At 46.1% G+C, this 72089-nt stretch overlaps 1 pseudogene; it reads left to right on the top strand.

The window, feature by feature from the left end:
* Positions 1 to 20961: 20961 nt before the first annotated feature.
* LOC144265968 (up-regulator of cell proliferation pseudogene) lies at positions 20962 to 29681 on the top strand (annotated as a pseudogene).
* Positions 29682 to 72089: the final 42408 nt, after the last annotated feature.

The following is a 72089-nucleotide window of genomic DNA, read 5'->3' as shown; positions in this document are numbered from 1 at the left end:
TAGAAACACGGGAAAACCAGAACGTATCATTTTAGTTCACTAACCACACTTCAAATTTCCTTTCTTTAAGAAATCAGTTTTAAATGCAAAACATTTTCATACAACTTTTTTCTTATGCTTCTCTTTCTAGCTCCAGCATGACCGTGGTTTGTGACCAAAGAGAGGTCACTTCTTTTCTCTTTCCCTCTCTATCATGGAGATGGAGAAAATTCTCTAAGTCCTAGCAGGCAAGAGATTTGAGCACGTCAGGCGTGTTAGAGCCCTTGTGCTCTAAAGGACAATGGGTGATTGTTGTTTGGGGCAAGAACCCCAACGGATTTGATACTTGTCCCCCATCCAAAGCCAATAACACATCTCTGTATTTTCAATCATGAGTTAGACATTCTCAGCACTCCTCTATCTCCCGCAGCCCTCAGGTGTTCCTTGGATTACGGAGGCTTGGTGGCAAAGAGGACTGGAATTTTTTTACTGGCTTCCTGGGTGTCCCTAGCCAATGAGGGTCTCAGTCTGGCCTCCGAGGCCCACACCCCCCAGACACTGAAGATCAGGATGGATTGATTTCACTTCACATTTTTTGTCTTTGTATTTTTGAATTATTTTCCTAATGAAAGATTGATTCTCATGAAATTCACAGAGCTGGCAGACGACAGAACAAGGAGCAATGATCTCAAGTTGCAGTGTGGAAGGCTTGGATATTAGGAAAAACTTTTTCACTGGGAGGGTGGGGATGCCTTTGAATCTGCTAGGATAGGGTTCCCCATCTTCTACTTAGAGCCTATATTTTTTCTTACCTTCTACACAGATGACGATTTCTTTCCACACAATCAATACAGTAATAAAAATAATCCCGAGAATCTCCTCCACACCAACCGTCTCTTGGTCCCCACTGAGAGACCGCGAGATGGAGGCTTGCTGCAGCAAGGCTACAGGGGTCTCCGAGGTTCCCCCTGCCCCGCACCCCTGTCCTGCCGGGCTGTTGTCAAGGGAGCTCTGTGGGGTCACACCCGCCTCATCATCTTTGCCCAATAGGCTGAGTTCCTGCCAAAGGCCTTTGTGAAGTCACTGCCACACTCACCTTTCCCTTGCAGGCCTGATGTCTGCCCCTGGCCAGCCCGGCTGGATGTTTGAGCTGCACCCTGGATCACCCCACTTGCTCATTATTGATTCTGGGGAGCAAGCAGGCCACCCAGTAAAACAGCAGAGTCTATGCTTCACCCCACACTGAGTTTTTCATAGAGGCATCAGTTGTGAAACTATTTGATCTCCTAATCCGGCCTCTATTTCACTGGCTATGACATTTCACACGCTTACCACCATATTAAGCCCAATTGCTTGTAATTCACAAAAAGGTGCCATGGCACCTTCCAGAATGATAACCAGTTGTGATGGGAGGATACCAGGAAACAGAGAATCCACCTCTTCCCCAGGCCCTACGCTACCAGCACTCCCAGCTATCTTCGAGACACCACCGACATCCTGGGGAAACTACAATCCACTGGTGATCTTCCAGAAAAGGCCATCCTGGCCACCATGGATGTAGAAGCCCTCTACACCAACATTCCACACAAAGATGGACTACAAGCCGTCAGGAACATTATCCCCAATAATGTCACGGCCAACCTGGTGGCTGAACTTTGTGACTTTGTCCTCACCTATAACTATTTCACATTTGGGACAATGTATACCTTCAAATCAGCGGCACTGCCATGGGTATCCGCATGGCCTGACAGTATGCCAACATTTTTATGGCTGACTTAGAACAATGCTTCCTCAGCTCTCGTCCCCTAATGCCCCTACTCTACTTGCGCTACATTGATGACATCTTCAACATCTGGACCCATGGAAAAGAAGCCCTTGAGGAATTCCACCATGATTTCAACAATTTCCACCCCACCATCAACCTCAGCCTCGACCAGTCCGCACAATGGATCTACTTCCTGGACACTATGGTGCTAAGAAGGGATGGTCACAGAAACACCACCCTATACCGGAAACCTACTGACCGCCATGCTTACCTACATGCCTCCAGCTTTCATCCAGACCACACCACACGATCCATTGTCTACAGCCAAGCTCTACGATACAACTGCATTTGCTCCAACCCCTCACACAGAGACAAACACCTACAAGATCTCTATCAAGCATTCTTACAACTACAATACCCACCTGCTGAAGTGAAGAAACAGATTGACAGAGCCAGAAGAGTACCCAGAAGTTACCTACTACAGGACAGGCCCAACAAAGAAAATAACAGAACGCCACTAGCCATCACCTTCAGCCCCCAACTAAAACCTCGCCAACGCATCATCAAGGATCTACAACCTATCCTTTAGGACGACCCATCACTCTCACAGATCTTGGGAGACAGGCTAGTCCTTGCTTACAGACAGCCCCCCAACCTGAAGCAAATACTCACCAGCAACCACACACCACACCACAGAACCACTAACCCAGGAACCTATCCTTGCAACAAAGCCCGTTGCCAACTGTGTCCACATATCTATCCAGGGGACACCATCATAGGGCCTAATCACATCAGCCACACTATCAGAGGCTCGTTCACCTGCACATCTACCAATGTGATCTATGCCATCATGTGCCAGCCATGCCCCTCTGCCATGTACATTGGCCAAACTGGACAGTCTCTACATAAAAGAATAAATGGACACAAATCAGATGTCAAGAATTATAACATTCAAAAACTGGTTGGAGAACACTTCAATCTCTTTGGTCACTCGATTACAGACCTAAAAGTGGCAAGTCTTCCACAAAAAAACTTCAAAAACAGACTCCAGTGAGAGACTGCTGAATTGGAATTAATTTGCAAACTGGATACAACTAATTTAGGCTTGAATATAGCCTAGGGGTGGATGGGTCATTACACAAAGTAGAACTATTTCCCCATGTTTATCCCCCCACCACCACCCGCTGTTCCTCAGACGGTCTTGTCAACTGCTGGAAATGGCCCACCTTGATTATCACTACAAAAGGTTTTTTATTTTTTGTTTTTTTCCCTCTCTCCTGCTGGTAATAGCTCACCTTACCTGATCACTGTCATTACAGTATGTATGGTAACACCCATTGTTTCATGTTCTCTGTGTATATGAAATCTCCCCACTGTATTTTCCACTGCATGCATCTGATGAAGTGAGCTGTAGTTCACGAATGCTTATGCTCAAATAAATGTGTTAGTCTCTAAGGTGCCACAAGTCCTCCTTTTCTGTTTGTTCCAGTGGTTAGTCTCCCTCACTGCCAAAAATGTGTGCCTTACTTCTCATCTGAATTTCTTTGGCTTCAACTGACAGCTGTTGGTTCTTGTTGTGACTTTCTTGGCAAGATCGAATTAGCCCTGCCCCGTGAAATCCGATCTCCCTGTCCTGCTGGGATCCCTCCAGCCAGGAGAACCCAGTAGGGGCCTCCTAGCTGTTTGTCTGCTGGGCTGGGGATATCAGATGCACCAGAGGCATGCAGAAGTGAGTGCACTGCATCAGCCCAGCGTTGGGCTCAGGTGTTTGGCCTTGGCAACTTCTGCTCCAGCCATGTCTCTGGGTGTCTGGGCTAGGGGCTTCTGACCCCCGTGGCTGCAGCCAAGGCTGGGGTGCTGAGCTCAGGACTTTCATGCCCCTCCCCACTGCTCTCGGCACTCTGGGTGACTGCCCGGCATCTGCAGCTGGGGCTCAGGGCATCCCTTGCAGTTCCTTCTGGGGCTCAGGGGTCCATTTTTAAGGATGCCCCCAAATTGTTCCTTGCATTAATTTGCCAGGGGACTAGTAGGTAGGAGCCCCCAGCTGAGGTGCTCTCAGCAGCAGGGACCCATCCGCACATCTTAGAACCCCCTCTCACTTCAGAAAGATTCTTGGCTGCTGCCCTCAGAGCCCAGGTCTGAAGGCAGCACAGAAGTGAGCGTGGCAATGCTGCAACCCCCCTACAACAACCTCTCAACTCCCCCACTATCCCATTTTGGTTGGGACTCCCAGCAAACGAAATATCATGGAGATGGACATGTTCCAACGAGACAATTCAATTAAGAGTAGGATACCAGAGGAGGAAAAATCACTTTTGTCGTGGCAATGAGGGTGGCCCATTTCAAACAGTTGACCAGAAGGTGTCAGTAAGAATAGGGGAAATTAGTATGGGGGAAGTTAGGACTTTTGGCTGCAGAATTTTATTTCATTTTTTTATGAGATTGTGTCTTTTAGGTTTTCTGGCACACAAGCAGAGAAGTTAGAGAAAAACATAAATGATTCTTGCTGGAAATTTGCAATGTCTCGCTAATTTGTTTCTTAAGACCAGAACAAAAACACATAGGAAGCCCAAAATCAGAAGGAGAGAATGTAAGCTTCTGCCTATAACAGAGAGGCACAATTCACTGGGTACCTGCTGACTGACTGCTGCTACACCCCCACTGAGCTGCTTAGCATGCAAGTAGGTCCAGGAACCGTGCGCAAAATTTAAAGTCGCAGTATTCGATTTTAACACAACCACAAATACACCAGAGCATCCAAATTTTCTGTTTTACAAGGTCTCTCCTTGTTTTGGAACACTGGTTTCTAAACATGCCATCGGGACTTTGAATCAAATTTCAGCTACTAATTAGCATGTGTGTGGAACAATCACTAATGTGCATTCGGTGTTATGTTGTAGGTTTCTTTAGGAAATCTGGGGAATCAGGAGCACTGGGAAGGCCTATTCCCCCCTCCCCCCACACACACAGTGCACATTTGCTGCCCACTGGTGCTGCCTGAGCAGTAGCATTGTGACATCAGAGATAATCCACCACTCAGCACTCCCTGCCTCCAGCTCCTTGTCACACCTGGGGAGAATGACTAGCCCCTGGCTGCCATGGCAACAGCTACCTGTGACAACTGATTGCCCCCTTCTTACCAGAACATCATCACAGAAAGGAAGTTTGTAATGAAACAGGACCAGATTTGGAGAAGCAGGACAGTCTCCTGCTGGGCTCATTTGGGTTTGTACTGTGGTACTTTACAGTGTTTCTTTTCAAAGAGCAATTGTTTGCTACTTTCCTTAGTAAAGGCTCAGTGAAAATAAGATGCAAAATTCCTGCTCTTTTACTTGGATATTGTTTATCTGCTTCTTATAAATTGAGGATTAGAGCTTAGAACTTTCATTGATACTGAAGTTGCATAAAATGAGTTTTATTTTAATACAGTTTAATTTAATTACTTTCTATACTCTGATCACCACAGCACTGAGTGGTGAAAAGGGACCTTCACAAAAATAAGAATGGCAATAAAATATATACTGAAAACAACAGATGAGTAAGAGCTTCATTGTTTAAACAGCACATATATAATAGATGTTCTTTCCATTAAAAAACGAAGGAAATTAAGAAACCAAAAACCCTTCATTTAACGCTTCTTAGGTTAGCTTTCATCAATAAATTAAACCATCAAATAATTAGGAAATACAAAGTCAAGGTTTTAAAAAGGATTAAAAGGTTAAGAAGTTTAGCATTCTCAGGTTAGCAAATGTCCAAATAAGTGTTGCCGTGGCACCCTTAATTCAGTCCTCTTGTGCCTTTGCCCGATGATGCAGACGTTAATTACATGATCCCATGTTATTTTTTTTCCCTCTCGACCCCTGCCTTATTCAGTGCACAGAATTCTTTGCTCTGTGGCTGTGTATTGAAGGAGTCTGTTGTCTGCAGGATCCCTGCCTCATTTATTGCAGAGTTAATGTTTCATGGGCAATACTCATTCTGGTATTTCCTAACTTGAGAGTACTTGACTTCGTAGCCTTGGTCCTAATTTTTATGGCTTACTTTACTGAGGAGAACAACCTTTATGACAAAGGTGGGTTTTGTTTTGTTTTTTGTTTGTTTTTTGGTGATGTATCCATTATTTATCTGTTCAGTACCAATCGTGTGTGCTTTACAAAACAGAAAGAGTAAGGACACTCCCTAAAACTGTTACGAATTATACCTGATAGGACACGCACACAACTGCTGCGAATTATACCTGATAGGTCACGCACACAAATGATGCGAATTACACCTGGTAGGACACGCACACAAATGCTGTTACGAATTATACCTGATAGATCACGCACAGTTCGAATCTAGGCTGAGGCACATAAACAAAGTCCACAACTGCAGAGTTCCCACAAAACACCAATCTTTTAAGCTCGAGCGTGGTGACCCCCTGCTAGCCAGGAGGGGACCCCGAATACAGATTATACAAAGGTTATATACTTTTTAGCAAAGCATATTGCCCTCGTGCATCAGAAACCTTAGCCAATAAACAAACCCTTTTCTTATCTACCACCTATCCCTGCTTGGTGCATTCCTCGTGCTAAACCAGTGTGTTAATTACACAGCATGGCCCTAAAGCTATGCATCAGGAACTTTTTTTATCAGGATGGGAGGCCTCACATCACAGGCCAGGAGATAGGGAGTTAGAGACTGACAAAAAACAGATACTGGGAGTCAAGGGAGGCTGGAGACAAGGAGGAGGATTTTCACAGGGATGCAGTGTCTAAGGAACACTCCTCCTGGTGCATGATGTGTTTGCTTTTAGACAATGGTGGGCCCCAAACCAAAATGGAGTCACATATGCTAACTTTTCCTTAACAATACAAAGACCTTATGATCTAAGGAAGACAGACACATACAAAGAAAGCAGGATATGTAAGGACTACTAATTTCTTTTTCTTTCTTTCTTTCTTTCTTTCTTTCTTTCTTTCGATGAATAGTTGTCACAAATATAAAGGGAAGGGTAAACCCCTTTAAAATCTCTCCTGGCCAGAGGAATAATCCTCTCACCTGCAAAGGGTGAAGAAGCTAAAGGTAACCTCGCTGGCACCTGAGCAAAAGGACCAATGAGGAGACAAGATACTTTCAAAAGTTGGGAGGAGGGAGAAAAACAAAGGGTCTGTGTCTGTCTGTATGCTGCTTTTGCCGGGGACAGAACAGGAATGGAGTCTTAGAACTTTTAGTAAGTAATCTAGCTAGGTATGTGTTAGATTATGATTTCTTGAAATGGCTGAGAAAAGAGCTGTGCTGAATAGAATGACTATTCCTGTCTGTGTGTCTTTTTTGTAACTTAAGGTTTTACCTAGAGGGATTCTCTATGTTTTGAATCTAATTACCCTGCAAGGTTTCTACCATCCTGAGTTCACAGAGGTGATTCCTTTACTTCTATTAAAAGTCTTCTTGTAAGGAAACTGAATGCTTTTTCATTCTTCTAAGATCCAAGGGTTTGGGTCTGTGGTCACCTATGCACATTGGTGAGGATTTTTACCAAACCTTCCCCAGGAAGTGGGGTGCAAGGGTTGGGAGGATTTTGGGGGGGAAAGACGTGTCCAAACTACGTTTTCCCAGGAAACCCAGATAAAGTTTGGTGGTGGCAGTGGAAATCCAAGGGTAAAATAATTTTGTACCTTGGGGAAGTTTTAACCTAAGCTGGTAAAAGTAAGCTTAGGAGGTTTTCATGCAGGTCCCCACATCTGTACCCTAGAGCTCAGAGTGGGGAAGGAACCTTGACACCTCCCCAAATATGATATAAAATAGCATATAAATAAAATATTAAAAGGTATTTTTAAGATATAGTTAAAGGACTATCATCAATTAATAAACCTCCTTTCATAGCACCCTTGTAATTGTTGCCTTACTCACTAGTGTTTTCCAGGAGTGGCTTTTGAGTGTCAAAAAAAAAAAAAAAGTTTGATTATATCCAAACCAAACTTTCCAGTTGGAACATTTCAGTCAAAAGTTTAGACCTGGTCTTATGTAAAAGGTACGAATGGGGTAAGTCTATCATTGCCTGTCATGATCTTCATCCAGTATAATTCTGAGCTATCAGTAATTGCATATAGGTTTGAGAAAGAAATGTGTCCATGTTAGAAAGAAAAAGTTTTTGGCTGAAAGCTAAAGTACTTACTGCACTATCTTGTCTTATATTTAGATTGTCAGCTGTTTGGGGTAGGGACTATCTTTCTGTTCTGCTTCCAACAATAGAGGTATTAGATATTGTGTGTGGCGGGGAGAGGGAATCATGAGAATCTTTTATAGTGAGGCAATCTAAATATTGGGTTTGTTACTAGCTCCCTCTATAACTTGTCTCACAATTATCATCACTATGTGTACACACAGATTACATTAATGTAATATTAAGGTTACAATTTTTAATAAAGTCGAGAAATGCTCAAGTTAAGATTCTCATATTAACCTTAACTTCCACGGCACATTCTGTGTCCAGGTACTGGAGGGAGGGGTAGCCTTGACGGGGTCCAATCTTATCCCCTCACCTTAGTGCAGCCGTCCCTTAATTGGCTGTTTGTTCCAACCCTCCCTCCCAGTCTGTTCACCACAGCATCATGCCTGCCTCCTACCTGCCTCTCCCATACCCTGTGCCCTTTTCTTTACATTTAATTGATCCCCTCCTAAATACCCCCTCAAAAAATATATCTTGGAACTAACATGTTTGCTGCCATTACATTGTTCACTCTGCTGGCATGTCCGGACTAGTTAAATTACAAGCTCTTCAGGGCAGGGACTGTCTGCTAGCACAATGGGGCTTCTTCCGGTTAGACGTTAGGCCAGGGATAGTCAATTATTTTTTTGTCACGGTCCAAATTTGTTGGTCAAGGTATAGTCAAGGTCCAGACTCCAGAGGAAATAATAATAAAAAAATTATAAGAAGAAGAAAATAAAAAGATTTGGGGTTCCATTCAAAAGCATCTGGCAGGCTGGATTTGGCCTGCGGTCTGCCTATTGATTACCCCTGCCTTAGGCCCTTCTTACTGATGTAATAAACATGATTAATAATATTAAATAGTAACATTGATCATATGGGTTTAGATTCCGTGCTGCCCTTTATTTGCAGTCCATGAAGAGGAGGACAAGATGGCTTTAAACCACCTTTACAAACTCCTGATTGTGGGCTACTGTGGGGCCAAAACATCTTCCAAGTAATAGTAGCCTGTCCCTGACTGCCTGTGAGCAGCAGGACTTCCCACAATCTCTGCAGAGCTACATTTTGTGGGTCCATCCCTGATATGTTTTGATTGCCTGCAGCTCCACCCCGGGTATGCCTCCTACCCTAGGGATTCAGACCACACCCTTGGTCCTGCGGCTGTCATCAGTTCTTGTGTAGAGGGGATTCTATCCCAGCTGGAAACACTCCTCTGGACATTTTACCCAACACAAAGCCTGTGGTAAATGATAATCATCTCGTCTGAGGACATTTTGGTGTCAATCTCATTTAAAGTAATGGGAGACAGCAGTCATTTCTAATATGGGAAATTTCAGGGTTTTTAAGCCAGGAATAAGGAGATCCTATTGGACTTTTAAAAGACACCATGTAACTCTAAATGCACAATGTGAGTTGGCAACATGGTATACTGGCCAAGTTCACTTCCATCTCACTTATCATGGCTATTACAAGGGTAACCACTGAATACTCTTTTAATCTGTTCTTCTTTATTAGCTAAGGAGACACTAGAGCCCAAAGAAAAATGGAAAAGGAAAAAGAAAAAAGGATGCTTTCCATGTTCCCCATTCCGTAGAAAAAGCAAAGGATCTATAGGTAAGTGGGACTCTTCCCATTTGGTCTGGGGCTTTAATCCTCACTCCCAGGAACTGTGACGGGTGCACTATCGGCAATGCTGGGAGCCTGAAGCAACTCATGGAAATCGGGGCCATCACAGGCAGCTTGTGGGTATAAGAGGATGAGGGTTTTTTGGGTGGGGTGGTAGAAAGGGGACGGATACCTGGGGCGCCTACACCATTCTGCCTCTGATTCCCATTACACTGCGTTCTGCCACATTCCATTTATATCCTCCCGCTGCCCCAGTCCCTGCTCTGCTTCTCACCCCATCTACAGTGGAATCAGGCTTTCATCCTCACTGCCAGGGTGCCAGCAGGGGGAGCTTTGAGACCACAGCAGACACTCACCCTGCTAGCAGTTCAATGCCCAATGCCACGGTGGCCACCAGCAACTACAAGGAGCAATTGCAGGGAAAGTTTTTGTCAGCCTCAAGCCCTGGGCGAGAGCATACTCTGTGAGTTCTTTGCAGGCAGATCATGCTCAGTGCGGTTGGCACAGAGAATTTCAGGGATGGAGCGCATTCACTAAGGTTAACTTGGAGCTGTGTGGGGATGAATCATGCTCAGTGAGGATGGAATCTTAGATTTTGGCTGCCAGCTTCTAAAAAGCCTCTACTGAGCATGTGCCAACAGTTATTTTCAGAGGCGTATAAATTGGGTAGTTTTGGAAGAATTTTCTGAGAGACAGCAAAAGGCCCCCTTGCTCCGAATGTCAAGTCCCTGTTCTAAAGTATGGAGCTGTTAGACCTTCTCAAAGAAACAGTTGTAATTTTTTTTTAACAGTGGCAAAGCATCACTTCCTGTATAGAGGGGATTCTCCCCCCGCTGGAACCATTCTTCTGGCCCTTTTACCCAGCATAAAGGGTCCAGAGCAGGAATGAAAATATCACCCAGTGCTTTTTTTTTCCCCAGGGAAAAAAGAAATAAAATAAACTCAAGCAAAAAACAAACAAAACGGTCTATCCTGATTTCACTATGTACTTGTACAGTTGCACAAAGTCAAAAGTGTATGAAGCTTGCAGAACGTCCCAGTAAAATAGCAACGTGTAACCTGTGTGACATTCAGTAGTCCTATAAATACGAAAGCACCTCTGAATTTAGAAGACATTTCATTCTACACGTACGACAAAAACATTTTTTTTTTCTTTTGGTTATAACTGTTGTTATTTAACACCTCTTTTTTCTAAATTAACCTGGGTATTGGGCCTCAGTGAGGAATAGAAAAGCCTCCTAAGAAATTTTCACCTGAAATCTTCAGCTGCTTTTAAAATTATTTGAGTGAAACCAAAACAATAATAAAACCCCCACAAACAAACCCAACACTTAATATATTTTTGCAGAAGTAAAGGTTGCATTTTTGCATCTTCATCTATTTCAGATATGGCCCAGGATTTCATAGTAAAATTCCCTACAAAGAGCTGAGGACTCCATCTTATACATTGCACTTCTCAGATTATTACAAGGAAATTAGCAGTGATCCTTCCACATTTTCAGTTTGTTTGTATTCACACAAATGGGGAAGAAAATACATGTGTTTGTGTCTAGTGAGAAAGTCAATTATTGATGAAGTAAGGATAATTTATTTTCTTTCATTTCACTATCAGATGGTTTAAATCAGGAGCAAGATTCAGCGACACAGAGAGCTCCAAAGTCAAGGCAGAAAGATGTCTTAAAGCTGGAGCAAGAAGGGTACATTGAGCCGGTCCTGGAGCTGGAGGAGACAGAAGGACTTAACGGTATTTCCTCTCATAATTTTTGCACTGTACCTAAATTCAGTGGGTGAAATTCTGGTGCCTTTGAAGTCAATAGAACATAGGACTTGAAGGAATTTCCTCGGTCATCGAATTCAGTCCCTGCTGTCATAGGCAACCCCATGACATTATTTCATTCATAAACTTTTCAAGCTCCATCTTCAAACTAGTTAGGTTGTTTCCCCCCACTTCTCCTATTGGGTGGCTGTTGAAGAACCTCTCTCCTCCAACGGGAATTTGTCACTGACTTCAGTGGAGCCAGAATTTCACCCAACATGCTTCACTTAAGTTTACAAAAATGATCCATTAGGACCTTCAAAAAACAAATACATATGAGATTGGCCTAAATATCACAAGAGTAAAACTATAATTATACTGTACTTCATGGTTTGTAAATTTCTTGTCTGGTTTGTGAGCCTTTAGGGGAAAGCTGCCTCCTGATTTAGTCTGTGGAGTGCCTTAGGGTCAAATTCAACACTAAACAAATATGCAAACTGCAGACTTCCCCCCATCTGCTTGAAGATGACTCCCCTTATCTACTCCTAACCCCTGCAAGGGTGGAGCTGCCATTTTGTGCCTCTTCATCTCTCTCCCTTACCCCTATCCTATCCCCTTCCCCTCCCTGCCCCACTAAGTCCCCTCCTCCACTCCACACTCCTCCCATTGCCCCCCAGAGGCTTCTGTCCCCAGTGCCACCTTGCATTCACTTGCCCCCACATTTTCCCACCCTCTCCCCTGCCTTTACAGTATCTTACCCCTCACATTTTCCCTCTTTCACCCCCTATTTCCCTGAGATCTCCTCAGTCCTCCCCCCCACCTCTCTGAATAGCCTCTTCTCCTCATGAGGATGTCTCCTGCTTCCCATGTTTCCCCCAGTTCCTCAGAGTTACTTGTCCAGCCATTAACCACAGAGTCCAGAAAGTGGCCATTGTCTCTGAGGGCACCCTGGCTTCAGTGTAATGGAAAACTGTGGGAGATGGCAGCCATCTCTATTTGGGGCAGCCTTACTTCCACATGCAAAGCCTGTAGGGAATGATAGTCATCTCATCCCAGGGCAGTTTGGCATCAATCTCATTTCAAGTAATGGGAGACAGCGATTATTTCTACTATGGGAAATTTCAGGATTTTAAAGCCAGGAATAAGGAGATCCTATTGGACTTTACAAAGACACCATGTAACTCTAAATTCACAATAAGAGTTGGTACCATGGCACAGTGGCTAAGTTCACTTACATCGCACTTATCATGGTTCTTACAAGGGCAACCACTGCGCCCCGTCATGCACACCTCTCTTTAAGAGGGAATCTGGTTGTGGTCTCTCTTCTGGGTTTTTACTGCCCACTCGGGAAAAGAAGTCTGCCATTTGCATGGGCCTTACCGGGTCGGTGGCCAACTTGAAAATCGTAGGGCTGCACTGAAAGTTACCAACTCATGACCCGGGCATTGATGTCCTTCATAATGCTAAGCAATCAAAGTTGCATGTGGTCAGAGACCAACTGGAAGGGGTTCCCTAGTAGATGATACCTAAGTGCATTGATCGCCTACCTCACCATCAACACCTCCTTTTCTATCGTTGAATACTTCTGCTCTCAGGGAAACAACTTGCTGCTCAAATAAAGGACTGGACGCTCCTCTCCCTCAGCTTCTTGGGAAAACACTGCTCCCAATCCCATTTCTGACACGTCAGTCTGTAATATGAAGGCTCTGTCAAAGTCTGGGTGGAATAGGATGGGCTCCCTAGTTAGTCGATCCTTCAGTTCCAGGAAGGCTCTCTCACACTCTGCTGACTACTGTATCTTGTGAAGCTGGAAGCTCTTTTTTAGGTCGGGTAAGAGTGACATGAGCGTTGCAAGGTTTGGCACAAAGTAGCAATAGTATCCTGCTAGGCCCAAGACTTGGCTTACTGGCCTTTTTGTCATAGGGGCCGGGCAGTCCTCTAAGGCTTGTACTTTATCCAACTGGGGGTGTAGGGTACCTTGGCCCACACTGTACCCCAACTATGTTACCTCTCGCTGCCCAAGATGGCACTTGACTAGGTTGATGGTGTGCCCGGCTTCCCCTATAGCTTGCAAGATGGTTGTGAGGTGTTGGAGATGTTCTTCCCACATGAAGCTGTCTACAACTATATTGTGTACGGAGGCTGCTGCATATAGGTGGTGAGATTGCAGCAGCCTGTCTGTAAGTCACTGAAATGTGGCTGCGGCCCCACAGAAACCAAAAGGCATGGTGACTAACTGGTACAGTCCAAACGGGGTGTGACCAGCAGTGCGAGGGGAACCCCTCACTGGAAATGCCAATGTCAGGGCAGGCTGCAAAGGGGAGAGCAGATGCTCCCCAGACTGGTGGGTAACACTGAAGTTAAACTCCCCAACCAGTCACAAACTGTGCTTCTAATCCCCCACACTGGTTATCAAGAAGCAAAAATGAAATCACACAGCCCCTTAATTGCATTCCAGTCTCTGGCTCCCAATCAACACCTACGTCCAGTCCAGTGAGAAGTTATCTAAAAACTCTGCTCACATATACAAAATGTTCTTCTGACCCCAAAGGGTCAGCCATGTCACCAGGCCAGTATAGGTTTGGATACTACCCAAAATACCACTCTGCCAGCCAGGTTTATTATAAAGAAAAAAGAAAGAACAAGAAGATAGATGGTAAATGGTAAAGCAGTTACATATATACAAAGATTTGAAAGTCCATATCTCAGGCTCCTATCAGTACTTGTGAGTTTGCTGGCTTGAATGTCCCTCTGGAACACAACCCCAGCTAGGATGGGTCATTCAGAGCTTTGTTCAGAGCTTCATTTTGTAGCAAAGCTCATCCAGAGATAAGAAGCAGGACTGAAGACAAAATGGAGAAGATGATGCAGCTGCCTTTTATAGTCTTTTGCCATGCAGCCTGTGCTTCCTTTGTTCCAAACATAAGCTGCCCTACACATGGCTTGAAAGCCTTAGAGTTCTGTCCATAGGCATGCCCCTGCCAGAAAATGACCACATGGTGACAGGGATGCTGGAAGATGGGGAGGCCAAGGGGCCATGACCCTCTGCGTTTTTGCCATGGGACCAGCCCCCTGCTCCTCTTACTCTGGGAGAAAGAGACTTCTTTTAATCTTTTTTCTTCACCCTTCTTGGCCAATACCAGATACCTTTCTAGGACCCTCTCGTAAAGTTTAGCCCTTTCAGAGTCTGATAAACTGGATCTTTGAAGAACGTCTTTCATCTCTGAATCCAATTGGTGAGGAGGTGTGGTTCTGATATTTTCTTCATCACTAGAGGCATGTTTCATCACTAGAGGCGTGTTTGTTCTAGCTGATGGCTAGGAACGAGGTACAATTTTTCAACCATTTTATTTAAAATGCCTGACAGCAAAGCTCAACCAAGGTTTGATAAAACCCCTGATCTGTTTTACAGTCATCTTTTATTCTTTTGAGGAAAAGGTTTTTTTAATCCCTCAGTGTTTTACTAATCCCCCATTTTCTTTTTAGCATGCTTACTTGTTAGGGTTTCTGGGGGACTTTTCCTTTTACAGAGTTGAGTGCTATTTCTGAGCTGGCCACTACCAGGTTGTCAGAGGCTGAGCACAGAATAACCTTCCTTTGATGCAGTCTGGCTTTGATGAGGAGTTTCAAAAGAGCAAGCTTTCTGTGTACATGGTTAGACATGCTTATCAGGGGGATGCTCTTTTTTAAAATGGCTAAGGATTGTTAAAAAAAATAACTACTTTTCTGTTTTTTTCGAGGTGTATACATAGGGCCAGTCTGGGGGAGAAATGCTTGTTCTTAACCTGTAGGCTTCGGGTGCTAAAACATTTAAATCCACCAGCAGAAACTTGTGGGCTTTTTGATAGCATCCTCAAAAGCCTCCCAAAAGAATTGTGTTTTCCCAGGGTACGTTTGCAATGCCTGGGTGCTAACTTGCAATTTATCTCCATGGTTTTAAAGAGAACCATATACTTTGTATTTAAAATAATCATTTGTCTTTTTTCCCCTGGCAAAACACATTTTGCACAATGTACAAAACACTCAGCTTCCTGTGGTGTATGTATTTTGTAAAGGCTTTCTCAATTTCACTGCTTTCAGAAGAAGACTTCTTCAGGTCATCTCAAATAAATATGCCTCGTTAAAAGGAAAAAATACTTTTTTTTCCTTCAAAAATGGTCAACAGTGCCAAATGTGTATGTGTCAACATATGAAACTGGAGGACAAAAGAGGGTGTGGAAACCTGTAAAAATATATATATTGATGAATCCAGCGAGCTGTATACTATTAATGTCTAGAGTGAAAATATATAAAAAACCCACAATGGGTTTTCACCTCAGTCCCTGGAAAAATCATGGAGCAGGTCCTCAAAGAATCAATCCTGAAGCACTTACATGAGAGGAAAGTGATCAGGAACAGTCAGCATGGATTCACCAAGGGAAGGTCATGCCTGACTAATCTAATCGCCTTCTATGATGAGATTACTGGTTCTGTGGATGAAGGGAAAGCAGTGGATGTATTGTTTCTTGACTTTAGCAAAGCTTTTGACACGGTCTCCCACAGTATTCTTGTCAGCAAGTTAAAGTAGTATGGGCTGGATGAATGCACTTTAAGGTGGGTAGAAAGTTGGCTAGATTGTCAGGCTCAACGGGTAGTGATCAATGGCTCCATTTCTAGTTGGCAGCCGGTGTCAAGTGGAGTGCCCCAGGGGTCGGTCCTGGGGCCGGTTTTGTTCAATATCTTCATAAATGATCTGGAGGATGGTGTGGATTGCAGTCTCAGCAAATTTGCGGATGATACTAAACTGGGAGGAGTGGTAGATATGCTGGAGGGCAGGGATAGGATACAGAGGGACCTAGACAAATTGGAGGATTGGGCCAAAAGAAATCTGATGAGGTTCAATAAGGATAAGTGCAGGGTCCTTCACTTAGGACAGAAGAACCCAATGCACAGCTACAGACTAGGGACCGAATGGCTAGGCAGCAGTTCTGCGGAAAAGGACCTAGGGGTGACAGTGGACGAGAAGCTGGATATCAGTCAACAGTGTGCCCTTGTTGCCAAGAAGGCCAATGGCATTTTGGGATGTATAAGTGGGGCATAGCAAGCAGATCGAGGGACGTGATCGTCCCCCTCTATTCGACATTGGTGAGGCCTCATCTGGAGTACTGTGTCCAGTTTTGGGCCCCACACTACAAGAAGGATGTGGATAAATTGGAGAGAGTCCAGCGAAGGGCAACAAAAATGATTAGGGGTCTGGAACACATGACTTATGAGGAGAGGCTGAGGGAACTGGGATTGTTTAGTCTGCAGAAGAGAAGAATGAGGGGGGATTTGATAGCTGCTTTCAACTACCTGAGAGGTGGTTCCAGAGAGGATGGTTCTAGACTATTCTCAGTGGTGGAAGAGGACAGGACAAGGAGTAATGGTCTCAAGTTGCAGTGGGGGAGGTTTAGGTTGGATATTGGGAAAAACGTTTTCACTCGGAGGGTGGTGAAACACTGGAATGCGTTCCCTTTGGAGGTGGTAGAATCTCCTTCCTTAGAAGTTTTTAAGGTCAGGCTTGACAAAGCCCTGGCTGGGATGATTTAATTGAGGATTAGTCCTGCTTTGAGCAGGGGGTTGGACTAGATGACCTCCAGAGGTCCCTTCCAACCCTGATATTCTATGATTCTATGATTCTATGAACATGTGATTGATGACACCATCCGAATCTGCAGGTCCTCATTAGAGCTGCATGCCCCAGTCCCCCTCAGCTGAGTTTCTGGGTTGTCTCAGTAGTTTCTCTCCTCCCCAAGCTCATGTGACTCAAGAGGGGGGATGGAACTGCATGGACTTGAGGACTGAGGAAAGGTACCATAATGTGCCTAAATAAGCCAACTACCATCAGTTCGCAATTTCAGTAACTGATTTCCTGCACACTGGAAAGGCCATGACCACATTATAGAGGAAGAAGAATGTATGTAAAATAGGTTTCAGAGTAGCAGCCGTGTTAGTCTGTATTCTCAAAAAGAAAAGGAGGACTTGTGGCACCTTAGGGACTAACAAATTTATTTGAGCATATAAATAAATTTGTTAGTCTCTAAGGTGCCACAAGTATTAAAATACTAAATTTTAAAACAATGTTTAATTTTTAATGTTGAACTCCTCAATTTCATTTAAGGTCAGGTAGGATGGGTATCTGAGGTGGACACACATTGAGTATATATCCCAAACAATTCAGAAAAGCCAATTTTGGGAAAAAGCAATCCAAAATATTTCTGTGTCCAGTGTATCCATAAGCATTTTTTTGAAGAAATAATGTATTGAGGTTGAGCTGCTAAAAGCATGTTCTCTACCTGTTGATTTAAACCCATGACTTTCCTCTTTGAATTCCTCTGCTCACTCCTAATTTGATATTCAATCAGATTTAAATTATTGGTCACCTTTCAAGGAAACTCTGTCTCCTACCTAGACAAGCTTTACCCTTGTAAAGAATTCCATTTCATTGTGGCAGACAAGACTAAATGTTGACCACAGTCTTTGTCCTGTAGCGTTAGTTGATTTTTTCGATACACTAGGCCAAGGCCATTGAGCACCTTGAAGATAAAGACCAAGATTTTGAACTTGAATGCTACTGCATTTCAACCCTTGGAGTGTTCACATGGTGCATGGGGAATGGGATTTTTTTAATCATGAGGCATTTGTGTTTCATCAAAGAAGAAAATCTTCTACAAAGGAACAGCTGTTGTGAAATCAGGTTTTCTCCAAACGTTACTCCTGGAGGAATTCTGTACTACTGTAGGCATGCATAATTAATGAGCCATGCATATCTTTAATTTTCTGTGTAGAAAAAAAAAAAGCTTCAGCCAAATATGTTGCTGCATTCCACCTTTTGCCCACCAGAGGGCACTGTGTCTCAAGAACAGCAGCAGATACCCACAGAAAATAATAATTACCAGTGGGGGGGACAGGGGGCGCACGGGAGAAAACCTTTTGTAGTGATAAGCAAGGTGGGCCATTTCCAGCAGTTATCAAGACAGGTTTTCTTCCCCCCACCCCCGCTCTCCTGCTGGTAATAGCTCATCTTAAGTGAGTGTGTATGATAACACCCATTTTTTCATGTTCTGTGTGTACATAAATCTCCTCACTGTATTTTCCACTGAATGCATCCAATGAAGTGAGCTGTAGCTCACGAAAGCTTGTGCTCAAATAAATTGGTTAGTCTCTAAGGTTCCAGAAGGACTCCTTTTCTTTTTGCGAATACAGACTAACATGGCTGCTACTCTGAAACCTGTCAATATTCCTAGAGATTATTCTCAGATTTCTGACAAGCATAGGGTTGTCTGCAGTGTAGTTGTAGCTGGGTAGATCCCAGGATATTGGAAAGCCAATGTGGGTGAGGTAATATCTTTTCTTAGACCAACTTCTGTTGGTGAGAGTGACAAGCTTTTGAGCCACAAAGAGCTCTTCTTCAGGTCTGGGAACATTACTCCCAATGTCAGAGCAAAATGCAAGATGGAACAGATTATTTAGCATACGTAGTTAGCACATATTGTAAGGGACCATTCAAAGTAGAATGGGCCATTAGCACCTCTGCAAACATAGGAAAAAAAGAAGGGGTTAGTGGATTACAGATTGTTTTAATAAACCATAAATCTAGTGTCTCTGTTCAATCCATGATGTCCATAATCCATGATTTGGTGTCCAGCAGAGTAATGAATGTAAGCTCCCTGGTTCTTCTTTTGAAAATGCTGTGCAAGTTGCCTTTGAGGATTGGGTCTGATAGGTCAGATATAGAGTGATTACTTTATGAAAAGTGTTCACCCACAGGGGAAAGAGTGTTTTTGTCTTTTATCATTTTCCTGTGTATATTCATTTGAGTTTATAGTGCTTATCTGTTTCATCCATATAATCATTATTCGGGCATTTAGTGCACTGGATGAAGTGTGCTACATGTGATAGGCATGTATAAGATCCTGGGATCTTGAAAGGTGTTTTGTGTGGAATGTTGATCATTATAGTAATGGAGATATGTCTGCAAGTTTTGCATCTATAGCTCTGGCAGAGTCTGGTGCTGCTTTGAGTGGGTGTGTCCTGGTCTGTGGGGAGCTTCCTCTTGATGACGAGGGTTACCTGGGGTTTTCAGAACCCACAGCAGGGGCAACTTAACTATGTCACTCCATGCAGTGTCAGGAATCAATCAATAGGAACACAGCAGTTCTGTCTGATCAAGGATTAAATGCAAGTAAGTATGCTCTTATCTAACACTGCAGTTTATTAGATTTAAGCATACAGAGACATAAGCAATAGGTTTAGAACATCCCAGATCTTTTTCCTAAGATCTGGAATGGTATTGAGTAATTAACAGCAGGTTTGCAGTGTCCAGTTGCTCACCCACCAGGGAGAAAGGGTGTCAGAAAAGAAGTGTCTCATTGGCTTCAGAGGACTGCTCCACAATATATTCTATTAGCTAATCTTTTATAACTAACTTCTACAAAACACATAGGTCATAATGACCCCAACTGGATCATCTCTTTTCTAACTTTCAGTAACTTTCATATTAGAGGTGCCTAGATTCAAAGTTTTCCAAACACCAAGGTTTTCAGTCTCAGTTGTTTACTTGTCTGTCCCCTCCTCCCATTCTGATGAGCAAAAACTATCTGCTAGATACGACCTCGCTTCTAAAAGCCTGTCTCCAAATTAACCCTTAACTATGTGGTGTTCTATTTCATTAATTCCTATTGGCAGAATGCACATCATATGGTTGCAATTAGTTTGATCACATAATGGGGTATACACATCCCTCAAAGCAGGGCAACAATGAGTTTGAAGAGGTTGTTCGAAGACCAGAAGAGATGATTCTTGAAATATTTCTTTCATGATGGGGTACCCATTGAGTATGGATTGTAGTTGTTTACACCCATTGGTGGTTACACTAGCTTAAGTGTGGGGTGGTAGGTGACAAATAGGGGTATGCAGTCAGAAGGGGGTTTATTTCTGTATTGAAGCAGGTTCTCCTGGGGTATTTGGGTGGCCTGTTGCATGATGCAATCTACTTCTCTGATGGAGTGTCCTTGTTTGGTGAAGGTGGTTTTAAGTGAACATAAGAACGGCCATACTGGGTCAGACCAAAGTCCATCTAGCTCAGTATTCTGTCTTCTGACAGAGGCCAATGCCAGGTGCTTCAGAAGGAATGAATAAAAAGGGTAATCGTCAAGTGATCCATCCCCTGTCACCCATTCCCAACTTCTGGCAAAGAGAGGCTAGGGACACCATCCCTGCCCATCCTGGCTAATAGTCATTGATGGACCTACCTTCCATCAATTTACCTAGGTCTTTTTTGACCACTGTTATAGTTTTGGCCTTCACAATATCGACAACAAGTGTGTTCAGCCAGGGATAGTCAATAGGCGGACCGTGGGCCAAATCCGGACTGCGAGATGCTTTTGAATGGACCCCACAATGTTTTTATTTGTTTATTATCATTATGGGTTTTTAAACATTTTTTTCTTGGAGTCTGGACCTTGACTATACCTTGACCAAGAAATTTGGACCTTGACAAAAATAGGCTATCCCTTCATTAAGGTATATATCACTTACTTTCTCCTCAGAGCACATTCTGTGGTATCTGAGTGCCTGGCTGTCAATAACATATTTCTTGGTATGGTTGGGGTGGTTACTAGATCTATGAAGGTAGGTGTGGTGATCCATGGGTTTCTTGTATATGGTTGTCTGTAGGGTTCCATTGCTGAAGCTGATTGTGGTGTCCAGAAGATGATGTTAGTGTGGGAAAGCTCCAGAGAGAGTTTAATGGATGGGTGGTGGTTGTTGAAGTTGTGGTGGAAGTCTGAGGGAGTTTAAGCTGTCTTCCCATAGATGAAAATTTCTCAGGTATATCACTGGTTTCATGATGCACTTCTCCAGAAATTCTTCTTCAGGATGACCCATGAAGAGGGTAGCATATTGGGGAGCCATCCTAGTACCCCTGGCTGTTCTCATGCTTTGGACAAAATGTTTATTGTTGAAGGTAAATCTATGACAGGCGAGGATGAACGGGATGAGTTTGGCTATGTGTTTGGGATGGATAATTGATGGTTGTCCACTGTCTTTTAAATATTTGGGGCAGGCAGCTATCCTGTCATTGTGAGGGATATTGGTGTATAGGAAAGTGACATCCATGGTGGCAAGGATGGTATTCTGAGGAAGGTTGTTAATACTGTGGAGTAGAGTAGGGCTCAAATGTACTTGAGCCATCCAGCTACTGTGAGAGTGGACTGTCTGGAAAGACTCTTGCCTAGGCTGACAGCACATGCACGTTTCAATCTCTTTGGCTCATGAGTGTTTGCATGCAGTGTTCTAGAAAGCCAAAGGTTTCCTTTAATAGATGTTTTCAGTATTGCTTCCTCAAACGGGCAGTGAGTGCCACACACTGGCTGAAATAAATGCTGAGTGACTGAGATCAAGCAGGGGATGTTGAGCTCTGTGATGCACAATCCCCTCCATTATAAGACTGCTGATTTTGCAAAATGCTGTGTTTTTGACGAGCTGTGTCTAGGGAACTCCTTGCTAAAATGACCCCGAAATTTGGGTCACTAACCCTATCCTGTTCCCCCATGAGACAACAAATTTCAAGACAGTCCAAGTAAGCATACAGATCTTACAGCACTTAGAAGAATTAACATTTAAGTAGAAAGGGCTTCTCAACCTAAACTAAAGCAGAGCTGGTGCTTCATTACAGAATCATAGGACTGGAAGGGACCTTGAGAGGTCATCAAGTCCAGTCCCCTGCCCTCATGGCAGGACCAAGCACCATCTAGACCACCCCTGACAGGTGTTTGTCTAACCTGCTCTTAAAAATCTCCAATGATGGAGATTCCACAACCTCCCTAGGCAATTTATTCCAGTGCTTAACCACCCTGACAGTTCGGACATTAGGAAAAATTTCCTATCTAAACTTCCCTTGCTGCAATTTAAGCCAATTGCTTCTTGTCCAATCATCAGAGGATAGGAAAATAATTTTTCTTCCTCCTCCTTAAAACAACCTTTTAGGTACTTGAAAACTGTTATCATGTCCCTTCTCAGTCTTCTCTTTTCCAGACTAAACAAACCCAATTTTTTCAATCTTCCCTCATAGGTCATGCTTTCTAGATCTTTAATCATTTTTGTTGCTCTTCTCTGGACTTTTTCCAGTTTGTCCACATCTTTACTGAAATGTGGCACCCAGAACTGGACACAATACTCCAGCTGAGGCATAATCAATGTGGACTGGAGCAGAAGAATTACTTTGCATGTCTTGCTTACAACACTCTTGGTAATACATCCCAGAAAGATGTTTGTTTGTTTTTTTTTTGCAACAGTCTTACACTGTTAACTCATATTTAGCTTGTGGTCCACTCTGACCTCTAGATCCCTTTTTTGCAGTAATCCTTCCCAGGCAGTCATTTTCCATTTTGTACATGTCCAACTGATTGTTCCTTCCTAAGTGGAATATTTTGCATTTGTTCTTATTGAATTTCATCCTAGTTACCTCAGACCATTTCTCCAGTTTGTCCAGATCATTTTGAATTATAATCCTATCCTCCAAAGCACTTGCAACTCCTCCCACCTTGGTATCGTCTGCAAATTTTATAAGTGTACTCTCTATGCCATTATCTAAATCATTGATGACTATATTGAACAGAACTAGACCCAGAACTGATCCTTGCAGAAGCCCACTCGTTATGCCCTTCCAGCATGACTGTGAGCCATTGAACTACTCTGGGAATAGTTATCCAACCAGTTATGCACCAACCTTATAATAGCTCCATCATGGTTGTATTTCCCTAGTTTTTTAATGAGAAGGTCATTTGAGACTATATCAGATGCCTTACTAAAGTCTCGATATACCATATCTACCACTTCCCCCCATCCACACAGCCATCACCCTGTCAAAGAAAACTATCGGGTCAGTTTGATATGATTTGTTCTTGACAAATCCATGCTGACTATTACATATCGCCTTATTATCTTCTACATGTTTGCAAATTGATTCCTTCATTATTTGCTCCATTATCTTTCCGGGTCCAGAAGTTAAGCTGACTGGTCTGTAATTCCCTGGGTTGTCCTTATTTCCCTTTTTATAGATAGGCACTATATGTGCCCTTTTCCAGTCTTCTGGAATATCACCTGTCTTCCATGACTTTTCAAAGATAATAGCTAATGGCTCAGATATCTCCTCAGTCAGCTCCTTGTGTATTCTAGGATGCACTTCATTGGGCTCTAGTGACTTGAAGACATCTCACTTGTCTAAGTAATTTTCAACTTGCTCTTTCCCTGTTTTGAACCTACCCCATTTTCACTGGTGTTCACTATGTTAGGCGTCCAATTGCCACCAACCTTCTTGGTGAAAACCTAAACAAAGAAGTCATTAAGCACGTCTGCCATTTCCACATTTTCTGTTATTGCTTTTTTGTCTTCATTGAGTAATGGGCCTACTCTGTCCTTGGTCTTCCTCTTGCTTCTAATGTATTTGCAGAATGTTTTCTTGTTACCTTTTATGTCTCTAGCTTGTTTGATTTCCTTTTGTGCCTTGGCCTTTCTAATTTTGCCCCTACATACTTGTGTTGTTTGTTTGTATTCATCCTTTGTAATTTGACTTAGTTTCTACTTTTTGTAGGATTCTTTTTTTTATTTTTAGATCATGGAAGATCTCCTGGTTAAGCCAGGGTGGTCTCTTGCCACTCTTCCTATCTTCCCTGTGCAGTGGAATAGTTTGCTCTTGTGACCTTAATAATGTCTCTATAACACATAATAAATGGGTTAATTGTTTATCAGGTCCAAATACCCTAACACTGCACTGGAGACATTACCGTACCAGGACTTGTCTGGAGGTGTCTTAGCATTAGCTCCCTATGTTGCAGTGTGGGTAAATTTGCTCACAGCTCCCCAAAAGGACAGAGAAAATAGCGTGAGTGAAGGGCCTGATTTGGTCGCTGGGAAGTAAGCAAAGCCACAGTGCTGTTAGCTACACCTGTAAAAGACATGTCCCAGCAAAGAGATGGAGGAAGATATGAAGAAAATCAAAAATAAGTCTTCCCAGAAGGTGTAATCTGCACTGACTGCTGAAAGGGAAATAAAGGGTCAGATCCTCCGGATGAGCCATTGATGCCCAGCACAGCTCAGGGTGAGGGGTGTAGGCTACCATCACAGCCACCTGATCCTCAGACTGCCAGGCACCAGTCTGATCCTGAGCAGCAGCTTAGAGCAGCCAAGGGGTCATTTCAGCTTCTGGGATCACCACAGAGACAGGGTCCTGAGTCTATGCCCCCTCCTCCAGTAGCTCTGAGCTGCGATGTCATAGATCTGGTTATACAGGAAGATTTTCTAGGAAATTCTCAGTTGGCCACTTAAGCCATTTTAAAGTGGACTCTGCACTGCGCTGAGGATAAGGATTGGGATCAAACAATGGAAACCAACCTAGTGGAGTTCAAAGTGGGCCAGAACTATGTTTTATTTGCATGGAAGTAATCCCATTGGCTTCATTTTTGTTATACCAATATAAGTAAGAGAAGAATTGAACCCAGGATGTATAAGTCATCTGCTACTTACTGGGTACTGCTTTTCTTTAAATTACAAACATCAGGCTGTCTATGGAATGAGTAAACTGTATATAAAGTCACCATTTTCTACTCTGAAATTTTGGTTTGTTTTAACTTCCTTCTGCAGAAAGAAGTAAAGCATTTCAAGATGTTCTGTACAGATTAAACCTGGAGAAGTACAGAAGCATCAAGATCAGGCTGAGGGATGTTTTGGAGATCTGCCCAGAAAGCATCAAGAACAAGATTCCAGAGGCATTAGGTGATTTACGTTGGCATTTTCTGAGGAAGGTCATGGCTCTGAATGGGACGGCAAGAAATACAAGCATTGGGCACAAGGCTCCTGCAGAAGAAATGGATAATTATGAGGAGAAACTGCATACTGATGGCACTTTCTGTTTTAGTGACACTGAGATGAAAGTTTCTCTGCAATCTCTTGATGTTCTTTGTGCTGTTCTGCTTTGCTCAGTTTCCTACAGCAGGAGATCCTGTCCAAAATGTCCATGTGCCAGTTGCCCTCCCTCTGCTGCTACCCGCCCTCAACACCCCCAAGGGCACCCTACTACTGTGGGCCATGAGGGACATTGTGCGGAAGTGGAGGCCGCACTCCCTGGCAGAGAGCAGAGGGTTCAGAGAGGAGAGCCTGGTGCTCACAGAAATGTCAACGATTTCTTTTCTGCGGATGGGGAGCTGCAGCTTCTCCAAGTCCCAACTCCTCAATGAGGTTCTCAGCCCCTCCCAGCAGCACCATGATTTCTTTATCCATCGGGACATGGAGTCTAGGAACTTCCTTCAGAAAATCGCAGATGGGCTGGTTGAGATTTCCTGGTATTTCCCTGGGGGGACGGAAAATTCTGATCTTTTCCCAGAACCCATTGCAGTTACAAATCTGCGTGGAGACATTGAGTCCCACTGGCTACAGTTTAGCTTTTTAACAGCGGTCTCCTCCGCAGTGTTCATAGTTACCAAGAGCATCGGTGAGAGAGAATACGAGCTGTTATCATCTCTGAAAAAATCCAGCTCTAAATATTACTTCATCCTCAACTGCAAGAATAAGAAACCCAAAGAAACTCTGGGATTTCTTAATAAGCTGTCCTCAGTGTTGAAACTGAGCAAATCACAGGTACTGGTGAAAGATAGTACCATGAATAATGCAGGATTTGTGAAAAAGGTGAAGTCCACCATAGGAACCATAGTGAATTCATCTCCGAAGACAGTGAGTTTAGAAGCCATGGCTGTGACGGCACGTGACCTAGGAATCCAGGTGGATGTGGAGTGTCAGGCATGTCAGTGTACGAGGAAATATACTGAAGAAATCACTGCAGAAATAAGAGATGGGGCAAAATACAAAAGGGAAATGCTGAGCCTGCAAGGAGACCCATGGAAAAACTTGGTTAAATTGGAAAAAGAGATGTGCCAAATGGAAAGGCAAGGGGACGTGGCCACTGAAGACTATAAATCTGCGCTGAAAAAGAAATGCTTAGAGATACGTAGACAGCGGAATCAGTGTGACCGTACTAATGGTTTGACTAAGTTTATCAATGGAATAGTACAGTTGAATCCAGTGGAGAAACATTACTTTCTGAAATGGATGAAATTTAGCCTGGATAATATTGCTAGGGGGAATCTTTCTGAAATGCGGGCAGACTATAAGGAGAAATGTGAAACTCCAGGAGTGGAACGAAAACAGCTGGAGGAATTAGATAAATTAATATCTGATAGTTTCTTGGGGGTGGAGCATTTCATGCGTGAGATGGGGCAGTTCTATGATGCTGAATGCTCAATGGTTAAAGAAGGGAAAATGGAAGAAAGCCAAAGACAATTCTCCCATCTCCCATGCACAGCAGCTGACCTGATGCTGGAAGGGTTTCCTGTGGAGCTGCTCGATGGAGATAACTCCAACATCCCCATGAACTGGGTAGTAGATGTTCTAACTCATCTCCATATCAGACTAGGTGGTAGATCCAGAATGGTGGTTATAACAGTGCTGGGAGTGCAGAGCACTGGGAAATCCACCCTTCTCAACACCATGTTCGGCCTGCAGTTTGCAGTGAGTAACGATCGATGTACGCGAGGAGCGTTCATGACACTCATTAAAGTTACAGATTGGCTGTGATTTCATCCTGGTGATAGACACTGAAGGTCTGAAGGCCCCTGAACTAACAGCACTGGAAGACAGTTATCAACATGACAATGAGCTGGCCACCCTGGTGATTGGACTGAGTGACATCACCATCGTTAACATGGCCATGGAGAATGCCACAGAAATGAAGGATGTTCTGCAAATTGTGGTCCATGCATTTCTCAGAATGGAGGAAATAGGAAAACACCCAAACTGCCAGTTTGTGCACCAGAATGTCAGTGATGTGTCTGATCATGATCAAAAGATGAGGGACAGGAAACACCTCCTGGAGCAGCTGAATGAAATGACCAAAGCTGCAGCAAGGATGGAAAAGCAAAGCAGGGAAATGGCATTTTCTGATATTATGGAGTATGACCCAGAAAAACACAATTGGTACATGCCTGGCTTGTGGCATGGAGTCCCTCCCATGGCTCCCGTAAACACTGGATACAGTGAGAGTGTGTGTGAGCTAAAGAAATACCTGTTTGAATTCATAGAGAACCGTTCACAGAAAAGAGCTGGAAAGGATATTCCTGATTTTATTGTATGGTTGAAGAGCTTGTGGAAGTCAGTGAAACATGAGAACTTCATCTTTAGCTTTAGAAATAGCCTTGTAGCTGAATGAAGCCTATCACCAGCTGTCTATGAAGTATTCTGAATGGGAATGGGGTTTCCGCAAGGAGATGTATCTCTGGATATCTGAAAAAGAAACTTTTATCCAGAATCAGCTGCCAGAGACACTAGAGGGTGATCTCTTTCACAGCTTAAAAATGGAAGCAGAAGGGAAGCTACAGCAGGGAGAACAGAAGCTCTTGAATAACTTAAAACAGTATTTTAAAAGTGAAGCTCCAAATTTGAACCTGATAGAAAAGTACAGAGAAGATTTCAAAAGGTGCACAAATAGCCTCAAAAGAGAACTTGAAAATTATTCAACCAGTAACTGTGAGGAAGCAATTCGAATACGAAGAGGACAGCACAAGATAGACAATATCCAGTCTGAGTACAAGCAGAAAATTGAAGGGGAAGTTGACAGACTCTTGGCTGAATACCGAAACAGAGAAGATAAATTAGACTATGAGAAACTGAAAAAAGAATTTGAAACGATGTGGCGAGAAACCTTGTCAGAGTTAACGCTCTGTACTTTACAGAAACGTCAAGTTGTTCAAGATATGGATCTCCAGCTGAGAAAGGATCTGAAGCACAGAGGGGGTGCTGTCAGACAGATACTGCAACATGCAAAAAGCCTGCTGGATTATAGAATGAAGTCTTTCACAATGAAGAAGGAGTACTCAAACCTAAAATGGACCAGAGCAGTTGTAGAATACTTCTCACAGGAATGTTACTGTAAAACTGAAGAGCTTGCTCTATCTTTAATGACTGAATGCAAGAAATACATTGAAGAAAAAGTTAAATCCAAAACAGACTATGATGAAACCTATTGTGGAGAACTGCTGCATATGGTTAATGAGAGGTTAAAAGAGGAGGAGATTGAGAAACTTCACACTTCTCCTTTGTTTGAAGTTGACCTGAAGCATCACGTTTTGGGGGAAGCGGCTTGGGCATTTCAGAAGATGCATGAAGATTTTATCAAAGAAAACGATCCTCAGCAACGTCTGGAGAAGCGGAAACCTCATTATTTCTCCATATTTACTGGTCTCTATTTGGAAAAGAATGAAAGCCAAACGAGGGCGAGGAATTTCTGTGATCAGTGTCTCAAACCTGCCCTGGTGGGTTATGTCAACAAAAGGCTCGGACTAGAAATAGTTGACAATCTTCTCAGCAGTGAACAGGCCCTTGAATACGCCAGCCAAAGCTTCTTTCAGTTCTTTTTGCTAAAGAAGCTGCTGGAAGAGATGAACTTTGACAACTATGTGAAATAGATAAGTAACTATGAAGAGTTTGTCAAACCCTGGATACAGAGATGTCTGATAGACCACTATGGAGGGAAGGCAAGTTTGAGCGATTTGGAGAAAGGGATTCTATCCAGAATAATAAATAAAATCAAGGGAGTTCTGAAAAACTCCATAAATAAAAACAATAACACAGTTTCTGCCTTTTTAGACAGCTTTTGCAAAGAGCTGCAGCAGGACCTGGCCATTTCCAGCAATAGCTTAGTTGGAATACAGTTTAAAAACACAGCAAAAATTGAGCAGCTTTCTGGTAACATTGAAATCTTCCTTCTGGAGCTGGAACAACAAATCTTAACCCAGTTTAATCATTTGGAACTTGAGACCAAACTCTCCAGCCTGTCAGTGAAACCCCAGGATGAGATCTTCAAGCCAGTGTTTGGCTGTGGGAAGCAGTGTCCGTTCTGTGAAGCCCCCTGTGAAGCAGGAGGCACTGACCATAAAGAGCATTTTGTGTCAGTCCATCGACCCAAAGTGTTAGGGAACTTCAGGGATTGTGATTCACAAAAGCTTGAGCATTCCATATGCTCCTCTGATGTGGTTTCCAATCATGAATTCCGAACTGTAGCCACAGCAGGGAAATTTCATCCCTACAAAGATTACCGCCATTACTACCCAGACTGGCACATTCAGCCTGATCCCAGGATTGATGCTTCTGATTTCCGGAAATTTGTTTTCAAATCATTCAGTGACCAGTTAGCTAGAACGTATGGTGCTAAAGCAGCAGAACTTCCAGGAAACTGGAAAAATCTAACTAAAGAGCAGGTGCTGAAGAGCCTAAAGGAAGTGTTTTACATGAAATAATAGACATGCCAAGAGTCTCTTTAAATAGGATACACTTCAACAAAACAAAACCCTTAATTTTAAAAAACGGAATATGAACAAATCTGACAGCCTGTACCATTTTTTAAAATTGAAAACTAAAAAAAATCAATTGCAGGTCACATCTTCCAGTTAGTGCAAGGCTGCTGCACAGGAACAGCCATACCAAAGCAAACTGAAAGTCCATGTATCCCTGTGTCCTTGCTGAACCAGAATAACAGCCCATCTAGCCTGGTAACCCCACCTCTCTGCAGTACTGGATCAGACCAATCACTCATATAGCCTAGTATCCCACATCCTTGCTGTATTGGATCAGACCTAAAGGCCATCTAGCTCTGTATCTCATCTCCCTGCTGCACTGGATCAAACCAGTGATCCATCCTGTCTCTGACAGTGGCTATTACAAGATGTCTCAGTGGGAGGTGCAAGAAACCATCTAATGGATATTGTATAGAAACATGTTTAGAGGACAAGCTTCTTCCTAACATAACTAGGTAAACAGGGTCCGAATGAGTTCTCCCATGACAGCTAGCTAGCCATTTACAGTTAAACAAAATAAACTTGGGAACAGACTTTTTTGTGGTGGCTTATTTATTTTGAAATGTTGCCTTGAAACTTTTTGTTTTATTTAGCCCTGAGAGGAAGGATGGTGGGTGAGATCAGCAAACATTTCAGGAGATGTGATGCTTCTAAAGTACAAACCCAAGATCCCAAGCGATACAGGACCCCTTAACATTTAAATGAGCCCTTCTGAGAGGCCTGATGCTGATAAGAATGACTGACCTCATGAAAAATGGGCTTTGTTTTCTCACTTAAACAGTGAGAAAATTTCATGGAGCCCTGAGTTCTCACTGGGGTGGAGACCCAATGTGGCACAAGTTAGTAACCGCTGTGGTGGGATAGGCAGGGCCAGATCTGGAGTCAACGGAGCAACCCCCAGATGAAGCAGTTAAACCCCAACTCAAAGACTGGATTTTCCACAGTTAAAAGGGAAATTAGATAACTATACACACACACACACAAACAGACTGAAATATGTAGGGTTAGAAATCCCCAGTAACAACATTGATGGCCCAAACTCTCTGCAGTGACCCCAACCCGTGACACTCCCTCTCTGTGTCCCTTCTCAACAGTGGGGCTGTGAGTGTAGCTGGATTGGGCAGTGGCTCCATCTACTGTCCCACGGGGGAATCTCTTCTCTTCCTTGCCACATGCCATGCAGTTGCAGTACTCTATCTGTCAGTCCAGCTGCTCAGTGGATTTGCCCATGTCACCTGGTTTCAGTTGTTCCTTTCCACACAGAATCATAGGACTGGAAGGGATCTGGAGAGATCATCAAATCCAGGGGTTCTCAACCTTTTTCTTGCTGAGGCCCCTATAAAAACATCCTATAAAAACAACAAGGCCCGGCGGGGGGAAGCGTGGGCTCCAGCCCAGGGGGACACACTTGGGCATAGGCATAGTTTTACTTCTATTTTTTTGGGGGGTGGGGGGGAGGAAGGCCTGGCAGGGCTCATCCCAGCTCCACACAGCAGGGTCCAGGGAGGATGTGCCATCTCCACCCCCTGACTCACTCAGGAGGGCACCCAGCTTGTCTGTGCTCTGGGGCGATGCAACCAAAAATATAACTGAAAGGGGGGACTCAGTTCAAAAAGTTTGAAAACCGCTCAGGGTGCGGGCAGGAGGTTAGTTAGGGGCTGTGTGAAATGAGGGGAGTAGCTCAGGGTGCAGGGAGGGGATAGCTAAGGGCTGTGTATGGGCAGGGGGTAGCTCAGGGTGCAGGCAGGGGGTAGCTATGGGCAGGGGGGCTTCCAGTGCAATGCCCAGCTTCAGGGGCAAGGCACTGGGACTCCCGGCTTCAGCCTCCCTGCTGCTCCTGGCTTGTGGGGGAGGGGAGGTTTGCCAGCTCTAGCACCGCGTTGCTCCTGGCTTGGAGGGGATGTGGGGACCCTGCCGGCTTCAGCCCCACCTAGCTTCTGGCTGCGCCACTCCCGGCTTGGGGGGCATGGGGAGGGCACCGCGGGCTTAGGGGGAAGGGGGGGGCAGGCTTCAGCACTGGGGCTCCAGGTTTCAGCCGTGCGGCTCTGCGGCCCCCCTGAAAGGGCTCACTGACCCCCAGCTGAGAACCACTGATCTAATCCAGTCCCCTGCACTCATGGCATGACTAAGCATCATCTAGATCATCCTGGACAGGTGTTTGTCTAACCTACTCTTAAAAATCTCCACTGATGGAGATTCCAGAACCCCTCAGGCAATTTATTTCAGTGCTTAACCACCCTGACAGGAAGTTAGCCATTGATAGCTACTCTCTGGGAATGGTTTTCCACCAGTTTTGCACGCATCTTATAGTAGCTCCATCTAAGTTGTCTTTCCCTAGTTTGTTTATGAGAAGGTCAGGTGAGACTGCATCAAAAGCCTTACTACCGTCAACATATACCACATCTACTGCTTCTCCCCATCCACAAGGCTCGTTACCCTGTCAAAGAAAGCTATCAGGTTGGTTTGACACGATTCGTTCTTGACAAATCCATGCTGGCTATTACTTATCACCTTATTATCTTCCAGATGTTTGCAAATTTAGAGCTTAATTATTTGCTCCATTATCTTTCCAGGTACAGAAGTTAAGATGACTGGCCTGTATTTCCCCAGGTTGTCCTTATTTTCCTTTTTATAGATGCCCATTTCCAGTCTTCTGGAATCTCTCCCGTTTTCCATGACTTTTCAAAGATAATCACTAATGGCTCAGATATCTCCTCAGTCAGCTTCTTGAGTATTCTAGGATGCATTTCATCAGGCCCTGGTGACCTGAAGACATCTAATTGGTCTAAGTAATGTTTTACTTGTTCTTTTCCTATTTTATCCTCGGATCTCACCTCATTTTCACTGGCATTCAGTATGCTAGATGTCCAATTACCACTAACCCTCTTCTTGAACACTGAAACAAAGAAGTCATTAAGCACCTCTCCCATTTCCACATTTTCTGTTATTGTTTTTTCCCTCTTCATTGAGTAAGGGGCCTACCCTGTCCTTGATCTTCCTCTTGCTTCTAATGTATTTGTAGAATGTTCTCTTGTCACCCTTTACGTCTCTAGCTATGATCTGTTTTGTTCCTTGGCCTTTCTAATTTTGTCCCTACATACTTGTTATTTATGTTCATCCTTTGTCATAATTTGACCTAGTTTCCACTTTACGTACAACAATTTTTTGATTTTTAGATCATTGAAGATCTCCTGGTTAAGCCAGCGTGGTCTCTGGCTATACTTCCTATCTTTCCTATGAGGTGCAACTGCCCCACTCCAGTAAAAGCAGCCCTGGAGAGGGCTGTGGCTGGGCTAGGCTGATTCAGGAAGCAGCCACAGTTGTGCCCAGCTCAATCAGGGCCCAGCTGGCCCTTATAAGAGGGCTTGGGGCCAGAAGTGAGAGGAGTGTCACTCTAGTCCTGGAGGGAGAAGGGCTAGCTGCCTGGGAGCAAGGTACCTGAAGTGGAGCAGTGCTGGGGAAGGGCAAAGGGAGCTGGGGATCAGCAGCCTGGTAAATCCCCAGGCGGAGGCCTTGTTGAAGGCCTAAGAAAGGTACTGGGGAGGCAGAGGGGCAGCCTTGGGATAGGCAAAGGCAGCAGGTCCTACCCCCTTGCCAATGATGAGTAGCCACTGCAGTCTGCCCCAGTGAGCAGGGGCTAGATGATGACTGGCAGTAGCCACTGAGGCAAGGTGGGTTTAGAGGGTTGGGGGTTCCCCTGGGAGGGGAGACTCAGAGTGTGGGGGTACAGGTAGGGGGCAGCACCCCAAGGTAAAAGGGCACCGAGGTCCAGGAGGGATATGGGGGCCCTAAGGCAGGCAAGACACCAGCCTGCAGAGGGGGCTCCCAGTGCTGAAGAGCTAACTTCCAAGATGACCAGCAGGAGGCGCTGTGCCGGTGACCCTTCGCCTTGCTACAGGCACATAATAATGTCTCTGAAAAACTGCCAACTCTTGAACTGTTTTTCCCTTTAGACTTGCTACCCAGGGATCTTTCCTACCAACTCCCTGAATTTTCTTAAGTCAGCCTTCTTGAAAGGCAGCACCTTGCACAGACACATTGAATGTTGCCTGACATTATCAAGCTCTTTCTGAAATTCCTCACAATCCACCCAAACAAAAGAATTCAGTGGCCCGGGCAAGTTTTCCTATCTCATGTTTTTAGTCCATTATTCCAGGTCAATAATAAAAACACAGAACACGACCAATCCTATTGTTGCCACTCAGGGCCTCCCACTCTCCAGGTGATCATTAATTCCCACCTCTCCCCATCCAATTCTTACACCTCACATATGGGCTCTGTCTCTCCGATGCTCCCAGCACTGGCCTCTTTTGCCCTCCTGCTGCTGCCCTGAGGCTCTCCGGCCTCCCTCCTTTGGGCGGCTCAGGTCTCCCTTCCCACAGCTCGGCCTGGGGGCGATGGGGCAACAGGTCTCCTGGGGAAGGGACGCTGCAGGGGCTAGGGTGACCAGATGTCCCGATATTCAGGGCTTTTTCTTGTATAGGTGCCTATTACCCCCCACACACACACTTTGTCCCGATTTTTCAAACTTGCTATCTGGGCACCCTAGCAGGGGCTGGGGCTGCAGTGCAAGCAGCCCCATCCTGCAAGTTCCCCACCCCAGGGCAGAGGGGCCCAGCTGGGCTGATTTGTGGGGGGGCAGGGGGAAGCAGCAGCAATTCCTGTAATCTGACCTTTCCCGCACCCTCCCCCCACAAATCTCCCCATGGGTCTTCTACTAACCCCCCCAAATCCTCTCTGCTCCCCTGAATCTGCCTCTTCACACCCTGCCTTGCCCTGCACCTCCTGCCCTTCAGTCACCCCCAAAAAGTCTTTTCCCCCTCCTGCCCCTCACACCCCCTGAATTGCCACCTGCCGCCTCCTGCTTCCATCGCCTTCGCTTGCCCTTTGAACGGCACCCGCCCCATTCTGCTCCCTGCCCTGAAGCAAACAACCCCCCGCCCTTTGGCTTGATAACACCCCTCCCCTGCTCCAACCTCTGTGCCCCCAGCCCCAAACCGCATAGGGCTGGGAGGAGGAGAAAGTCCTTGCTGGCTAATAAAGTCAGTTTGTGCCCCACAGCCCTGCCTTGGGGAGGGAGGGAGTCAGCCTGAACTTCTCCCCCCCCCACCTCCCCCCAACACTGACCCCTGTAAACTGCCCCCGAACTTCCCCCTCCTCAACAATCCCCTCAACTCTGCCCCCCAAATCTGCCCCATGCCTGGACTCTGCCCCTCCCCCATCCTGGCCCCCTCCTCAGTCTCCCTAATGAGCCCTGTATGAACCCCCAACACCCTCTGCTCCCCTGAACCCACCTCCTGACCCCTGCAGCCCCTCCTGCACCTCAGCCCCCCTGAATTGTCCCCTCCCTTCCCTAGTGACCCCCAGCTCCACAGGGTGACTCTGCTGTGTCGGTTTAACTGTCACCCCAGGACATGCCAAGCTCCCCTCCCCCCTTACAGCCACCTGGGCCCTCATTAGCCTCGGGGGTGGGAGCTAATTTGCACAGAGGATAATGGAGCAGCCAATCAGGGGCTGGCCTGGGTGCCGGCGGGGGGGCTATACAGGGCTCCTCAGGGCTTGCAGACCCCTGGGCATGGCTGTGGCTGTGCTGGGAGCCCGGGCTGCAGGGTCAGGGAGGGCTCTGGGCCCAGCCCCAGAACCGGCAGGGGAAGCAGGAGGCTCTGGTGCTGCGCAGGGTGGGGCAAGAGCTGGGTACAAGAGGCCCCAGTCACTGCAGCTCCCCCTCTGTGGGGCTCCAGGGGAGAGGTCTGGAGCATTTGTCACACGCTTGGGATCCCCCCTTTAAGGGAGGACAAACTGGGCTTCATTCATACCCCAGTCTCAGTCATAATGCTGGGGTAACAGCGGGGGCCCCTTTCATAAATCACCTCATTATTTTTAGCTCTTTGTTTCATGGGTTGTAAGCCTCCCACATTCTCATTCAGTGAAAGAGAGCCGTCCCCTCCTGCTACCGACTGCTAGCCGTCCCCTCCTGCTACCGACACGGCCTGGCCTGGGAATGTGAAGGAATCTCTCCGAACTGAGAGGAGACACGCACAGAAACATACAGTCCTCTGTATTGGAGAGCGAGAGGCTGGAGAGACACAGACACACCTTCAGTTCACTGAGCTCTCATGTTAATAACAGTTTGAAGAACATCCATCCAGTCTAGAAGAAAGGTTTGCACTCTCCGAGCAGCTCAGCACAGGGGATGGGGGCGCTGGGGCAGTAAAAAGGCTCCAGGGAGCCCTGAACCACGGTGGCTCCTGCTGGGGTGCCCAGGCACAACGGGGCACAGCTCGGTAACTGCTGGGATGGGAGAGGCTGTAACAGCACTGAGGGAAGCTGAATGTAGGGGGATTTCTAGTTAAAAGGGAAGTTAGAGTTATTACAGTAAATGTGTAGGGAGAAAGAAAAGGAGGACTTGTGGCACCTTAGAGACTAACCAATTTATTTGAGCATGAGCTTTCGTGAGCTACAGCTCACTTCATCGGATGCATACCGTGGAAACTGCCGCAGACATTATATACACACACAGATCATGAAACAATACCTCCTCCCACCCCACTCTCCTGCTGGTAATAGCTTATCTAAAGTGATCATCAAGTTGGGCCATTTCCAGCACAAATCCAGGTTTTCTCACCCTCCACCCCCCCACACACAAACTCACTCTCCTGCTGGCAATAGCCCATCCAAAGTGACAACTCTCTTCACAATGTGCATGATAATCAAGGTGGGCCATTTCCTGCACAAATCCAGGTTCTCTCATCCCCTCACCCCCCTCCAAAAACCACACACACAAACTCACTCTCCTGCTGGTAATAGCTCATCCAAAGTGACCACTCTCCCTACAATGTGCAGGGTAATCAATGTGGGCCATGTCCAGCACAAATCCAGGCTTTCTCACCCCCCCGCTTTTTTTTTCCCGGGGACACACACACACACACACAAACTCACTCTCCTGCTGGCAATAGCTCATCCAAACTGACCGCTCTCCAAGTTTAAATCCAAGTTTAACCAGAACGTCGGGGGGGGTGGGTCGGAAAAAACAAGGGGAAATAGGCTACCTTGCATAATGACTTAGCCACTCCCAGTCTCTATTTATTCTTGTGACACTCCCCCACTCCCACAGGGCCACAGACCCCCCAGTTGAGAACCACTGTGGTAGAATAGATCCCTGTCAGCCGGAAGAGCTGAGGCTTTGTCTTGAGTTTTCTACACTCAATTACTGGGCTTGAGTCAGCCTCTCTCACATGAGAAGAGCCACACTGTGAATAAACAAAGGTCCTGCTGTGTCCAGACTGGCACTGCACTCACTCAGGTGGGGCACTGAGACTTTTAGGAGCTCATCCCAAGGCTCTTTGCACAGCAGTGAGCTGAGCCACTCTATGGATTCTTTCCCAGTGGATGGTGGGAGAACTTGTCTGTCCTTTCTTGGGACACAGGGGGAAGAGTGGGAAGGCATTGGAGAATTAGAAGCACTCAAGTGCAGCTAGCTTGCATCCATACTACAGAAAGATCATGTTAGCTGGTGAGTTGTGCTAACTTAGGCTTTAGCCTGTGCCCCAAGGGGCCAGCTCACTTGAGTTATTAGCAGCACATCTTAAGGGTTTTTCTGTGTGGACAGGAGTCGACTTAGGGCAATGCATAAGGTGTAGCTCGAGTTAACTCGGCATCTCCTTTTGAATCTGAGCAATATTATCTGCAGAATACAATGAAAATACTTCACTCTCACAAGCCCCATTCACACCTGGCAGTGCCAATCTCTTCTAACCATGTTCACTACCACTACAGAACAAAGGGCGATAAGAGGACATTGTCTTGGGGAAGGTCTGTCTCCTCCGGCTCTCTGGTTTGTTGAAAGTCTAATTCCAACTCGGGATTTATGCCACCTTTCTCCCACAGCTTTGGGGCTCGCAGAGTCTGTGATTCCGGATTTAATACCTCCATCAAGATAAACAGAAGAGAAATAAGTTATTTAATGACTAATTCTCTTCAATCACATCCTCTTTTGTATGTGTTTGTTTTATTCAATACACTGCACCTGCCGCCAGGGCCGGCCCACAACATTTTGGCACCTTAGGCATTAGGGTGACCAGATGTCCCAATTTTATAGGGCCAGGGCCGACTTTTGGGTCTTTTTCTTATATGGGTTCCTATTACTCCCCACCCCCTCTCCTGATTTTTCACATTTGCTGTCTGGTCACCCTATCAGGCGGGGAGCTCAAATGACACCCCCATGCCCCCTTGCTTGGGCCAAAACTTGGAAAGGTCTCAGTTCTGCCTTCTTTCTGTTCTACTCCGCCCATGGTACTGCTCTGCTACCTACCCCAATAAAAGAGAACTAACAACTTTAAATGCCTTGTTCAAAAATTGTCAGTACACTTTACTATGCAGACAAGAAAAGTTACATTTGCTGTTCAGGCATTTGAAAGTTAACACTGGCATTTTGATGTTTGAATAATCAAAGTGGTGCTTCCGTGCCTTCTTGGTTGCAGAGATTTGAACTGCTTCTGCTTCCTGAAGGTCCACAGTCTGGGCCAACTCATATTCTATTGAGATGGTTGCAAGGCCGACTAGCCTCTCCTGGGTCATTGTGGAGCGTAGATGTGTTTTTACTAATTTCAGCTTGGAGAAGCTGTGTTTTCCACTGGCAGCTGTTACAGGAAGTTCTGCGGGGGAGTTCTGCTGGAGGAGAAGGACTGAGGTGAGAAGGCAAAGACAGACACAGAGGCAGCAGTGGTGGTGACCCAAGCTGTGCAGGACACAATGAAAACCTCATGTTTTCTTCCACACTATGGATAGACCCCTCTTTAATGTTTTTAATGAAGTAAATACTCATGGGAACTGTGCGCTCATGGGAGACTTTAACTTCCCAGATATAGACTGCAGGACAAGTGCTAGTAATAATAATAGGGCTCAGATTTTAAAAGATGCGATAGCTGATGAATTCCTTCATCAAGTAGTTGCTGAACCAACAACTGGGGATGTCATTTTAGATTTGGTTTTGATAAGTTGTGAGAACCTCCTAGAAGAAATGGTTGTAGGGGACACCCTTGGTTCCAGTGATCATGAGCTAATTCACCTTAACCTGAAGGGAAGGATAACAAAAAATAGATCTGTGCGTAGGGTTTTTGATTTCAAAAGGGCTAACTTTAAAAAAATTAAGGATATTAGTTAGGGAAGTGGATTGGACTGAAGAACTTTTGGATCTAAAGGCAGAGGAGGCCTGGGATTCCTGCAAGTCAAAGTTGCAGAAGGTGTCAGAAGCTTGCATCCCAAGAAAGGGGAAAAAATTCATAGGCAGGACTTGTAGACCAAGCTGGATGAGCAAGCGTCTCAGAGAGGTGATTAAGACAAAGCAGAAAGTATACAGGGAGTGGAAGATGGGAGGGATCAGCAAGGAAAGCTACCTTATTGAGGTTAGAACATGTCGGGATAAAGTGAGAAAGGCTACAAGCCATGTAGAGTTGGAGCTTGCAAAGGGAATTAAAACAAATAGTAAAAGGTTCTATAGCCATATAAATAATAGAGATTACCATATCCGAGGTAGAAGCCAAACTTGTACAGCTGAATGGGACTAAATGGGGGGCCCAGATAATCTTCATCCAAGAATATTAAAGGAATTGGCACATGAAATTGCAAGTCCATTAGCAAGAATTTTTAATGAATTTGTAAACGCAGGGGTTGTACCACATGACTGGAGAATTGCTAACATAGTTCCTATTTTTAAGAAAGGAAAACAAGTGATCCGGGTAACTACAGGCCTGTTAGTTTGACATCTGTAGTATAGAAAAAAATTTGAAGGAGAAAGTAGTTAAGGACATTGAGGTCAATGGTAAATGGGACAAAATACAACATGGTTTTACAAAAGGTAGATCGTGCCAGACCAACCTGATCTCCTTCCTTGAGACAGTAACAGATTTTTTAGACAAAGGAAACACAGTGGATCTAATTTAGCTAGATTTCAGTAAGGCGTTTGTTATGGTGCTACATGGGGAATTATTAGTTCAAGAATACTAATTATTACAGAGGGTCCTACTGAAAGGTGAACTGTCAGGCTGGAGGGAGGTTACCAGTGGAGTTCCTCAGGGATCGGTTTTGGGACCAATCTTATTTAATCTTTTTATTCCTGACCTCGGCACAAAAAGTGAGTGTACACTAATAATGTTTGTGTGTGACACAAAGCTGGAAGGTATTGCCAATTCAGAGAAGGACCGGGATATCATACAGGAAGACCTGAATGACCTTGTAAACTGGAGTAATAGTAATAGGATGAAAATTAAGAGTGAGAAGTGGAAGGTCATGCATTTAGGGATTAATAACAAGAATTTTAGTTATAAGCTGGAGATGCATCAATTGGAAGTAACAGAGGAGGAGAAGGACCTTGGAGGATTGGTTGACCGCAGGATGACTATGGGCCACCAATGTGATATGGCCGTGAAGAAAGCTAATGTGGTTTTGGCATGCATCAGGTGAGGTATTTCTAGTAGAGATAAGGAGGTGTTAGTACCGTTCTACAAGGCACTGGTGAGACCTCATCTGGAAGACTGTGTGCAGTTCTGATCTCCCATGTTTAAGAAGGATACAGGAACAGGTACAGAGAAGAGCTACTAGGATGATCTGAGAAATGGAAAACCTGTCTTATGAAAGGAGACTCAAGGAGCTTGGCTTCTTTAGCCTAACCAAAAGAAGGCTGAGGGAACATGTGATTGCTCTCTATAAATACATCAGAGGGATAAATACCATGGAGGGAGAGGAATTCTTTAAGCTCAGTACCAATGTGGACACAAGAACAAATGGATACTGTGGAAGAAGACAAGTTCTTACTTTTAGTTTGCATGCAACAAGTTAGAGACAGTTTTATTTTTAGGCAATTGTAAGAAGGAAGACAGCCGTTTGGACAGGGTGTCTGTTTTTATGCAAATTTTTAAAGTATAAACAATGTAAAGCAAGTATTTATACCTTTTTATTACATAAAGCTCTGCTTTGTCTATACATTTTTTATATTTTATTTGTTTTTAACATGTTTTTGCTACAATTACATTTTATTGTTCTTTTAAGGCAAGGTTTTTGCTTTGCAATTTTTGTACGCTTACACCTGTTTTGACTTTAGAAGTTTTGAGTTCTTAGGGGTTAGAGTTAGCCTGACTTTTGCTTTTTTTTTTTAACAGAACTAAGAGGGCTGCACTTAAATGCCCTTTTTTACTTTCAGACTCCCCTCTTCACTGCTTTTAGCACAACCATCATTTTTAAACTTTTATTTTTATTAGAGCTTGTATTTTTGATATTTGATTAAAAGGATCAGCCCCATAACTTTTGGTTGGATGTAACGATAATGCATAATTAGTATGAACATGAAAAGTATTTTTGTTATTCTGTTTTTTATAACAACAATAACATATTTTTTAATTAAACAAAAACAATACAAACATTAATGTGTTTACTGTAATAATATGCTGGAGTTATTTTGTAGCCTTAGTTACATAGCACAATATATTATAATTAGTCCATAAGATAAATGCTTTATAGATGGTATGAAAGGCATGTTTTTTAATTTGATATCTATTTTGAAGCACATAGGTTTGGCCTTGTAATTTAGAGATTTTTTGAACCTTTGGTAGGAGTGAGCGTAGGTTTTGGAATTGGTCGGGTATTAAGGTGGTTTAATGAAAGGGTATTTGAAGCCTAAGATTTAATTATAGGATTTTATTTGCAGGCCAATAGATAAGGATTTTTTGCATCAATGGTGAAATTAAAATGTATGTTTTGCAAATGGTGACCTTAACGTTTACACAGCTGTAACCAGCTTGGAAGAGCAGGTGTTTTGTTAGGGTCGGTGTTTGTTTTCTACTTTTTTAACAAATGCTGTTAGAAACAGTGACAAATTTTATTTTGGCTTAAGCTTTTGTACGCATTGAGGCTGTGGGGGCTTTAAAGGCCAAAAATGTTTATTGGCTTTTTATTTTTATGTATACATTGGGTGTTATTTTAGGAGCACTGACTATAAATTGGCTAGGCATACCAGGGGAATTAATTTTTTTAATATTACCGTGAATTGTTTCATGTTCTATGCATTTTTTTTACGGACCTGCAGGATTTGGTATGTGGGAGCCCACACCCCTTTCACCGGCCCGTAGGCTTGGCAGGAGATGAGATGGCACTTTTGAAGCACTAGTAAGGGCAGTGGGCCAGGCCTGGTGCTTAAGGTCACTGTGAATGGCCGTTAGCTGGTTATTTAGGAAATTTGGAACATGCCAGATTTTACTGCAATTTTTTTTGCCTTAGTGATATTTAATACCATTTTTATTAACAGCTTTTGGGTTATTAACCTAAGGGCGGAGATAACATGTAATTTATCCATTTCAGCTTGCACTTGGGTTAATTGTGCTTTAGTAATAAGACTAGTGGCCTTTTTTAGCTGCCCTGATTTTTTTATTATGTTGTTGGCTTTTATAAATGTTTTCAATTGCTGCTGCACGATTGGCCCCACTTGACAAGTGTTTGACCAAATATTTTTTTAGAGGAGACATGGGCGCTTTGCTCTGCTCACTGAATGGCAGCTTTTTTGGAGCAGTTGGGATACATATACGTGACCTGAAAGCTAAATAGGGCAAGGGTAAATTTTATCATTTTTAATATAGCATTAATTACTATTACTTTAACACGTTTCTTTTAGTAAAGTACCATACCACATTTGTTGTTTATATAGTTTAAAATACTTTAAAGAAGCATTGACATGAATTGCATAGGAGGGGTATATTGCAATATGGTACAGATTAGGTTATTAATTACTGGGACTATTTTAGTACAGGTAAATTTTTGGTGGCAGAACACACCCTTTTTTAAATATGAATTTGATTATTTACTAATTGGGCAACCAAAAACAATAAGGACCTTTTTTATGACATATTATAGACCCCTAAGATGGCTTTTATATTAACCCCGCTATAAAATCCACTAATTTTAATTTTAGATTTTTGAGGCTTATTTGTGGTGATATTGTATACTTTTCTTTTTATGGACTAGTTTGTTTTTTATTTAATTGTTTTCTTAGATAAGATATTTTGAACCTTAAACCTAATTTTTTAAACAATATTTAAATACATTATTAAAATGTGAAGGCCTTGGCCATTGGGTTTTATTAGAATATCTGGTGTTGTTTGTATTTGGATGTGTTACGGGGGTAGAAGTATCATGGAGGGAATGGCGGGGGCAGTGGCAACAAGGCACCTTTGGTATTTGTTATCTGAAAGCGAAGTAGGGAGGGCAATACATGCTGAAGGTACTTATTGAAAAACACAGGGCACAGCCTTGGAATAAACCCCCAAACCCAATTAATACCACACTTTTAAGCATGGATTTTACAAGGGTTTTTTTTGCCAGTGTATAACGCTACGCCTTGTTTACCAGGGCCAGTTTTTAATGTTCTTTGTAGTTAGGAATTTTTGGACTTTGGCGGTTTTAGCAGAGTGAGCGGCTTTGTTTGTTTGTTTGTTTTGGAGCAATTATGGTTTAGTACTGTGGAAAAAAAATATATATATATTTTTAGTTTGAATGCAACAAGTCAAAAAGAGTTTATTTTTAAGCAATTGCAAGGGAAGAAATACAATGGACGGAGAATACCTTTGCCTTAGTAGTTTTTTAAAGTATAAACAATATAAAGCAGTATTTATACCCTTTGATTATATAAGATGGTGTCTTTGTTTATACTTTTTTGATATTTTATTTGTTTTTCAAATTTTTTGTTAACAATTACATTTTATTTTTATTTTAAGGCAAGGTTAAACAGCTTTGCCTGCAGTTTTTTATACGCTTTACCAGGTCTGCCTTTACAAATTTTGCGTTATTATGGTTCTGCGTTAGCCTGACTGTTGCTTTGTTTTTCAATCAACTGAGAGGCCGACATTTAATGTTTTTTAATTTTGTTTTTACACTCCCCCCCCCACCCCACTTTTGGGCATTTTTTAGCACAACTACCATTTTAAATTTTTTATTTTTATTAGATTTTGTATTTTTGATTTTAGATTAAATGGTTAGCCTTATCAACTGTGACTGGATATAACAACAAAGCATACTGTTTGAACATGAAAGGTATTTTTCTTATTACATTTTTTACAACAACATATTTTTAAACTGCAGAAAAACAATATAAACATTACTGTTTTTATTGGAACAATCTGCTGGGGTTGATTTATAGCCTTAGTTACATAACACATTACATTATGATAGACACTTTATAAACTGTGGAATGCATGGTTTTTAATTGAATATATAATTTGAAGTATAATATAATATACTTTGAAGTACATAAATATATATGTACATCAATGAAGTACATAAATTTGACCTTGTAATTTAGAGATTTTTTGAACCTTTGGTAGGAGTGAGTGTAGGTTTTGGAATTGGTTTGGTATGAAGGTAGTTTAATTCAAAGGTATTTGAAACCTAAGATTTAATTGTAGGACTTTATTTGCAGGCCAATAATGGAATTGTTGGCAGCAGTGATGAGATTAAAATGTACATTTTACAAAGTGGTGGCCTCAACATTTACACGGCTGTTACTAACTGGGAAATTAGGTGTTTTGTTCGGATCGTTTTCTGTTTTCTACCTTTTTAACAACCATTGTTATAAACAGTGACGACTTTTTTTGGCTTTAGCTTTTGTATGCACTGAAGCTGTGGGAGCTTTAAAGGCCAAAGTGTTTATTAATTTTTTATTTTTACTTAAACATTAGGTGTTATTTTAGGAGCACTGACTATAAATTGGCTAGGCATACCAGGGGAATTAATTTTTTTTAATATTACTGTGAATTGTTTCATGTTCTATGCATTTTTTTTACGGACCTGCAGCATTTGGTATGTAGGAGCCCACACCCCTTTCACCGGCCCGTAGGCTTGGCAGGAGCACTGCGAGTGCCTGCAACTTTACCCTGAAAACGTTTAAGTTTGTTTTTACGGCCACAGATCAGATGGCACTTTGGAAGCACTAGTAAGGGCAGTGGACCAAGCCTGATGCTTAAGGTTACTTTGAATGGCTGTTAGCTGGTTATCTGGGAAATTCTGAATGTTTGAACATGCCAGATTTTACTGCATTTTTTTCTTTGCCTTAGTGATATTTAATACCATTTTTGTTAACCGCTTTTGGGTCCTTGAACTAAGGGTGGAGATAACATGTAATTTACCAACTTTAGCCTGTACCTGGGTTAACTGTCCTTTAGTAATAAGACCAGTGGCCTTTTTTAGCTGTTTTAATTTTTTATTATGCTGTTGGCCTTGCAATGTTTTAAATTGCTGCTGCACTCCTGGCACCATTTTACAGGTGTTTTACCAGATTTCCTTTTTCTAGAGGAGACCCAGGGCCTTTGTTGTGCCAACAGAACAGCAGCCCCCTTGGAGCAGTTTGGATATATAAAATTGACCTGAAACGAGATAGGGCCAAACAAATTTGACAATTTTTAATGTAACATTAATTACTGTTAATTAGTATTTTAAAACTTTTTTTTAATAAATACGATACCACATTTGTTTAAAATTTTTCATGTACCTTTAAGAAGCATTGACATGAATAGCATAGGAAGGGGTATATTGCAATATGGTACAGATTAGGTTATTAATTACTGGGACTATTTTAGTACAGGTAAATTTTTGGTGGCAGAACACACCTTTTTTAAATATGAATTTGATTATTTACTAATTGGGTCACCAAAAACAGTAAGGACCCATTTTTTATATATATATACTGCAGATCCCTGGAATGGCCATTATATTAACCCCATTATAAAACCCACTAATTTACATTTTAAATTTTTTAGGCTTATTTGTAGTCATGTGATATACCTTTACTTTTACTGACCGGTTTGTTTTATTTAATTGTTTGCTTATATGGGATATTTTGAACATTAAAAATATTTTTTAAACAATATTTAAATAAATTAGTAAAGTGGGAAGGCCTTGGCTATTGGGTGTTATTAGACTATATGGTATTGTCCATACTTGGATGTGTTACGGGGGGATAGTATAGTGGAGAAAATGGCGGGGGCAGTGGCAACAAGGCGTTTTTGGTATTTGTTATTTAACAGCCAATCAGAAAGGACAATACATGCTGAAGATACTTATTTAAAAACACAGGGCACAGCCTGTGGAATAAAGCCCCACATTTAATTAATACCACTTTGTTAAGCATGGGTTTTACAAGGCTTTTTTGGCCAGTGTATCTTTTTTCGTTTTTTTACCAGGGTTAGTTTTTAATATTTTTTGTAGTTAGGAATTTTTGGATGTTGGTAGTTTTAGCAGAGAGAGCGGGGTTTTTTTTGTTTGAAGCAGTTGTGGTTTAGTACCATGTAGGGGAGAAGTGACCAGCACGTTACCCTGAAGTGGTTTGGGTTTTTTGGCAAATGCTGGCTGTGTGGTAATTTCATTACTGGACAAGTGAGCGGTTACTAGCACTTCAGTTTGTTTGTTTGTTTTGCTGTCCAGATGGAGGAAAAGTAATACCAGAAGGAGGGAGCGGATGATTAGTAGTTGAAGTGGAGTTATTTTGAGGCCGAGGGGCTTTTTTGCAGAAAGAAGCATGGGTTCAGGCAGTGAGCTCTTGGCACTTTACAGCAGTGTTAGTAGTTAGCAGGACTTGCTAAGGGCCTTTTTAGTGTGGGGCCAGAGCAGTTTTGTGTTGATGGACCTGTACGTAGACCCAGTTACCTGTTTTTTAACCAATGGCAGGCTGGTTGAGGTTTCTTGGAGCAGGACTTGTCTTACCTGTGAATACAGAGACCTAACACATTTTATTAATGCCTGGCAGTGTTCTGCAGATTTTACGGCTGCTTGGACCCATTTTAAGACCCCGTTTTCTTCTTGGGGCAGTTAGGTTTAATAAAACCCCTTATGTATTTTTAGCTCATTTGACTAAAATGTTTATGGCCAAATGATTTTAATTAAATCATTTTTTTGCCTGGATTTATTTGCAGACCTTTTTTTGGAAAAGGGCCCTTTTTTTTTTTTTTTGACTGGCTGCAAAGAAAACAAGAATTTCTTTTTTTTCCCAGCATTTTGTAAAATATAACTACTTAATTTTTTCAGCAATTATAGAGTTAACTTTAGTTTTTTAAAATTACTTATTTTTTAAAATGACACTTAAAATAGTAAAATCTAAGTTAATTAATTGTTTTAGGGATTTAAATTTTTGATGCTTGTAATTAGCTATGCTTTTAAAGTTTTTAACTTTTAAAAAAAAAAAATGTTGTGTTGCTTGCTTGGGCCCGATTTTGCTTTTTTTGCTGAACCGTTCCTTTTTATGGGTACAAGCCTTGTTTTATTACCACTTTAGCAAGGAGGGTGGGCTTTTTAACTAGCCCCCACCCCTTTGGGTTATTTTTTTGGAAACATTTTTATTTCCAAGGGCTACCCGGGTGGTGGCGTGTGAGGCTGGCCACCTGGGCAGAATGCATGGCCAAATGGCGTTGTCACTGTTTCATGTTTTTTACGGCAGACACACGGCCATTGCGGCATATGCTGAGCACACATGGTTACAATGCAGGACAGCTTTTTTTATTTTTAGGCCAAACTGACTTTTAAATTAACCCTCCCCCCCTTTATTTTTTTTTTCATTTAGCTTTAACTAATTGGGGATATGAAAGAGCTGAGAGGGTTAACAATATAGTTTGGGTAGGGAGGCATTTGGTTGCATTACTTTTAGTTTTTAAATTTTGTACTTGAGTTTTTAATTTGGGGAGGGAGTTTTTTGGCTTTTGCACTTGAGACTTATGGAGGTTTTTGTAGCTTTTTTTTTGAGGTGTATGATTTTATTTAAATTGAAGGTACCTTTTAGTGGGAATTGTTTAGAGGGATTATTATGTAAAAATTTTAATTACACAAGGGAGTATTTTGTTCACCTAGCGCTTATAAAATAGTTTCCCCAGTTTATTTTGTTTGCTGTGTTAGCTGCTTAAAAGCTGAAAAGATTTTTACATACTTTAGGGAAAGGGTTTGCGGGGTAGCAGCTTATAAGTAGGAAAGGCTTTTACTTTTTTGCACTGTTTGCTGGGTCATGAGGTTTGGCTGACCCCTCCCCCCTTATGTTTAGAACTTCTGTACTTAGAGAGTGAGGGCCCTGGTGTGCCTGAAGTTAGCTTAAGTCCCAGACCTCGATAACGGCACTTACTTTTTACACATTTATTATTTACTTTTATTTTATTTACTTTGATCTTTAGATGCATTTTTTTAATCTATAACCTTAATGTTTTATGTTTGGACGTAATACACCCTTATTGAGGCAGCAAAAATGTTTTGCTTTGATTAGGTTTGACCTCAACCTCATATTGGGGGTGCGGAAAAAAGTTTTTCAGCACCACTTTGCATTTGGCCTTGTTGCATAATAAATAAGTTTGCATGGCGTGAGCCCAAAGGGACAGACAGTCCCATGGTTAGGATTTTTTTTTTTTTTTGATACCCTAGTATCGATTTTTATAGGTTTTTTTTTACCTTTTGTTTGGTGCTTTGGGCTTTGAAGGGGAAAGGTTTGTAGTAGTTGCTGCTGTTTTAGCCGGGCATCGTTATCCGAGTCACGGCACCAAATTGTGGAAGAAAACAAGTTCTTACTTTTAGTTTGGATGCAACAAGTTAGAGACAGTTTTATTTTTAGGCAATTGCAAGAAGGAAGACGTCCGTTTGGACAGAGTGTCCTTACGCAAATTTTTAAAGTCTAAAAAATGTAAAGCAAGTATTTATAGCTTTTTATTATTTATGTAATAATAAAGCTTTGTTTTGTTTATACTTTTTTATATTTGATTTGTAGCAAAAAATGTTAAACAATTACATTTTATTGTTATTGTAAGGCAAGGTTAAAACCAGCTTTGCTTTGCAATTTTTATACGCTTACCAGTTTTGCCTTTACAAGTTTTGCATTAGAGTTAGCCTGACTTTTGCTTTCTTTTCAACAGAACTAAGATGCCTGCCATTAAAGCCCCTTTTATTACTTCCACAGGAAGTTTAGACTTGAAATTAGATAAAGGTTTCTTACCATCAGAGGAGTTAAGTTCTGGAACAGCCTTCCAAGGGAAGCAGTGGGAGCAAAAGACCTAGCTGGTTTCAAGATTAAGCTTGATAAATTTGTGGAGGAGATAGTATGATGGGTTAACATGATTTTGGCAATTAATTGATCTTTGACTATTTGTGGTAGATGGGGCCTAGTGGCCTGGGATGGGAAGTTGGATGGAATGGGATCTGAGTTACCCAGAAAAGAATTCTCTGTAGTATCTGGCTGGTGAATCTTGCCCACATGCTCAGGGTTCAGCTGATTGCCATATTTGGGGTCAGGAAGGAATTTTCTCCCAGGGCAGACTGGCAGAAGCCCTGGGGTTCTTTTGCCTTCCTCTGCAGCATAGGGCACGGGTCACTTGCTGGAGGATTCTCTGCACCTTGAAGTCTTTAAACCATGATTTGAGGACTTCAATAGCTCAGATGCAGGTGAGAGGTTTATTGCAGGAGTGGGTGGGTGAGATTCTGTGGCCTGCACACAACACTCGCCATTAAAGGCATGTATTCCGTATGGCTGATGTCAGGTGTGCAGTCCAGAATAACAGGGTAATATCTTGCTGACTTAAGATCTCCCACAATCATCGATTTGACTTTTGTTGCCAGTAACTGAATGATCTCATTTTGAATGGTTTTCCAAGGTAGTAGTGTGTGTAATGTGTTGGATGGGAACTACTGTTTTCATTGTCTTTGGGGAACATGAAGTTTTTCACTTGCTGTGGCCCATGCAGTACAAGGAAGTCCCTCAGGCTACTGCTCAAGTGGGTCCACAGTCCTGGATCATCTAGACTCAAGGAATTCAACTCAGCAGCAGCAGTTTCTTGCGCCTCCACCACACTCTTCTCTGATCGACACTTTTCTTCAGGAACGTGCATGGTTACATCCATTGGAGATGCAGATAGGGACGCTGCAGTAGCTGCCAGGTCACCTGCACTCTGACTAACTGGAAGATCAGGCATCTCCTCACCACTCACATCCTCACTGGGGCCGGAAGGCTCACCGTGAACATTTGTGTCTACGTATCTCAGGAGAGCTCCTTCCTGCTTAGATAAAGAAAGCAAAAGAAGCATTTCTCTTTTTCTGAATGCTGCCTCAGAGGGACGTTTTCTTCTTTCACTCATGACTGCTGTTCTGTGCCAGCTATAGTGGCTCTCAACACTCAGTTGAAGGGGACAAATAAGCAGGCTGGTAGCAGGGCCTGAGTGAAGGAAGATATCAGCGTCTGAAGGGCCTAACTGGCTCCTACTACCTTAGCTGACTTCCTGTTCTCCTCAGGTGGGTTCAGGGAAGCAGCAGGAAACAGGAAGCTCCCTGAGAAGCTGGGGTTAATCAGTCCAGGCTCCTGGGGATGCTAGAGAGGTACAGAAGAGGCTCCTCCTCCTCTCTCTCCCTGCAGCTCCTGCTGCTTTCTGTCATTCTCTCTCACCTTTTCTCCTGCCTGCCTGTTATATCTCTTGTGCCCTCCTTCCTCCAGCACAGCACTCCACCCTCTCTGTGCATCTCGAGCAGAGAGAATCCACATGCACCAGCAGCAGACACAGTTTTCTACACTCTGGGTCCTAGTGGCGCCCCCCACAGTCTGGCACCTGAGGCGGCCACCTCAGTTCACCTCCTAGTAAGTCCACCTCCTGTGGGCACAGAGCACCTAACTCCCACTGAGGTCAGCCTGGGAGGCTGGATGTGCACATTACAGGCAGTAGACTGTCAGGGCAGCATAATCTAGTGAAAAACGGTGTATTGCTCATTGCAACCCAAGCTCTCACTGTGTGGCTTTTTGTCGTGCCTCTGTTGTGTAGAGCATGAGCAGAGGTTTATGAGATGGCGGCTGCTGCTGTGGCCAGCCATCTCCGTACCTTTCCCATTGTCTCTCTTCTGGCTGTGGATGCTGGACTGCAGCAGCTCTGTGGAGGTCCCAGCCTCACTCTTTAATGTCCACTCTCCACTTGCTTGGATGGCGCTTCATGGGCCATTGAGTAGCCTCCTGAAAACATCCCAGTTGTGGACACAGTCACCAGCAACCAGTTCCCCAAGCCAAACTCCCCTTTGCAATCCAGAGAAACAGCCTGGAGCACAGGGTTTGGCCCATGCTGACTGCAGACACCACAGCTGCTGCACGGTGACTCCTGTGACCCCTCTAGCCCATCAGCACTCCGCTCTCCTGCATTCTGCTGAGCGGCTGAGATCTGGGGGAACAGAAACCCTTTGTTAGAGATGGAAAATCTCTTCACAGGGTCACTCTGTTAATGGCTGCCAGATGCCTTCCCTGTGAAACCCCAAATGTGCAGCCCCTCTGATTCCCACAGGGGAGATCTCTGCTCATTCACTGGCCACCCATGGCTGCAGTCTCTGACGGGGGGAATGTAGAGGGGTGTGTGCAGATGGTCCCTTCTACAGCACCCATAATGGGAGGAGGTTTGGCCTTGTGATGTGAGGCATGGATCTGAGACTTAAGGCACCTGGATTCTGTGACTCTGGAAGGGGGGCGAGGTCTAGTGGGTAGAGCTGGATTGGTTGACAATGAGTGAGCAGAGCTTGTGCTGAAGGACCCTGGTTCAATCCCCCCCAATTCCTGTGGTGTCTACATGTGGCCAGTGATGAGCTGCCAAAATCTTATCAACTGGTTCCCTATAAAAAGTTCTGATTGAAGAGATGTGCCCCAGTATGTATTTTTTGTACCAGCAGGATAATCAATGTCTGTATTTTCCCGGGACTAATTTTTAAAATTTAAAAATTCCTCCTAGACAGCGATTTAAGAAACAAAAAGCCTGACCTGTCTGGGAAAATGCAGATGTATATTAACCCTGCTTAAAGTTCTTTTTTAAAAAGATGGGCCTGTACTAGAAATGAGCTCCGTTTCACATGTGTGGGTCCCCGCCACTCCCTGGGGGTGTGCTAGGGTGACCAGATGTCCTGATTTTATAGGGACAGTCCCGATTTTGGGGTCTTTTTCTTATATAGGCTCCTATTACCCCCCGGCTCCAATTACCCCCTACCCCATGTCCTGATTTTTCACACTTGCTGTCTGGTCACCCTAGGGTGTGCACATGTGTGGGTCCCAGCTGCTCCCTGCCCCCCTCATTGAAGCAGGTGTGCAGGGTTACTGCCCTGGGAACAGCAGGGCACCAGTGGATGTGGGGTGGGATCAGCAGGGGGTGGCTGGAGACAGGGGCTGGCTGGGGGTAGGGTGCTGGGTGCTCACGGGGAGAGCAGCGGGACGCAGCCCAGGCCCAGCAGAGCAGCGAGGACCCAGCAGGCAGTAGTGGGAGCCCCAGGGCCAGGGGAGCAGCAGCAGCCCCAGGGCTTGTGCCCAGGGCCAGGCGGCAGCCCACGTGGCTCCCACAGTGCAGCGCCCCCAGCGGCCGGAGGAGGAATTACATCACTACCCGGCCGGAGCCCTTCAAAGCCTCAGCGCCCTCTGCAGGGAAGCGGGTTAACAACTGGCTCTAAAATGGCTTCAAAATGTAACAACCGGTTCGTGCGAACCGGCTCCAGCTCACCACTGCATGTGGCCATGACTTTACTTACCTGTCAGTGTAGGTTGTTCCGACTATTCCTGGACACATAGTACATCTGCTGCTGGCCATCCCTGAGAATGTAGGTCCTTCATCCACACAAGGACATGGCATATCAAGGTCAATCCAGCAGCTCCCATCTGGTCTTCACCTCTGCAATGGACGGCTAGTCCGACCCAGACCAGAGAAAGACACGGTGGTGTTCTTCAGGGGAATCTGCTGGAGCTCCCGTATCCCCCACTCCACCTCACTCCCCCGCATGCGAAGGAATTTCCAAAGATAGCACTAATCGTGGATAAACAAAGCAGCCAAGATGAGGTCAGTGTGGCTTGACTTACTGAGCAGACTGGTTCTAAGGGAAGAACAGATTTCTCCCCTGCTCTAGGGAGATTCCCATCGGAAAAGTATCTGATGGCGGGGGAGGGGGGGCAATGAAATCCCCCAGCCACTTGAATGGCAGGAAATCAGGACTCGGGGAGTTAAGGGGTGTCTCTGTCCTGCTGCAGGGAGCAGGCCTGGAGAGCAGAAAGGGCACTAGTGGCATTGTAGGAAAGAAAGTGACGTCTACCAGTAAAGGTGGCTGAAGCTTCTTGCAGACATTAGTGTCGAAGATCCTCACACCTCCTTTGGGGATCCTTTTCCCAAAAAGGTTGGGGCCACAACGTTCACCTCAGAGGCTGAGCTTCTGCAGACTTTTGGGATGTTCCCATCTGAGGAGGATGATTTTGGCCAGCCCTAGTTCAGAGCTTTCAGTCACCTCAACCGGTGAGTCTCTGGCACAATTATTCTAATGTATCTGAACTGTTCAGGCCTTGCCCCCACCTCTGACACCCCTTGTACCTCACCATTGCCCTCTAACAGCCCCTGTCCCTTCTCTTGATCCCTGCCATGCCCAAATACAGAGAGTAGCTCATGCTCCTTCTCTCTTAGACCTTCTTCTTACACGATCCTTCCCTACCTTTTGATAAACTGATCACTGTGCCCTTCCCCAGCTCCTGGAGGAATTGTGGCTCCTCAGGACAACCTGGGGATGGGTGGCTCCTACCTCTGGGTGGGGTGTGTGGTTTTCCATCTAAGCATCACTGAGAGCCAGTACTTCTCGATTTCACAGGATGAGGCCATGGCTCCCCAAGCCGGGCCAGCTGCAGGCTGCATTGCTGTTGGCGACATGGACAGATCCCAGAGCCTGGAAGACAGAGCGGGAAGGAAACCCTTGTTCATTTCCCTTTCAGAGCCCCCTTGCAAGATGGGCCAAGAGGAAAGGAGAGGACGAAGGGCAGAAAGTGAAGTCGCTCCTGTGGGGAGAGCACTCCTGTAGAGCCCAGTCAGTTCCCAGCTCTCCCCCACATTGCTCGGTGTGACCTTGGAGAGGTCACTTCCTCACCTTCATTCCCTGTCTGTAAAATGGGGGTACAAGTCCCCCCCCACACACACACAGGGAGGAGAAGGGAGGAGAGACCCATTTTCGGTGAGGGACTCAGACACTCTGGGCACAGATTGTGCCAGAGTGAGGGAAGGGACCCAGAGTTTGCTCCCTAGACCCAGGGGAGGAAGATGTTATCAGAAGGTCAGTAAAGGGGATGGGCCAGGAACTGCTGCCATGGACAGAGCTTAGGGATTTGGTCAGTGCCAGGGACTTTGTACCTCCCTTCAGCAAATGGCTTCCTTCTTGTCATCAGCAGTCCATACAGTATCTGAACTCCTTCCAAGTGCCTGAAGGGGCTCCCTTCATTCTTCTTGCAGGTGATGGATTCATTGACCCAGGTCGATAGCTGGGAATTTCGGAGAGGTCATTTGTAGCATGACATGAAATCAGTGGGAAATCTACATTTAGCAAAATAAAGGTTTCATTGTCCTTTGCAAATTTGGAACTGATCTGTCCTATCAATCGACGGTACATGTTCAGAAGAGGATGAAGCACGCCATCGTGGTCAGGTGATCTATGAGAGTCAGTTCCATCATGTGGCCATTTGATTTTGTAAAATTCCTGGCAATGGCTGCCCATGGCCAGGGCAGGGTCTCCAGAGGCCTGAAATGCCAAGGAGTTTGGTGCGTGGTGCCTTGGTGAAAGCGCAGAAGTCACATCAGTCAAGCTAAGTCTGAATTTCAGCCCACATCTGGCACCAGCAAATGAAGCAGGCCCTGGTGGTCATAGTAGATGTGTCTACTTCCAGGATGAGCACTGAGCCTCCGAATAGGTGCAGTAGTGAAGGCAGTTGTGAGCTGTTTGTGGGCTTTTTGGAACTTGGGTGACCAAACAAACGTGGCCATTATGTGGAGGAGAGCTCTCGTGGGGGTTATTGGCTCTGAGAACCCTGGGCCGAAGCAGCAGTAAAGCGGGTGAAGTCTAGGAAGCGCTGGTCTTCTTGAGGACTTCAAACTTTGTCCCACCTATGAAAGGCTTCCACCTTATTTGGATCAATCGTAACATTTTCCGGGGAGAGGAGGTACCCCAAAAACTCTGTGGAGAGTTGGCCGGAGGTACGCTTTTCCAATTCTGTGCTGAGACCATGCTGCCGAAACCTCTCCAGGTTCAGGTGTGGTGGGCATGCTGCTCTTGGTTCTCCAAAAAAAAGAAGTCTGTCACCTGAATAGATGACACTATGCAGATCCACAATGGCTCCAAATACATCACTGATGAAGTGTTGCAAGGGCAGGGGACCGTTAGTTAGCTCAAATGGCATGTCTGACAGTTAAAATGTCCATAGTGTGCTTTGAAATCTGCCTTCCATTTGTCCCCTGCCCAAATGAGTGTTAGATTGGAAATCCTCACAGATGAAGTTTGATGAACAACTTTGCAGATTTCCGGCGAGCCAACAATTGTGGGATTCTCAAGAGGGGGTTATGGTTCCAAACGATCCTTTTTTTCAGGGGCTGATTATCTAAAGAGAGACATAGTAGAGTCCCACACTTCTTCTTACCCAAAAGGGCCTGGGCACCCGTGGGAAACGCTAATTTGCTCATAAACTCTTAGGACCGGTTTTCAAGCCTGTACGCAGGGAGAGCCACTAATTCTGGTTCCACCAATGTGTAAATACTGGTGAAGGCGACTTTCAACCAAGGTTGCAGGTCAAGAGGGCAGTCATAGTCCTGGTGCAGAGGCAACGAGTCCCCATTTCTTTCAAAGATATCCATGTAATCCGGGTATTGATCAGGAATGCCGGGTGTCCGAGTCAAGAAGGTGGAGTAGGTCCAGAGGCAGAGGCTGGTTCAAGGAACCCCGACATTTTCAGTCATTTCCATGGTGTGGCTCCAGCAGGGACATCATTGGGCCAGGCTCATGTAGTGAGGCCCTGGTTCACACCTGGTGTGGTGTGTCCCTGTTGCATACAGGCCACTGACTTGCAGAGATCCTGCTTTTCTCCAAAAAGTTGCACCACCTAATGTCACGTACTGCATCTGATAATGATGCCCAGGGGTGGGAGCACAGGTCGCAGCAAGGTGCAGGATTGTGCCGAGGCTAAGAGTGGAACTAAAATCAAGGTCCAGGGACACACCAGGGTCAAAACCGAGATCAGAGTCCATCGACAAAGCAGAAGCAGAACCAGGGCCAGAGTCTAAATCCATGCCAAAGGTCATAGCCCGGTAGTCAGAGAGCAAAGATCAGCCAAGTCAATGTCAAGCCAGAGTCCAGATCCAGCCCGAGGGTCAAAGCCGGGTAGTCAACGTCCGAGTGGTTGGGGAAGATCAGGAGGAGAAGGCAATGCTGGAGCGGGTCAGTGGAGGGCCTGGAGTGGGGCTAAAGAAGGGCAAGGAGATATGGAATCAAGGTGGGCAGGCAACGTGTGGAGCCAAGAAGGGTCACGCCAAAGTCATAATCAGAGACCGGAGCCAAGGGTCAAACCAGAGTCAACAATGAAGAACTGGAGGGCAGGGCAAGACAGGGTGGTGCATGCAGGCGGGAACCAGGATGACTTACAGGTTCTCCTAGGCACTGCCCAGCTGGATCCCTAGAGACCCCTAATCGGGGGACTCCCTTCCTAGGAATAAAAGAAGGAGAGCAAGATGACAAAGATGTCTCTGACCCTGGGGTCCAAGCCAAGGGGAGCTCCCACCCAAGCATTGTGCCAGGACCCCATCACCCTCCTGGTTCATTTCACACTCAGAGACCCGCCCGCCCAGCAGGAGGGGAGAATAAAGGGCAGAAAGGGAAGTTGCCTCTTGGGGAAAGGGACTAGCCTGGGATCCACTCCATTTCCCAGATCTACCCCCAGGAGTGTGTGACCAGGATCGCAGCCCTTCTTCTGTGTCTCAGTCCCCACCTGCCAGACGGGGAGGATCCTTCCTTGCCCCAAGGTGTTAGGGGGAAGTTTCATTCCTGTCTGGGAAGGGTTCAGTTACCATGTGTGTGGCTTGGGACCCAGGTGGGGGATGGTCAGACATTCACTGCGACGGGGTAACATGGGCAATGGGGAGGTCTGAGCAGTGACGACGGGGGGGGGGCTCCACATCGGGCCACCCCTCCCAGACTGCAATGGTTATTGAGGATAACCCTTGGCTCTGAGGATGCTCTCATTTCTGGGCCAGTCCCATGGTCCTGAAAGCCTGATGCTTCTGAAACTGGCCTCTGGGCATGGGGGCAGGGACCGTATGTGGCCTGGCCCCAGCTCCAGGCGTCAGGGTGGGGCAGGGTGGTGAGAGCGAGGTGCTCGGCCTGGGTTTCTCTCAGTGCTGTGGGGTTTATGGCCCCTCCCCCTAGCTCTTCTCCCCCAGGCACAGCAAGAAAGAGCATTACCTGCGGCAGGGAGTGGGAGCTTCTCGGCATGGGAAGGGGGGGCCCTTCAAGGCTGTCCCATGGAGCACAGCCCCTGCAGCGCTTTGGGCACCTGGCGCAAGCACCGGATGTAGAACAGGTGCGCCATGATCGCCGCTGTCACATCCTCCTGCTGCAAGGGAACAAGGATCGGTCAGAGCCTCTGACACCCATGGCAATGAAGGGCATGAACGGCACTGGGAGCCAGCAAAATTTCCACCCCAACCCTCCCCACATCCAAGGGACAGATTCCCGCACCCAACCCTCCGAGACGAAATCTTGTCTCCTCTCGAGTGACCTCCAACCCCACTCCCACCACTGTGGAATGAACTCCTGTCCCCTTCCTCTCAGTCCCCCTGTGAGAGCTATTCTACCTCCCAAACCAGACGGGGATTAAGCTCCACCCCCCAGAATCCCCTCATGCACCCTCTCCCGCTCCAGCTGAGGGGCTGGAAGGCTCTGGGCAGCAGTGCTGTGGGGTGAGAGGAGGTGGAAACCTTTCCCAAGGGGACCCCCCCCCCCGTTATTAAGATGATGCCATGGACAGTAGCTCTGGGGAATGGGGCACTTCAGCAGCCTCTGCTGACTGACTCCTCCAGTTCTCCCAGAGCAGGTGGTGGCTGGGACAACATGATACTAGGGCCCTAGGAACCAGCCTGAGGCCCGGAGGGTTATGAAACTCTCACAGGGGGAGTTGGCAGCCCCTAGCATGAGCAATAGCAGCATGTCATGTTGATGTGACACCTGTTAGGAAATAGCCGAGCTGGGTCTGCTCTGCTTTGAGCTGCTCAGGGGAGAAGCTGACACCTACCAATGGCACCTGCCCGGGTTCATCCTCTCCTTGCTCCCAGGTCAGTGCAAGGGGATGGGATGGGAGTGACTGTCAATGGCCTGGAGGTGAAAGGCCCTGGGTGTCCCTCCCCAATTGATCCTTCTTTGGTTACCTCATTCCCGATCAGCTGGCCGGCTTCCCCCAGGATAGAATATGTCAGCACAAGCCCAGCCTGGCTGACACGGAGCTGGGGGTCATGTATGGCCAGAAGCGCTGCCTGGAGGAAAGATCTTTTCTGGCCTTCTGTGAAGATCTCTCCAAAGACCTAAAACCAACAGCACCAGAGCCCTTGTCAATTGTCCAGAACCAGGCTCCAAATCCCTCTAGTATCTCACAAGGTGGACAAGAGTCTTCCTTGTGCAGCCAACTTTTGGGGTCCCATGGACCAAGGAACCCCCTTCAGGAAGAGGTTGCAGGCACTGAGGAATAGCTCTTTCTGGAGCGGGAGTCACCACAGGTGCCATGACATGCTGGGAACGTGTCTGCGTGCTCTGGAACCCAGCTCACAAAGACAACAAAGGACCCGATACTGCTCCCAGCAGCGCTATTTCCTGCAGCTCACCCGCTAGAGGTTAGGGGCCTTTTCGATCTGCTTCCGTTCCTGCTCCCCACCCCACCGACAATCCCACGAGCGTCACATATGCTGCAGTGACTCAGCCCAGGAAAGGAGCTCAGTGTCCCTCACACAACGCCCAGGGCAGGGGCAAGTTCTGCTTCCTGCCTCGCCCTGGTGCTCAGCAAACCCCACACCCTGCCTGTGCTTCCAGAGGTGCAGGGAATCCAACTAGGATCTGGTCCAGCAATTGCTGGTGTGAGCTTCCCAACTCACTGACCCAGGGGCTCACCTCTCAGACACCAGGGTGTCAGCCAGGGAGGCAGTGAGCAGAGCCAGATTCCTGGAGATACAATTCTTCATTAACTCAACCCACCAGAGGATCCCTTTTATGCCACATAACCATGGATCCATGTAACACACACAAGCCTGGACCGTTAGCAAGGATCCAGCGCAGGCTCCTCGGCCTCTTGCAGCCGAACACTGTCTGCTGGAAATAAGTATCATAGAATATCAGGTTTGGATGGGACCTCAGGAGTTCATCTAGTCCAACCCCCTGCTCAAAGCAGGACCAATCCCCAACTAAATCATCCAACAGATTTTTGTCCCAGGTCCCTAAATGGCCCCCTCAAGGATTGAACTCATAACCCTAGGTTTAGCAGGCCAATGCTCAAACCACTGAGCCATCCCTCCCCCTACAGAACACACTCACTACAGGAGGAGACAGCTCCACACCTGAGCTACTGCAATGCCCTGGCGGAGAGTCCTTACCTCCCCCACCCTGGCCATGTTCCTGTACGCCAGGCGCTCGGTGTCTTGGAGCCCGTCCCGACACCACAGATCGCTCTCCTCTCTGATGTTCGGCCCTGGGGGAGAAAGACACACCCATTGGGGAGGTTTGGCATCTGGTTTTAGTGCCTGTTTCCTTCTGTTCCCTTTGCTGGGTGAACACTGGCTGGGGTTCTCATGGCATCCACGGCCCAATGGACTCGCAGGGTCCCCACCAAGTGGTTTAGTACCTGAAGGGGGATTTGTCTCATTCGTCACAGTAATCAGGTGACCCTTACGGTCATTGTGCTCTGGGCATGGGTGCCTGTTAATGGTGGCTGCTAATACTGAAAACGCCCCACAGCCACTGACTTCAGGATCTGGCCCTAGCTACCCAACTGGTGACATTTTACAAGCTTTGTGTCCATCCCCTGTGGTCCCTGCCCCTGCCTTCATGATGGGCTCTTTCCCTCCATGGGTCTCAATAGGTCCATTCCTGTCCCCTCACCAGCTGGCAGCCCCCTGCGGGGGCTGATTTCTCTGGACTGGGGGACAGAGCCAGGCTATGAGGTAAAGCAGCCAATTTCCCTGGCATCTTCGTCCGCTTCCTCTCTCCCTAAATTAGGGAGATGAGTGTGAGTCATCATCTAAGCTGGGGTCAGTCTCAGAGGAGGGAGCTTCTTTCTGTAGGGTCCCTTGGTCAGTAAGTGGGGGGCCCAAAACAGGGGCCTTCTTTCCATTGGGGTCCCTCTGCCCTGCTGCAGTTGGTCTAAGAGCAGAGGCCTTAGTTCTATTGGTGTCCCAATGGCCAGCTGGAGCTAGTCTCCAAGGGACTCATTTCTATGGGGTCCCATTGCCCAGCTGGGTTTCTTACCCCTCCTCTGCAGCAGGAGCCTCTGCAGCCAATAGATCCCATCCCTGGCTTGCCGGCTGATGTCATCGGCTGGGTCAGAGAGGTAGAGACCCAGCCGCAGCACAAAGTTGCCCGCCTTGGGGAAATCGGAGGAGGTCTGGTGGAGGAGAAGAAGGGGGGAATCCATCAACATTCTGCCTTCAGCTCCCCTGGGCTCGAGCTCTGCTCCCATCCATCTGTAGGAGGCACTGGGGGAGAGGAACTAGAGCCCTCTTTCTCTCTGCCCCCAAGGGAGCTTGGAGCAAAGGGACCCACGGCCTGGGCCCTCTATGAGCACTAGCTGCCAGGCTTCTCCAGAGTAACAAGGGCACTGAGGCCAGGCACGACCCTGCCAGCCAGTGGCCTATGGAATGTCGCAGTCCCTTACGGAGCCAGGGGGGACCACTTAACCAGGGGATGAGGAATTTGACTCAAGCCCTGGCTCTGCAGGATGCTGGGGTCAAAGGTCACTTACGAAAAATCCGGAGAGGGAGGTAGCAAATCGGAGCAGGGCAGCGCTGCTCCGTATGGCCCTAGCTCTCTCCTGGGTGTTTCTGGAGTCGAGCCAGAAATGGAGGTGCTGCGGGAGAAGAAGGCAGGGGAGGGTCAGCCGGCAGGCTTACATGCTCTACAAACGAGCCTCTCCCACTCCACATGGGGCGGAGAACTTGTGCTCAGGGTGGAATATCTGACTCCTCGTGTGGGGGTTCATGACACTGCCCACATCTTGCTGGGCACAAGCTGTCACTGTCTCTCCAGCCTGGGACAAAGCTCAGCCTTGGGGCTGGTCTATTTGCTCTGAACCCCTGATCCATCAACAGCCCATCAGGATTGAGGCACATGCCCTGGGCCCCCAGACCCCAGCTCCACAGGCCTTGGTAGGATGGATGGAGGGGCCGTGGGGACAATCGCTCCGGGAACTGCCGTGTCCCTAGGACAGAAGAGCTGATTCCCTGAGTCTTCTCCTGTATCTCAGGGTCTCCCTAGAAAGGAGCCAGTAATTTTTCTCAGAGGCCTGTGTCCCAGATCGCACAGGGGTTTCAGTCTGTCAGTCCCCAGCCAGGCCTGGTGCTCACTGTTAGTGCTCAATGGAACCATGCAGAACTCTGGCTGACAGTCCCAGCTCCTTCCCTCTGCCCCCGCCCCTTCCCCGCCACCGCTACCCCGGATGGCGGAAGGGTCCCAACATTCAACTGCACTGATGGCTCTGGGAAAGCGTGGCCATCTGGGTCCAAGCTGGGAGGACACAATGGCAACATGGTTCTTCTAGTCTCTCCTTTGCAGCCCTCCCACGGGGTTCATGGGAAATTCCCCCCCAGACCCTCCCATTCTGCTCACCTCCAAGAGGTGCTGCAGCTTGTCCGTGGTGGGGGTCTCTGCCAGCAGGCCCCCGAGCATGGTGTCCAGGCTCTCTAAGTAGGTGTTGTGCAGAGCCTGTGTCATAAATATAAAGGCAAGGGTAAACCCCTTTAAAATCCCTGCTGGCCAGAGGAAAAATCCTCTTACCTGGAAAGGGTTCAGAACCTAAATGTAACCTCGCTGGCACCTGACCAAAATGACCAATGAGGAGACAAGACACTTTCAAAAGCTGGGAGGAGGGAGAAAAACAAAGGGTCTGTGTCTGTCTGTGTGATGCTTTTGCCGGAGACAGAAGAGGAATGGAGTCTTAGAATTTAGTAAGTAATCTAGCTAGGTATGTGTTCGATTATGATTTCTTGAAATGGCTGAGAAAAGAGCTGTGCTGAATAGAATGAATATTCCTGTCTGTGTGTCTTTTTTGTAACTTAAGGTTTTACCTAGAGGGATTCTCTATGTTTTGAATCTAATTACCCTGTAAGGTATTTACCATCCTGATTTTACAGAGGTAATTCTTTTCTTTTTACTTCTATTAAAAGTCTTCTTATAAGGAAACTGAATGCTTTTTCATTCTTCTAAGATCCAAGGGCTTGGGTCTGTGGTCACCTATGCACATTGGTGAGGATTTTTACCAAACCTTCCCCAGGAAGTGGGGTGCAAGGGTTGGGAGGATTTTGGGGGGAAAGGTGTGTCCAAACTACGTTTTCCCAGTAAACCCAGATAAAGTTTGGTGGTGGTAGTGGAAATCCAAGGGCAAAGGGTAAAATAGTTTTTACCTTGGGGAAGTTTTAACCTAAGCTGGTAAAAGTAAGCTTAGGAGGTTTTCATGCAGGTCCCCACAACTGTACCCTACAGTTCAGAGTGGGGAAGGAACCTTGACAGCCTGCAAGAAGAGGGAGCACTCGTCAGTCATGGGACATGGGGCTACTCCTCTCAGGGGACCAGGAGGATTCTCTGGGGAGCCCTGGTCAGACCCAAAAGGTACACCCTGGCCTCTGCCATTCACATCACTGCAGGGACACTTAGCAAGAGTTCATGGCTGGATGCCTGCTGGCTCCTCAATCCTTGCTCTTAGCAGTTCTCTGCGCAGGGCCTGGTACCCAGCAGAATATGGAAAAGCCAAACCGCAATGGGTGGGAGGTAGGATCCCTGGGAAAGTCCAGGCAGCAGAGCACAGAATGAGGAGAAGAGGGAAGGCTGGGATCAGCCACAGAGGGGTAACGCAATCCTCACTGGAGGGAAGGGGCCCTCCCTTGCAGTTTGTGTCATCCCCCCGCCACCCCACACGCCCTGCCCGGGCTTGCCCCCCGCTCTGCTCACCCCTCCCCTATTCTCAGCAGCTCCATCAAACCGAGGGAGCAGGGACCAGAGGCTGCTCCTGCTCCTGAGACAGAGAAGTAGGATCATGACCTACCCGGAAGTGGGTGGTGTCCTGCCCCGTGCCCATGGTGAAAATGGTGTAGAGTAGAGCCCGCAGAAGGCGTGACTCCAGCTCCAGGGCAAGTGGTGGCTTCAGTTTGCTGGCGGGAGAGAGGAGCCGTGTTATGCTTGGCAGCACCGGAGTGGCGCTGGCAGTGTCATGCACATGACCCTCCTCCCCTGCAATGATCCCTCCCTGTGGCCACTGTAACGTTACGGGAGTGAAATCACCCCCAGCCAGGAAAGAGGGGATGTTCCCAGCTCCTCTGCTGGGGGATGCAAACAGCCACGGCTGGGCTTAATCTAGGCCCGAGAGGATCTGCACCAGGGTTAGGGCAGTTGGATGGGAGGGTCCTGGTACCTGAGGCTGCAAACCGCGGCCATGGAGCTGGAGACGATGGAGCTCGGCTCAGACACCATGGGCAGATCTTCAATCAGCTCCTGAGAGACCCCAAGGAGATAAAATTGCATGTGAGATTCAGGCCCTGTAGACCCACAGGCGCTTCCCAGGGAGGAGGCCAAAGTGCTCTGCAGAAACAGTCAGTGGCACCCCCACCCCCAACCAGCTGGCCTCCCCATTCCTCCCATCCATCAAACTTACTCTTTCCTTTCCCCTCTCCCACCCAATTATTCCCTCCCCTCAGCCTCAGCTGCTCCTCCGGCCTTACAATTTCCCCACTGCCGGTTCCCCATCAGTGTCAGAATTTCCTCTTTCCCTGCTCCCCAGCCCTCAGCCCCAGGAAGCCCTGACCTCTGCTTCCCCCTCCAGCCCCACTAACTCTTCCTCCCATGTTGGGCTCCCTCACCCCAGGAGCCGGGCACGGGGTCCCACTCACCGCAATGCTCTCCACAAGGGCCGCTTTGGAGAAGTGCGGCTCCAGAGTGTCCCACCCCTGCTGCTGTGCCGACAAGCACAGACGTGGGACAGCGTGGAGGAAGCGGAGCTGTTTGGCCCTGTCCTCCACCCACTAAGAGTGGGGTTGGGGGAGAGAGAGAGAGAGATGGTCAGGTAGGGACCTCCCCACCCACCTACAAAAGCTCCAGGTCTCAGGACCTCCCTGGAGTTGGACAGGGAAAGCCGCCCCTCTTCCCAAAACCAGTGTCACCCTTCACAGACTGGGGTTGTAACTTGGCAGTGTCGGCGGGGAGCGGACACCTTGGCCTGCATGAGATGAACACCCCCACTTTGGGGTGCCAGGTAACAGGAGAGAAGTGCCCCCCATTGCGGGTGATGGATTCTCTGGGACAAGACCCCGAATGTGGGTGGGGATGGAACAAGGGGCAGGACAGACTTGGGGGCAGTGCAGCTGGAAGATTTTTGTACCTCAACTCTGCCCTGGAGGTGCTGCTGGATGACCCTGATGGTGTCTTGTTCAGGGGACACATCCTCCTCCTCCTCCTCCTCCTCCAGCTGGGCACTGAGGGTCTCTGCACCAGGGAGAGAAGGAGAAAAGCATCATTTATGCTACTGCTGTGAGAATGCAGGGTAGAGAAATGGCTCATTGTCCCCCATCCTCAACAAGGAACCCCATGGCATCGAGGTCCCCACCCTGCCCTTCCCAGAGATGATCTCAGCCCCATCAGCCTCAGGGCCCCGTGGCCATCAGCCCCCGCCCAATATTATCAGGGGAGGCTGGAGCTCCCCCAACTCTGCCCAGCATCTCCTGCCATGGAGTGTGGCTGGGCCACTCCCACTGGTGTCAGTGGGGCTCCCGTGGCTCCGTCCTGGCGCCTTGGTGAGCCAATGGGCACAGGGTGTGTCATAAATATCAAGGGAAGGGTAACCACCTTTGTGTATACAGTGCTATAAAATCCCTCCTGGCCAAAGGCAAAACCCTTTCACCTCTAAAGGGTTAAGAAGCTAAGATAACCTCGCTGGCACCTGAACCAAAATGACCAATGAGGGAACAAAATACTTTCAAATCTGGAGGGGGGCGGGGGGCTAAATAAATAAAGGGTTCTGTCTGTCTGTGTAATGCTTTTGCTGGGGACAAATCAGAAATGCAAGCCTTCCAACTCCTGTTAAGTTAGTAAGTAATCTAACTAGCAAATGTGTTCGATTTTCTTTTGTTTAATGGCTGGTAAAATAAGCTGTGTTGGAGGGAATGTATATTCCTGTTTTTGTGTCTTTTTGTAACTTAAGGTTTTGCCTAGAAGGATTCTCTATGTTTTAAATCTGATTACCCTGTAAGGTATTTACCATCCTGATTTTACAGAGGTAATTCTTTTACCTTTACTTTAATTAAAATTCTTTTAAAAACCTAATTAATTTTTCTGTAGGAGTTTTCTGTAGGCTGAGAACAGCTATCAAAGAAGAAAGGTATCAGGTTACAGCACAGCAAAATTTTACAAGTCAGGGTTTTGGGGTTTTTTTGCTTTATTTCTAACTCCTGGGTGTAAAGTGAGTTAAAAACAGAGAGGTTAGGAGGACAGAATGCCATGTTCAACAGAAGCTGCAATTAGCCAGATTTGAGGCTGAGGAAAAACAAAAGGAACATAAAAGATGGGTCGAACTCAGACAGAGAAAATGAAGGCAAAAGAAAAAGAAATGGAGGCAAAGGAAAAAGAAATGGAGGCAAAGGAAAAAAGAAAGGAAGCATGCAGAGGAGGAGAAGGAAAAAGAGAGGAAGTATACACTGGAGATGGAGAAGGCAAAGGCTCGGCAGAATATACCAAATAACCCTAACAATCCTTCCCCAACAATCCATTACACTATGTCCACAGTATAATTAATCCAGTGATATTGCTGATTATTTTCTCACCTTTGAGAGACTGTGCACACTCCATCAAATCCCTGAAGCTCACAAGATGACCAGGTCGGCCGCAAAATTGCCTGGAAGAGCTCTGGACATATTCAAGAAGATGGTGATTGAGGAGGCTTCGAACTATAATAAATCCAAGGGTTTGGTTTTAAAACAATTTCAAGTTACACCTGAAACTTACAGAGTAAAAGTGAAAGCCCTTAAGAGAGGACCTGGACTAAGTAATGTGGCTTATGTAAACCAGAGAACAGATCTGTTTGAGAAATGGCTCAATGGACAGGATGTAACTAGCTTTGGAGGAATACGGGATTTGATAATACAGGAGCAATTCCTGAATATGTCCAAGGATGATAGAAAGCAGTGTTTATGGGATAAAAAAATGGACTCAGCAGGAAGTCTTGCTTTTTATGCTGATCAATACAAGCAGTCCCAGACTGCCAGAGAGGCGGGGCAAACCGGAACAAAACGGGTGAAGGGAGGAGAGAGGAACAACCCTGATCACAGTTGGAGCGGATACCAGAAGGGACACCCTCAGACCACACCCTACTACCAGGGGCAGCCCAAGGCCCCAGCTATACTCCAAGGAACACTCCAGACACCTTGTTGTCCCACTACACCGTTCTCCAGCAACCCACCTCACCCCAGTAACCAGTTAGCTGGGCAAAGTTTTAAATGTAACAAGCCGGGACATGTAAAGGCCAACTGCCCCAAGAACCCCTGGAAATTACAGTTCATTGCACCGAAATCACACCAGAGGTCCTCAGGCCCAGGTGCCTCCCAGACACCCTCAGAGCAGAGGGAAACTGTGAGTGTGGGCAGGAAGAAGGTCACAAAATGGAGGGACACCGGAGTGTTGGCTATCCATGCTTCCTTAGTGGACCCCAATTTAATCGACCCAGAGGTCCAAGTAATGATTCAACCCTTCAAGTTCAACTCTTTTGACTTGCCTACAGCCAAGTTGTCTGTTTGGTCCAAGGGCTGGTCAGGAACGTGCACTTTTGCAGTCTACGATAATTATCCCATCCCCATGCTGTTGAGGGAAGACTTGGCCAATCATGTGAAGCTAGCCAAGAAGGTGGGAATGGTCACCCGCAGACAGGCTAAGCAAGCTGTCACACCTAGCTCTGTTCTGGAGACTTCTACCAGGACCCACTCGAAGATGTTGGAACCGGACCCCATACCAACGTCTGCAACAGCAGTAGTGAATCCAGTCACAGAGACCCAGACAGAGCCAGTCCAACAACTGGAACCGGCAAAAAAACCAGCACCAGAACCATTGCCAGCACTGAATCCAGTACTTGCAACCCCAAAACAACAGGGCCCCACCCAACCTGCACTGGCAGCAGCAGATAACCCTACACAAGAGGCTCAGCCAGAGCCTGAACCCCAACATAGTGCACCAGCCAAGAGCGGTTCACAGTCAACTAAAACAGCCCCATCACCTGCATCGTTTCCAGAGGGACCAAGCCCAGGTCCACAATCCAATGAGGAACTGATGTCTCCAGCATCAAAGGAACAGTTCCAGACCGAACAGAAAGCAGATCAAAGCCTCCAGACAGGCAGCACGGAACAACCCACCACCTCTCAGCTCTTGGAATCAATCCAGGTTTCTTGTGAAAAAAGGACTTTTATACAAGGAAACTCTTTCTGGTGGATATGAAGAAAACTGGCATCCTCAGAGACAGTTGGTAGTTCCAACTAAGTACCAGGTAATGCTATTAAGCTTAGCCCACGATCATCCTAGTGGCCATGTTGGGGTGAACAGAACCAAAAACCATTTGGGAAAGTCGTTCCACTGGGAGGGAATGGGCAAGAATGTTTCTACCTATGTCGGGTCTTGTGAGGTGTGCCACAGAGTGGGAAAACCCCAAGACCAGGTCAAAGCCCCTCTCCAGCCACTCCCCATCATTGAGGTTCCGTTTCAGCAAGTAGCTGTCAATATTCTGGCTTCTTTTCCAAAAAAGACACCCAGAGGAAAGCACTACATACTGACTTTCATGGATTTTGCCACCCGATGGCCAGAAACAGTAGCTCTAAGCAACACCAGGGCTAAAAGTGTGTGCCAGGCACCAGCAGACATTTTTGCCAGGGTAAGTTGGCCCTCCAACATCTTTACAGATGCAGGAACTAATTTCCTGGCAGGAACTATGGAATGCCTTTGGGAAGCTCATGGGGTGAACCACTTGGTTGCCACTCCTTACCACCATCAAACAAATGCCATGGTGGAGAAGTTTCATGAAACTTTGGAAGCCATAATACGTACATTTGTAAAGAAGCACTCCAATAATTGGGACCTAGTGTTGCAGCAGTTGCTCTTTGACTACAAAGCTGTACCACATCCCAGTTTAGGGTTTTCACCATTTGAACTTGTATATGGCCACGAGGTTAAGGGGCCATTACAGTTGGTAAAGCAGCAATGGGAGGGGTTTACACCTTCTCCAGGAACTAACATTCTGAACTTTGTAACCAACCTACAAAACACCTGCCGAACCTCTTTAGCCCTTGCTAAAGAAAACCTACAGGATGCTCAAAAAGAGCAAAAAGTCTGGTATGATAAACATGCCAGAAAGCATTCCTTCAATGTAGGGGACCAGGTGATGGTCTTGAAGGCACTCTAGGCCCACAGAATAAAAACATTGTGGGAAGGGCCATTAATGGTCCAGGAGCTCCTGGGAGCTGTTAATTATCTCATAGCATTCCCCACCTCCAACCGAAAGCTTCAGGTGTACCATATTAATTCTCTAAAGCCCTTTTATTCCAAAGAATTAAAGGTTTGTCAGTTTACAGCCCAGGGAGGAGATAACGCTGAGTGGCCTAAAGGTGTCTACTACAAAGGAAAAAGTGATGGTGGTGTGGAAAAGGTAAACCTCTCCATGACCCTTGGGCATATGCAGCGACAGCAAATCAAGGAGCTGTGCACTAGCTACATACCGATGTTCTCAGCCACCCAGGACTGACTGAAGGGGCATACAACTCCATTGACACAGGTAATGCTCACCCAATTAGAGCCCGACCTTACTGGGTGTCTCCTCAAGCTAAAACTGCTATATAATGGAAGATCCAGGATATGCTACAAATGGGAGTAATCCACCCCTCTGGCAGTGCATGGGCATCTCCAGTGGTTCTAGTTCCCAACCCAAATGGAGAAATACGTTTTTGCGTGGACTACCATAAGCTAAATGCTGTAACGCTCCCAAACAACTATCCAATGCCATGAACAAATAAACTAGTGAAGAAACTGGGACGGGCCCAGTTCATCCCTATCTTGGACTTAACCCAGGGGTACTGGCAGGTACCGCTAAATAAATCCGCCAAGAAAAGGTCAGCCTTCATCACACATGTCGGGCTGTATGAATTTAATGTGCTCTCTTTCAGGCTGCAGAATGCGCCCACCACCTTCCAAAAACTTGTAGATGGTCTCCTAGCGGAATTGGAAAAATGTGCACTCGCAGACCTTGATGATGTGGCCATATTTTTGGAATCCTGGGCAAAACACCTGGAACACCTACAAAAAGTCTTCAAGCGCATAAGGGAGGCAACACTAACTGTTAAGACTAAAAAAGTGTCAAATAGGCCTAAACAGAGTAGCTTACCTTCAACATCAGGAGGGTCAAGAAACTATCAACCCCCTACAGGTCAAAGTGAATGCTATCCAAAAGTGGCCTGTCCCAAAGTAAAAAAAAAAACTGGTCCAATCCTTCTTAGGCTTCGCCAGATATTACAGGCCATTTGTAGCGCAATACAGCCAAATCGCCAATTTCAAGTTACACCTAAAACTTACAAAGTAAAATTTCAAACCCTTAAAAAAGGCCTGAACTAATGTGGCTTATGTAAACCAAATAACAAATCTGTTTCATAAATGGCTCAACAAACCGGCTGTTACTAACTTTAAAGGAAATGTATATTCCTGTTTTTGTGTCTTTTTGTAACTTAAGGTTTTGCCTCAAGAAATTCTCTGTTTTAAATCTAATTACCCTGTAAGGTATTTACCATCCTAACTTTATATAGGTGATTCTTTTCTCTTTTCTTTAATTAAAATTCGTCTTTTAAAAACCTAATTAATTTTTCATTGTTCTTAAAATCCAAGACTTTGGGTCTGTGTTCGCCTTTACCAATTGGTAAAAATTATTATGAAGTCTTCCCCAGGATAGGGGGTGTAGGGCTGGGGGAAATATTTTGGGGGAAAACGTCTCCAAGTGGTCTCTTTCCCTGTTCTTTGTTTAAAATGCTTCGTGGTGGCAGCAGACTGTTCAAGGACAAGGCAAAGTTTATACCTTGGGAAAGTTTTTTTTAACCTAAGCTGGTAAAAATAAGCATAGGGGTCTTTCATGCAGGTCCCTACCTCTGTACCGTACAGTTCAGAGTAGGGAAGAAACCTTGACAGGGTGTTACTAGTCCCCCGCTGCCCCTGTCCTCCCCCCTGTCCCGTGGGTCTCCCCTCACCTGCACAGAGGGAGCCTTCAGCCTCAGGGCTCTCAGACCCCACGGAGGGGCTGCTGGCCCCTCGGGAGAAGGAGGAGCTGCTGGTCCCCATGCCAGAGTTGCCCAGCTCCTGCTCTGGGCTGGCTGGGAGCTCCTCAGTGGCCAGGCTGGTGGATGGCTCCGGTTGGGCACTGGGGCGCGGCTCCTGGCTCCTCCGCTTCCTGTAAAGGAAGCTGCAGAGCCGCCTTCCCAGGCTCCCACCCTCTCCTGGGTCCCTCCTACATAGCATCACCCTGGGCCACCTCCATTTGGGACCAGAAGGGGCCTCAGGGCATGCTAAGGGAGCTGGTGTCTTCCTCCTCCTCCAGAAAGCCAGGGAGCTCCTCCTCCTCGCCTGGCCACTGGCCTCTTCCCCGCCCGCGGGGACAGAGGGGCCGCTCTCCTCCTGGGAAAGCCGGACGCTGCTCCCTACCGGCTCCGGAGCCACCAGCCCCCTTCCCTGAGCCTTCCTCCTCAGCATCCGCCTCAGCCGCTGCATCCTGGGAATGAGTGGGGAGCTCATGAGTCTGGGTTCAAGGCAGCCTCTCATTAATGTGCCTGCCTCTTCCTCCATCCACCTCCCCTCCGCTGAGGCAATTTCTCCTCACCACACACCCCACCCCAGAGCATGGGGGCTGCCGTCCACACCCACTGGCAGCAGCTCACAGCACAGGCTGCTCCCAACGTTCCCCCTCACCCCTGGGGCCCTGTGACACCAGGGGAGTCTCGTCCTTTCAGAGCAGTGGGGCTCTCTGTTAGTTTGGACAAGCAGCTCCCTCCACCCCAGAAGGTCCCGCTCCCTCCCAGACCAGGGAAAGAGCAGCACCCGGACAGTCCCCAGCGAAAGTTCACAAGGTGCCAATGCTGGGAGGGAGGAGTCGCCCTCAGTTCCCACTGATTTCACGGATTGCGGTTGTGGGTGTTCAGCACCTGGCAGGTTCTGCCCTCCCCAAAGACTCTCCACGTGGGGAACAATCTCCTGCAAGGGAAGGGCTGGGAGCCCTCTTGCTGGCCCATTCCCACCACACTGGGGATGGTTCTGGAGAACTCCACTCACTTGCTCTAGATGGGAAAGCGCTGGGTGGCAGATACTCACCGAGGCCTAGTCTCTTGCCCTCCTCCTTGATCTCCTGCACCAAGGTGGGCTGGAAAGGGTGCTGCCCAATGCCCTGCCAGCAGAGCAGGGAGTAGAAGCCTGCAGATCGAAAGTGGCTGTGAAAACAAGATGATGTTTTACTGCCAGGGGATGGATAAACTCAGCCTAGCAACCGGGGGTTCACAACACTGACCTATGGCCAGCAGCACACCTCCCATCTCCAGGTCTCCTCGTACCTCAAGCACATTCCTGAAGCGTGATGACCCAAGGGCTGTAGGGGAGTGTCCCCAGCCCCAGTGAGGGAAACAGAGGCCTGGGCAGGAGAAGCCACTGCCTCAGGGTTGCCGAGGGAGTCAGGGATAGAGCCGGGGATGGAGCCTTTGTCCAGGCTCCCGCACTAAACACTAGAGGAACAGTCCCTTCCAGAGCTGGGAAGTGCCAGCGGGACTCGATTCCCAGTCTCCCTGGCTCTGAGTGTGACTTGTTGTTGTGACTGAGGCAGGGGGGTGGGAATCTGGACTCCTGGCTTTCACTGGTGATTTTCTTCTATTCCCAGTCTCCCTGGCCCTGAGTGTGACCTATGGAGGTGGTGGAATCTTCATCCTTCGAGATTTGTAAGGCCCAGCTTGACCAAAAAAATCATCTATTTTAAATTAAGGGCAAAATTTATGAAAATGTCTTCAATCATTTAAATAGAAGAGGAAAAAATAACATGAAATCGAACATGTTCACTGCCAAGTTTTTGAGAGAGTCACACCACTGACATGATAGCTAAAGCCCTGGAAGCAAAGTTAGCTGAAATGCTAACCCAGCTTTGGACAGCAATAGCTTCCTTGGAAGGTGCAGAAACTATTGTCTTCTTTTCAGTTTATTCAAAGAGTTCAGTTCAATGACTCGTTCGTTGAAATTCAAGAAAGCCATTGAGAGTTCACA

The sequence above is a fragment of the Eretmochelys imbricata genome, chromosome 6, assembly GCF_965152235.1.
Source record: "Eretmochelys imbricata isolate rEreImb1 chromosome 6, rEreImb1.hap1, whole genome shotgun sequence".
Lineage (NCBI taxonomy): Eukaryota > Metazoa > Chordata > Testudines > Cheloniidae > Eretmochelys > Eretmochelys imbricata.
Note: the sequence above shows the minus strand (reverse complement) of the source record. Positions and strands in the feature narration are given on the sequence as shown.